Source organism: Anabrus simplex, chromosome 10 (genome assembly GCF_040414725.1).
Source record: "Anabrus simplex isolate iqAnaSimp1 chromosome 10, ASM4041472v1, whole genome shotgun sequence".
Classification (NCBI taxonomy): Eukaryota; Metazoa; Arthropoda; class Insecta; order Orthoptera; family Tettigoniidae; genus Anabrus; species Anabrus simplex.
In genome coordinates, this window is record NC_090274.1 from 88,102,194 (window position 1) to 88,174,282 (window position 72,089).

The 72,089-nt window shown below is 40.0% G+C and overlaps 1 long non-coding RNA gene across 1 annotated transcript; it reads left to right on the forward strand.

Moving 5' to 3' along the window:
- The first annotated feature begins 2,275 nt into the window (after positions 1-2,275).
- On the forward strand, positions 2,276-36,768 carry LOC137502433 (uncharacterized). Its single transcript, XR_011018794.1, has 4 exons — positions 2,276-2,321; positions 6,751-6,878; positions 21,506-21,588; positions 36,512-36,768. It is a non-coding gene; the product is annotated as an uncharacterized lncRNA (long non-coding RNA).
- Positions 36,769-72,089: the final 35,321 nt, after the last annotated feature.

A 72,089-nucleotide genomic window follows, 5' to 3' on the forward strand; every position in this document is an offset into this window, starting at 1 on the left:
GTTGGAAGGATACGGCTGTGGCCTAAATTTAGGTACAGCCCCAGAATTTGCCTGGTGTGGAAATGGGAAACCACGGAAAACCATCTTCTGGGCTGCCGACAGTGGAATTCGAACCCACTATCTCTCGAATGCAAGCTCAAAGCTGCTTGCCCCTAACCACACGCCTAACTCGCCCGGTAATGGCCTTATTCATGGTACAGCTCTAGCTTTTGCCTGGTGTGAAAACGAGAAACCACGGAAAATAATCGTCAGGGCTGCCGACAGTGGGGTTCGAACCCACTATGTCCTGAATGCGATCCGCACACTACGTGACCTAGACTGTACAACTAAATACGCGGTGAAACCATCTGCAGAGTTGCTGAGAGTGGAATTCAAACCCACGATCTCCCTAATGAAAGTTTACAGCTAAGTGACCCAAAACTCAAATACAAAGATCTCAATTCTGAACCTCGTGAGTCCAACTGAGGAGTTGTTCAATACAAATTGCGGCAGACCTGGTTACAAAAGCCGCAGATGTCCTCATGCTGACCGTCTAATAATAATAATAATAATAATAATAATAATAATAATAATAATAATAATAATAATAATAATAATAATAATAATAATAATAATAATAATAATCTGTGTATATAAAAACGAATGTGTCTTTGTCCCATATGTGTTCCTACACCATTCATCCGATTGAGATGAACCGTTGGTGAGTTGTTGTGCGCATGCCTGAGAAAGTTTCTGAATCAGACACTCTTAGCACCCCTAGGGGTTGGGGGTGGTGGGAAGGGCTGAGTTATCAAAATAATCAAAAATAGTGTCGAATCCATGGTTTTTGGTGTTGCTAAAATGAATAATGACTCTCCAGATATCGTTTATGTGCAAGTTCAGCCCCTATCGGCTTTTTGAAGCGGGGGGGGGGGGGGGGGGGGGGTAGAGGGTGGGAAGGGGTGAAAAAGAAAATGTCCAAAATGACCGAGATTACAGATGTAAGTGTGTACTGTGTCTGTTCCCACACAGCTCTCAACCAAACTAAGACTTACTATCTGGAAAGAAAGTACTGTGGGGTAAGACACCCCAAGGGGGAGGGGAAGAAAGTGAGCGAGAAAACGACCATATATTAATGTAGAAGGGGTGAGAAGGGGTGAAAATAAAAGTAAAATAATGTACTTCATACAATTTATTTAAAAACGATGTGTATTACTAAATTAAAAAAAGTAAATACATGGTTCAAAAACATCTAACGGTTAAATTAATAAACGCAGGCGGGAGCTCGGGTACGTGCTAGTAACAATAACGTGAGGGTGCTATTGGTTTTATGTCCCACTAACTACTTGCACGGTTTTCGGGACGGCAAGGTGCCGGAATTTTGTCCCGCAGAGTTATTTTACGTGCCAGTAAATATACTGACACGAGGCTGACGTATTTGAGCACTGAACTATTCAACCCGGCGGCTTTTTTTTTTCTTTAAATAACTATTTAAGGGAACCGAATATCAACCTACAAAAAGGAATCTCCACCCGTATAGGCCTAACTTATCTAAAGAGAAACTGTGGATTTTAACAAGTTGATATAGGCTACCCCAACTTATAATTTAATTTGATACCTACATAGCATATTATACACATGCATCCTAAAGCAAGAACTAGGTTAAAAAATTAAACTAAATAGTACTAAGTAATAGGTTTATTCGTTGTTATGGGTAAAAGACGTTGCCCATTCGTGACATTTCAAATTAACCTAAATTATGAGTTAACAGCCGGCCCATTCGTGACATTTTGCATATTGGCATCACCCCATAAACGCAGTAATTAAAACTGAGAGGACTTTTCCTATTTGTGAAACTCACAACTTGACTTTTTTCATCGGGTTTTTGCATTTTCAGATTAAGGCTCGCAAATCAGCTGTTTTCAATCAGTAATGGCTACTATACCCCACTCAGATCGAGCAGGCAGTAACCCCACTATATCCGATCCCTCCTTCAACGCCAACGCCCCTTCCTAATCAACACCAATAACCGAACACTGCCTAACCTTACCCCCACCACTACCACGTGTAAAGCCCACCAGGGAAACGTCTGTATTGATAGTTAATAGTGCAGTAGTTAGCTGGACCGGGTGTGTATGTATATGGTCGAGGAACAACACACTGGTTATAAATTGGTGAGGAGCCCTATTCACTATTTTCGGTTTAGTTTCGAAGTGGTTGGTTTGTTGTTAATAAATGTTCAAATTAATTTGTTTTGCACTGTGTATCTCGGACATACTGCAGCTTTTTGTGTAGATTTATTCTGTGGATTGTGCTGTTTCACATAAGATTTTCTACTTCAGGTAATTGCAGTTTCGTACGTTTTACACCGCGTCCAAAGAAGTCTCAGTCTTGTAAATCTCCATAAGGAACTTCAAACACGTACTTTACGAGATAGAAACTAAGGCAAGCTTTATTGTTCAGTTCGTATTTAAACATAAAAGATCATCGGCAAGATAATTCTGATTTTCGGCCAAATGTAGGCTGTCTACATTAAATATATCTCAGCTACCATTCTAAGTGATAAAACATGCAAGTTTATTTTCCAACATGGTACGGAATTGATTCTGAATAGCCTGCTCATGCGCTGTAGTATACACTGGCACCAAAAAAGTATTGGCACACTTACCATTATATACAAATTCCACACTAATAACGTTAATTGAAATGTACAGTAGTAAATATAAGATTCTTTGAGTAGCCTATAATTGGTTTCTCACAACAAAAATACATATCTACGAAACAAAATCAGTTGCTCTGCACATCAAAAAAGTATTGGCACACCTAGGCCTATACACAAATGAAGCTAAAGTCTCTGTAATTCACATAACTCAAGTCTTGTAGCCTGTGTGCATACCGTTGGCACTGATGACAGCTTGTAGACATCTTGGCATGGAGGGAACCATGTTGCGAGTTATCTCTCCTGAGATTTTTGACCATTCCTCCAAGAACACCGTCTGAAGCTCGCGCTTCCCCGTAGAACGACATTTACAAACTTTTGTCTCCAAGTGATTCCAAAGGTGCTCTATTGGGTTAAGATCAGGGCTCTGTGTGCAGTGAAAACTCCTCATGGTGCATTATAGTAACCACTCCTGCTTTCGCAGAGCCGTATGTTTTGGGTCGTTGTCTTGTTGAAAGTAAAAGTTGCCATGAAGACCCAGTTTCTGGGCACTGCTACATAAGTGGCCTCGCAACACATCGGATATTTACGATGATCCATGACACCTTCAGTAATTGCCAAGACACCAACACCAGAAGTTCCCATGCATCCCCAAAGCACCATGCTTCCTCCCCCGTGTGTTACTGTTGGTAGGGCATGTTGTCATTGGAGCTCTGTATTTGGTTTGCGCCACACTTTTATATTTCCATCAGATCCAAACAAGTTAAACTTGGTTTCATCAGAAAATATCACAGAATTCCAAAATTCAATCGATTTATTGAAATAATCTTTGGTGAACTGGAAGTGTTTTCTTCAGTTAACTTACAAGATAAATGGTATCTTTCTGGGAGATCTCACATGAATATCAGCTGTGTTCAAAACATTCCTAATACCTTGAGAAATGACCTTTTTGTTGGAAGTTGACTGGATGTCCGATACAATCGACCTTGCATTTTAAAGGGCTCTTTTAGTGTAAGACGAACTATGCTCCGACACTCACCACATGTAAGAACACTTAGACGCCTAGATCTACATTTATTGTCTGTTGTACCAGTCTCTTGAAACTTCTTGATGATTGCCTGCACTGCTGAATAAGTAACAGAAAGTTCTTTACCAATTTCACGGTAACTTTTACCCTACAAATGCAAGAATACCACCACTTACTATCTGAAGGTTTGTGGATTGAAAACAAAACTGAATGTACTAATAGTGACTTTCAAATTTTATATTGTAAGTTATTTGAATCACCACTGGACTCTAGTTTAAAGAGAGTGAGTTTTATATTGAGCAGTACAAAATTTATACAGCCAATATAGCTAGTGGAGGGACAGGGCGTGGTAATTGTGTCTTCACAGTGGCTAAAAGCAGATCATTTTCCCTGCAAGTTGAGCAAGAAAAGATTAGTTTCGAAGGTTTGTTTGTAGAATGTCGTTTTTTTGTTACAGTTCACTTTACTTTGCACTGACACAGATATAACTCATGGTAATGATGGGATAGGAAAGGGCTAGGAGTGTGAAGGAAGTCGGAGCCCTAGATACTGTTTTCTGTGTTTTCCCATTTTCACACCAAAGAAATGCTGGGACTCTACCTCATTCAAGACCAGATTCACTTGCTTTGCACTCCTAGTCTTAAGGTAAGAAAGACCCTTCTTGGGCCGAAAAAAACAGAAAAATTCTTTTTGGGAGTTTTTATTTGTTTACAATATTGAGAACAATAATTTGTTAAGAAAGTCAAACAATTATGAAAATAGACCATTTTAGAACATATAAATTACTATGCTGCACCGTGAAAGACAACGCCCACTTTTACAGAGATTTATGTTTTTGCGTATAACTTCTGAACTGTTAAACATAGATTTCTGAACTAACCTCTGGTCTGCTGTGTTGAGCATAGACTTTGTGTTGGTAACCATGAAAACTTCCGGTATTGCTTGTTTATGTTACGAGTGGTTACTAAACATCGTTGTAGTATTATAATCCTTGTGATTTTGCATAGACGTATTGAAGAATGGGTGTTTGAAATCTTTTGGAAAGAGGAAGAATACGGGAAATCGACACACACGTAAACTTCCCGTGTAAATAATGTTAGTTCATGTAAAAGTAGAGATAGGACTAGTTCCAATGTAGTGGAGGTTAAAAATGACATCGCCATATGCTCGCCATGTAGTGTTTCTGGATCTGAAATAGTCATTGAATCTCCCTCATGTTCATCAGAAGAAAAACTGTTTCCCTAAGGGACATGATTCATGGTGCAAATATAACAGAAAAGACCAAAATAATAAGCACCACGGGTTACCTCATGTTGTAGCTGAAGCTATAAAGCCAGTATATTGGGATTTGGCACACCCATATCTTAAAAAAATGCCTGCATGGAAAACCACAGAACGTTAATGAAGCATTCAATCATGTTCTGTGGTCCAGAGTTCCGAAAACAGTGTTTGTTGGTAATACTACACTCGAGTTTGGACTATGTGATGCTGTTATATCCTTCAACAATGGGAATATTGGTAGGGCTAAGGTGCTGCGGATGTTGAACATCCTCCGAGGGTACAATACACTGAACATCCTAAAGGAGTTGGATGGCATCTGAATAAAGAAAGCAGACCTCATGGTGGAAGAAATGAGTAAAATGGCCAGAAGACTGAAGAAAAACCTTAAGAGGACTACGGAGGACACAAATGATGCAAGTTATGGGGCAGGAATGTTCTAAGAATTGTCAGAGCTAACAAATCATAATGAGAAACTTCAACCTCATTTTTATCAGTTTATTATTTTTCACTACTTTGGTACCATTTATAAGAAAACTAATAAAGATAGGTCCATTAAATTTTGTTGGTGCATCAACATCATCCCGATTAACAGTAATAAGAAGGGGTATGCCTTTAAATAAAATACAAAATGAAATATAAAATTTTCGACATTATTTTAGTTTTAAAAATCGTACCTTAAGAAAAAATTCATACTGACGAAAGTCTTTGGTTTCTGCCAATAATCCTTATTATTGTAGATAATGCTCTAACAAGTAAAACTTGAAAATTTAGAGTGGCTAACCCAAACAGATTTTGAGTAAAGTGCACCAAAATTTGAAGATTTAACATGGGCGAGATAGGCAGGTCTTACTTACCTTAATGCCATAAGTCCTATCAGTGTCAGTATGATATAAACAAATCATGAAAAAAGAAGGTACATCAAACCAGTCATTAGACTCCCAGTGTAGTGGGTGATATGTAAGTTGCATAGTCACAGGCTTTTCACAAGTGGTGTGCAAATGAATCCCATTCCTTAGGTGTGGGATGTTCTTTCATTGAAAATGTTTATCCCTGAGGTTCAGTTTCCAGGTAAAACTAGAGGTCCTGTGGCTATGAGCACAATTTCAAGTCACCTAAAACTACAGGCTTGACTACAAAACAGCAATAATACTTTGGTTTATTTTCCGGGTTGAAATGTGTTGCTGTTGTCTGTACATCACGTACAGTTTGCCGAAGTTACGAGTACATTGCAGTATTCTTTGTCTAGGCGACTGAAATACCCATACTCGATCCGAGGTAGTCAGTCTCCAAGGCAGCAGTCACAACTATAAGTGTGGCCCTGACCTTGGTCTATTATATGCTAGCCTTTCTGGCTGACATAAGCCTCTGGCTGTCTCGTGAGAATTCTGGAAGGTATGTGTAACAGCCTGGTAGTGGGGGCTTGGGCGCGCTGTTATGTAATTGGGGTTTCGGCCTGCGTGTTTACATAACAGCGCGGGCAATCCCCCACTACCTAACTGTTACACATATCTTCCAGAATTCTCACGAGACAGCCAGAGGCTTATGCCAGCCAGAAATGCTAGGATATAAAAGACTAAGGTCAGGGCCACTCTTGCAGTTGTGACTGCTGCCTGGAAGACAGACTCATCACTATTTATGTCGCCTTGGTAAAGAATACTGCAATGTATTCGAAACATAGGCAAACTGCACGGGATGTATTGCCAACAACACGGTTCAACCCGGAAATATAAACCAAATAATTCTTCACACCATGGAAGCTTCACCTCTAAGATGGCAATAATAGTGTTTGTTGGTCATGTTTCAGTGCAAGGTCTGTGGAAATAAACTACATCCCAAAGCCGTCTATACCTTCGCACACTATTTAAAATGGATTTGGAAATAAAGGTCAAAGAGGAACCAATCTTCTTTGAGGAAACTTCAAATACTTCATGCGTAAGTATCATTCCAGGTAACTATATTGTAACAGTAAATGTGGTACTTCGGTAGACATGAGACGCAGGGCGTGTACCATTCGTTGAAGTGCATACAGAGGGAGAGGGTTTGTTTAAATAAATCTTAAAATTTTTTTCCAGAGTTTATTAAGAAATTGAAAGTAATGTCACCTCTGTACAGCGGATACAGTAGAAAATGTTCCTCGTCCTATGGCTGGCGATGTCCTTGGATTCCGGCAGCTCCATTTTCCATATCAGCGAACCACCATTCGTCCCCCGATGGAAGTTCTAGAAAATCCATTCGATGTCCTGAAGATCCATGCGACATTAACGAATGGCGTCGAGGTAGTCCTTGTGAATGGTGAACATGAATGAACATCGTTAAGCCCTGGGGCGAGTTAATGTAAAGGCTGCTTCTGCACAGATGAGAGGAACGTTTATAAATGGTTTTAACAAAGTTCAAACACAAAATGTATCGTTTTTATCACACGGTGAAATATCACTCAATTTTGTCCCGTGTTAAGTGAAAGAATGCCACTAGACTCGAATAAGCATGTAAGTTAATACTCATAAAATAAAAGTCCACTCGAAACTTATCGTCGAGTTTAACAGAGTCACTTAAAGTTTGTGGCACTTGGTACAACGTAAGGTAATGCCGCATGACTTAGTTCTTTGAAGCACTGTTCAACATAATTCATTGAAAATAAAGATGTTCCACTCGTGAATTAGAACTCATTCACGTATTGAAAATAACATGAAATCAAAACACGAAATTAATCGAATATTGACAGTCCTTGGTTCGACTGTTCGTCAACTGAATGTTCGCAGAATTGAAATGTGCTGTTTATTAGAATTGAAATGCACTGTTCACACATGCACAGTTCACAGTTCATGACCTAAAATATTAACACAGTTCATGGAATGGTAAATTAAATTTGGATTCAAACACAGTCTTATAACTCGAAGTATTTAGTACTCGGTAAGGAGCAATCAGTTCTAAGTCCTGTCCATAACATAAAACTTCAATTTCGAGCACTCGAAAACGTTTGCGAGTCTTAGACATTCGTATAGAGTAACAATCAATAGATAATGTCCAGACGATACACAATTCATCTCACGTCCTATCGGAGTAAAAAGTTGTCACAGTATAAAGAAATCTGCATAAGTCCATATTCAACACGATTAGGTTAAAGTCCACGGACTTCATACTTAATAGCGGCTTCACGCTCGATCACGGTGCCCGCGAACCGACTGTGCGAACACTACAGTCTAGCGTGCACATAGATACTCCGGCCACACACTGGCATCACACTCTGGCAACATGCTGTAACACACTGCAGCGCACTGCAGCACACTCTAACATGCTGGAACACACACTGGTCTGCTGAGCGAAGCAGTACGTATTTATATCTGATCCGGGCCTCCACCCCTTGCTCCATAACTTTATCGTCCCAAGTCAGATTCACGTGAAATTAGGCAGGAACATAGCTAAGGGATCAAGTTATATGGTGATGTTCAATTTGTTCAATTATTATCGTGGGAAAAGTTATTACCCGTCGAAACTCGAAGAACATTCTACATCAGTCTGGGCTCTGTAGTGCGGCGAGGCATGCTGTGACGTCACACGCGCACAGCTGTTGCTCGCCGTCCAGTCAGTCCTTCGTAAGCGGCCCGGAGCGTAACACGTAAGTTTTAAAATTTCTATGACGGGGACTTAGTTTGTACCGCCGTTACCGGTACATCTCCCCCTCCTCCTGGGGAAAAGAAAATTCGATAGAATTTTCTTTTAATGATATTCTCTCCTGAAATATTTCTTTAGGTTGGCTGCATTGTAAATGCCCTCGATGCTTCCATCCAGTTTATTAATTTTGTATGCCCCGTTTTCGAGAACCTGTGCAATTCTATACGGTCCTACATAAAGTGGGCAAAACTTTGCATAAATGCGAATTTCGGGATGCGAAACAGCTGGTTTTCTTTTACAATGGCCAGGGGGTTTTGATACGGAGTGACACAGTTAGAAATGATACCATTATTTCCCATTTCCTTTATCACAGGCCTGGCTTCCTCTCGGTACTTCTCAGGAACTGGATAGGGCCGTTTTTTATAAGGAGAGGCGTCCTTAACATTCAATTGGTATTCAAAATCTCTAATAACACCGGGTTTGTCATCAAAAACCTCAGGGAATTTCTCAAATATTTGCCGAGTTGCTTCTGCCACGCGGGAATCGAACTCTGGGCTTTCAGCCACACTGGTGAGAAATATGAAGTGATCACGACCTACGTCGAACACATCCTCAACAATGGGCACTTCCTGGCCCTCGACGGGTCCCTCTTGACCGGGTCCACCCTCTTCGCAATCTATTTCATCGGCAGGCAAAGCATCGCTCATCTTGCTTCCGGCTTCTATGAATGGGGTACCCAGACCTTGGCACTTCAAATTAATTCAGTCTACCAGCTGCAACTCTACAGAGTCGATATTAAAAAATCGTATGCCGTTGGCAGGATAATCAATGATTCCCCCATACTTGGCTAGGAAATCTGACCCTAGGATGACGTTGAATTTCATCGGCGAAATGACTAGGAATATATGCTCGAACTGGACACCTTCAATGTCAAATGTAACAAAAGCTTGAACTTTACATTTGATATGCCTGTCCGGTACTATCCCTTTAATTTTGATCTGTGCGACTGGTATCAATAACATGTCTTCTCCCCCCTTTAACATTTCAGTTAACCTCTCAGAAATTAATGAAGCCTGAGCTCCAGAATCGATTAAGGCAGTTACGTAAAGGGTATCCAAAGTAATATTAATAACTGGAAGACTTCGTTGGACCCTCGGTGTTGTAGGTGTGGGATCTTCATACAAGAGATCTGACTCATCCAAGTACCAGTAATTAATATTAGTGACACAAATTATTTCCCCTCTACTCCGGTTTTCAGGCAATCTTATTGTTGTGTTGTCGAAGTTTTTTTTAATTGCGCCTGTCGATTCGGGGTTTGTCGCAGGCGTCGTGTTCTGTCTTCTGGCATGCTCTTGGTATTCTAAAGAGGTAGCGCCAGGTAATCCTTCATCCCGGTTTCGATTCTGGATATATTCGCGAGTTTCTCCCCATCTTCTTTCGATCTCGGCTCTCGGCGAATCTCCATCTCGAGTAAGCGACTCGATAGGTTTCTTCCATGTTTGATTACGTCTGTAAGGCGTACTTTGCCCGTATGGACGTCTCCTAAATCGCCTGAAATGAGATAATGAATCTCTCCGTGGTTCTACTTCCTCACGGGGTTCGGGATTCGATCTCGGCGGGTTGTTAACTTCGATATGGTTGGTTGCAACCTCTTTCGTCTTAGTAACCCTGGGTGGATTTTGTGTATGGGCAGTGTCAAGTTTCCTTAATAAATCATCAAGTTGTTCTAGGTCTTGAACATTGGCTGCCACAAGAATTTCTTGTACATGCGCCGGAAATTGTAAAGTTACTACCTGTATTAACTCCTGTTCTGGCAAAGGAGGATCAAAGAATTGCATCTTCTTTAATTAAGAAATGAGAAAATCAGAATATCGTGAAGAATTAATAGCTGTGTTGTATCTCCTGGAGTACAACTGTAGCTTAATCAAATGTTGAATTTCTCAATTCCAAAACCTCTTCAACAAGGCTTCCTTGAACTCATCATAGGTTTTAATGTTAAATTTAAATGCTGTGTACCAATTTACTGCTTTCCCTTCCAATAATCTAGAAGCTATCCTCAATTGATGATCGGATCGTACTTTATTCTCTTGAAAGTACTCTTCAATGTTGAGAAGGAATTCTTTCGCTGTGTATTCTTCCTTTCCGGAAAATTTTGCAGGTTTATCGTCTGATAATTTTAAAACTGTGGGAATGCTAGAAGTATCTCCGCTAGACCCTTGCCACTGGTGTGTAGACACCTCCTTCTCCACCTGAGAGATTCTATTATCAATCGTCTCTATTTTTCCTTGCAATTCGACCTTGATAGTCTTAACTTGTCCACGGATGGAGTTTTCCACGCTCTGGACTTCCTTTTCGAGGTCCTGCTTCACTTCATTTACGTCGCGGCCTATGCGAATGATTTGAGTATGTGCGCTATCTAATTGGGTTTTTACATGCTTATCTGTTTCCTCCTGCTTTGTTTTAAGTAAATTAACCTCATTACTTATTTTCTGAAAGTTAGTCTTAAAAGATTCATGGATGTTATCCTGAATAGAGGCTATTTTTGCTTGTGCCTGTGATAACTGACCATGAGATTCTTTAAATTCTGCCTTTAAGCTTTCAACTTCCTTAATCAATTGATGTGAGGTGGGAAACGAAGCTTTTAAGTCTTCAACTATTTGTAGTTTAAGGTCCTGTTTTACTGTTTCTAAGTCACGGGTGCCTCACCTCATTTATTTCCGTAAACTTAGAAATAGTCTTCGCATTGGTTTCTGAGAATCGTTTTTCAATCTCAGAACCAGCTTTAGTAAGCCTATTTTCCAAATTAGAATTAACTTCGGTAAACTTGGTATAAATTATTTTAGTTACATGTGTGATACGACCTTCTAAGTTGGCTGTAGTTGCGGCATTGGCCTCATTAATACGAGTTTTTAATCCCATTAATACGAGATTCTAAAGTAGTACCTAATTGAGCAGTTGCAGCATTGGCCTCATCAATACGAGTGTTAATCTCAGTAATACGAGATTCTAAAGTAGTACCTAATTGAGCCTGCGATTCGGCGATACGTTCATTTAAGCTAATCTTAAGAGCTTCAATAGCAGCTAAAATATTTTCCATTTTGATGGTAATGTATTTAAACCAAGCAACAAGAAAATCATAAACCACTTGAAAAGAATTCAGATATCACCATTATTGTCCAATGGTTAAAAGTTCATGTTCAAAGTCATTCAAACATTCTCAAAAAGAAAAATCTCCAAGACATTTAACACACAAAAATTATTCCATATCATTGATAACACTTCTTATAATAGAGAAGTTAAGTCTTGTTACAAAGTTCACTGGAATGTTAATAGCTATTCCACACAAAGCACTGGAAATGTGTCTGAATTAAATTGCTAAGTCACACGATTTTAGTGCGATTTTGTCTATCTCTGCACTTCTTAATTTATTACTAGTACTTCAAAATTGAGCCTAGAATGGTTAAGTGTCAATTTAATTTCTACTGCACTCATAATTAAGTTCTGATATTGCTGAAGCGCTAATTTCTAATTCTACTGCACTCCAAATCGGCCCCGACACGACTGGGTGCCAATTTCTCCCCTCTCCTCTGTAACAGTAAATGTGGTACTTCGGTAGACATGAGACGCAGGGCGTGTACCATTCGTTGAAGTGCATACAGAGGGAGAGGGTTTGTTTAAATAAATCTTAAATTTTTTTTCCAGAGTTTATTAAGAAATTGAAAGTAATGTCACCGCTGTACAGCGGATGCAGTAGAAAATGTTCCTCGTCCTATGGCTGGCGATGTCCTTGGATTCCGGCAGCTCCATTTTCCATATCAGCGAACCACCATTCGTCCCCCGATGGAAGTTCTAGAAAATCCATTCGATGTCTTGAAGATCCATGCGACGTTAATGAATGGCGTCGAGGTAGTCCTTGTGAATGGTGAACATGAATGAACATCGTTAAGCCCTGGGGCGAGTTAATGTAAAGGCTGCTTCTGCACAGATGAGAGGAACGTTTATAAATGGTTTTAACAAAGTTCAAACACAAAATGTATCTTTATCACACGGTGAAATATCACTCAATTTTGTCCCGTGTTAAGTGAAAGAATGCCACTAGACTCGAATAAGCATGTAAGTTAATACTCATGAAATAAAAGGCCACTCGAAACTTATCGTCGAGTTTAACAGAGTCACTTAAAGTTTGTGGCACTTGGTACAACATAAGGTAATGCCGCATGACTTAGTTCTTTGAAGCACTGTTCAACATAATTCATTGAAAATAAAGATGTTCCACTCGTGAATTAGAACTCATTCACGTATTGAAAATAACATGAAATCAAAAGACGAAATTAATCGAATATTGACAGTCCTTGGTTCGACTGTTCGTAAACTGAATGTTCGCAGAATTGAAATGTGCTGCTTATTAGAATTGAAATGCACTGTTCACACATGCACAGTTCACAGTTCATGACCTAAAATATTAACACAGTTCATGGAATGGTAAATTAAATTTGGATTCAAACACAGTCTTATAACTCGAAGTATTTAGTACTCGGTAAGGAGCAATCCGTTCTAAGTCCTGTCCATAACATAAAACTTCAATTTCGAGCACTCGAAAACGTTTTCGAGTCTTAGACACTCGTATAGAGTAACAGTCAATAGATAATGTCCAGACGATACACAATTCATCTCACGTCCTATCGGAGTAAAAAGTTGTCACAGTATAAAGAAATCTGTATAAGTCCATATTCAACACGATTAGGTTAAAGTCCACGGACTTGAAACTTAATAGCGGCTTCACGCTCGATCACGCTGCCCGCGAACCGACTGTGCGAACACTACAGTCTAGTGTGCACATAGATACTCCGGCCACACACTGGCATCACACTCTGGCAACATGACTGCAGCGCACTGCAGCGCACTCTAACATGCTGGAACACACACTGGTCTGCTGAGCGAAGCAGTACGTATTTATATCTGATCCGGGCCTCCACCCCTTGTTCCATAACTTTATCGTCCCAAGTCAGATTCACGTGAAATTCGGCAGGAACATAGCTAAGGGATCAAGTTATATGGTGATGTTCAATTTGTTCAATTATTATCGTGGGAAAAGTTATTGCCCGTCGAAACTCGAAGAACATTCTACATCAGTCTAGGCTCTGTAGTGCGGCGAGGCATGCTGTGACGTCACACGCGCACAGCTGTTGCTCGCCGTCCAGTCAGTCCTTCGTAAGCGGCCCGGAGCGTAACACGTAAGTTTTAAAATTTCTATGACGGGGACTTAGTTTGTACCGCCGTTACCGGTACAATATAGTGATTACAATCAAACCCTTAGCAGTCATCTGAATTTCACTGGTTAAATAACTCTACTTGTAACTGATGTTCAGGAGATATATGAGAATCGTGCTGTCTACTCATCTTTTCTACAGATTGAAAATGTTTTATAACATTGGTGTTCAACTTTGATAATTTGATTGTCCACTGTCACAATACTCCTAAATCTTTATGAAGTGTTGCTTTTGAGATTGCACAGGTGGATAAATCTAACAGAGTACTATACGTATTTGCTGTTAGGGTGAGGAATTTACAGGGCACGTGTGGATAGTGAGATGGTTAAATATTCCATTGAAATGAAATGAAAAGTCACCTTATACTGCATTTAAAATCCAGTTAATGGCAAAATAGTTACCACCTATTTTTCCACCATGATATTACAACACTGGTATCACCTGACCTGATTGTGTGGCTGTAGGTACTGCAACAGCTTTATTTATTATTTTTTAATGTTATTTGTTCAGGGCATCGACCTATAGAAATCTTTTGCCAATACTTGCACCATGTAATATGAACCTGCGAGTAATTTGAATGGAGGAAGTGTGGAGTGTTGAATGTGAGGAAAGGAACGTTAAGGATGACAAACACCCAGTCTCCAGGACAGGTAAATTAATCATTTACAATGAAAAACCCCTGACCCAGCAGGGAATCAAAACTGGGACCATCCGGTGACAGGCGGGCACGTTGCCCCTTAAATCATGGGGCCAGCTTTTTTAATGTTCTATGAAATCTAGCATAACTGAAGGAATGTTGTAACAACCTTATTATTGTTATCTTTTTAGAAACAATTTCCCGCAGGATTTCATTAATTTCGTTTAGGAGCAAGTATAGAGGTTTCGAGTGATTGGGCAGGCCATTATGTTAATATGATAAAAGAATTGTAGTAAATATTAGTTCAGCTACAGTGCTATCCCTTAGACCTCTGAATGGGTGAAGTGCCCTGCCATGTATACAGACCGAAAACCTAACATAACCTGGATATGGTGTAATTACATACTGTAAAGCTGTTTAGTTAAATGATCAATCATTATTTTCGCCATAATTACATCAGAGTTTAAATGTTTAGCGGTTTTTAATGATGACACAAAACTGTATGCCACTCTACAGCAATGGAATATTAATCCCCAGTATTGTATGATTATGAATGAGCCGTAGAAAACTAGAAGTTCAAAATCCTCTGTTGTCTTGTTCAGGGTAAAAGTACTAAATTGTTCTGTTTTGCGGTTACTGTTACCCGTCTGTTAATACGAATGCCATGAGGGGAATAAATATAAATTTTCTGATATCCGTTTAACTCTGCACTAGTTGGAGAAGAAACTGGTAGGACAGGATAAATTGACACGGAAAGCTGCATCATTCTAGTCCATGGACTGATGAACCATGCATATTAGTAATGACTGTAATCTATATTTATAAACTGTAACAACTGTGCATCTGTATATTTATTATTGTGGCAGCATTTTCTTTTAATTATCCATTTCAGATGTAATAATGTTACCTATATATTTTTAGCTTATGGGTCTTGCCTTTCATTTTGTTGTTATTTGAGTTTTTGTAACTGAAAAATACTGGATGTATATGAACCCACATTTAGAATCCTCTTATCCATGGATTGTTTTTAAGTTCAGTATCATTTTAGCATCCTTGAATTAACTGGAGATTTATGTGAAGACTTAAACAGTGATTTTACTCTGCCAAAAAATATACATGGCCAACCTAATTTGATATCTACCAACCTTACTGGAAATCTATTTGTAAAACTTTCTGCTCATGTACACTATTTTGATAGAAGGATTAATGATGGAGATATCTTTTCAGTATGCCTTACAGTCTTAATTCCTAAAGCACATAGCCTGTGAGAAACTTTCTTTCTACCTGAGAGGAACTTCACATTTATTGTAAATCACTTAGATTTAATCAGTTTTTATATTCACCTGAAACAGTAAACGTGCCGCCAGACAACACAGCATCACACTCATCATATTAATTTTCCTGAATAATTTTCTCAGTCATAGAACACAGTCTTTCTTCTGCTACTTCGCTGTGTCATATATTACTTGCAATCCCTATTGTTTCTCAACTTCTGTGTCAAGAGAGCAATGATGTTGGTGAAATTGTTCTTAAGGAATAGGAAAGGATCATAGATATACTCCATTGTCATAAAGCAGCAGGAATAAATGTAATTAGACCTGAAATTGCGAAGTATAGTGGGAAGGAAGGGTTGGAAAGGCTTCATAAAATAAGTTTATCATGGAGTGTTAATAAGGTACCTTCAGATTGGATGGAAGCTGTAATTGCACCTACCTATAAGCAGGCAAAGAGGAAGGATTGCAACGATTATAAACGCATCTTAATAATCACTATACCAGGCAAGGTGGGCTCAGGATAACTTATTCAAAATTTAGAAGTAACAGACATGAAAGTAGCAAGAATGATTGCTGGTAAAAACAGGTGGGAACAATGGCAGGAGGGTACTTGTTATTAAGAAATAAGCCTAAATTAGTATTGAACCCTATGGATTGAGCTGTAGTCTTGAGGCATTGGCGGGTATTATGTGAGGCGAATGGAGCAAGATAGGTTACCTAGGAGAATGGTGGTGTTGGTCATGGAGGGTAAGAGGAATACAGAACACAACAAGCCTTTGGAGACGAGTGTAATGCGGTATACTAACGCATATTTCTACAAGTTTTCTACATGAACAAAGTGTTATCAACTAAAATTATGTTTTCACTTTGACAACATTTCAATAACGTGTCTTAAAGGACGGCAAATTATCACCAAAGATTCAAATGCAAGCGCAAAAATGGCATATGATGATTTGAGTTTTAGCACATAAACAGATCAACAAAAACAGTGTATCATGTGATTACTATATTTTTTTACTATTTTATTCAGCACACAGTGTAAATAAGCATTTCAAAAGACTTTTATACCTCGACAACATGTCAAAAAATTTAAATCTTTTATTTTTAAAAGGCTATGTATATATTTATGTATCATAACATCAATTTTAATTATCATGTCCATTTTCAGTTATGTGATTAATGTATTTGATGGCTGATGATGACATTTAAATTTCGAAACTGGTACTATTATTAAATAAATATTGTAAATAATATCTTATACAACTCGTAATCAGTATTGAAAAGGTTGAACCTTAGAAAAGTTATATCTCTGATATACACCTACCAACCATGCATGTTCGCTCTGTATAGAAAAAGGACTGTTCCTAGCTTTGACTAGCGGCCTAACCGCAAGGTAAACACAGCCAGTGCCTGCCCCCCATATTCCCTTAGTTGTGTTTGCCCTGTTATAATGTGGGAAGTGTAGGGTCGTGGTGAACGTGGCAGCATAATGGCACGATGACACCATTTGGACCCCGTTTTGCAGGGTAGAATACACGGCCACCTGGAAGCAGGCCAGACACAGACCAAAGTCTCTGTATCCTTGAATGTGCTACAAAGTTTCATTTCCAGGCTTTGAAGACAATTTCGAGATACAGGAGATGTTAGTCGACGGCCAGTACCAGGTCGACGAAGGGTAACCAACCTATAGCAGGATCGATATCTGGCCTTAACCACCCAACGAAATCGGAATGCATCCGCAAGATAATTGTAGGTGAAGGTTTCAGCTGTCTCAGGGGTTGCCACTTCCCGGAAAACTGTGTACTGGAAGCTCAGAACAGCAGCGCTGTTTGTCGAACATCCAGATGAGTGCGTCCAGCTCACTCCAGCACTGAGACAGGCATGTTTACTGTGGAGCCGTCAACATCGAAACTGGACCATAAATTAATGGAAGCTTGTGCTCTTCACAGATGTATCCCGCTTCACTTTGCAGAACGATTCTTGTCGCACATTAATCTGGAGAGAACCGGGTAGCCAAAACAACCACAGGAACATTGTAAAACAGGACCAGTATGTTGGTGGTGGTGTTATGGTGTGGGGCGGCATCATGTTGAATGGCCATCTGGACATGCACATCTTCATGGATGGTCCGAGGAACACTTTTCACGTTTGGAGAGACAGGGATGAGGTGCTGAGACCACATGTTTGACTCTTCAGATGTGCAGTTGGTCCAGACTTCCTCTTCATTAACGATAATGCCCGACTGCACCGCGCTGCTCTGGTGGATGAATTTCTGGCTGCGAAGTACATTCATTGCATGGACTGGAAAGCAAGGTCTGTGGATCTGAATCCTATAGAACATGAGTGGTGGGATGCATTGGGGAAGCGAATAACATCCCGTCAGCCTACACTATGGACCCTCCAAGATCCTCGAATTTCCCTTTTCGGAGGAATGGGATCGACTTCCTCAAGAACTCTTGGACCATCTGATAGTGAGCATGCCACATTGCTGCAAAGCATGTTTTTTCTGTACCAGTTGTGTGATATAAGGTGTGTGATTCAGCTTCCATTTGTTCAGCAATCCGTCTGACATTCCCATCGGGTGGTAGGGCCTCTTAATGATAATGCTTAACTTTTGGACACGAGTGTAGAAGTTTCACTGAACTTCAAGGAATAATCTGCATGCAGCGCAAGACTTATCACTTGCTAGTAACTAAAACTACAAACAATCATAGGTAGGTATAGAACAGTTCCGTATGTCGGTGTTCAGGCCAAATTGGTGGTGTAAGGAACGGTTCCATAAGTCGGCGCTAATGAGTTAATGCCAAGGTTGCTTGCTTCCCACTCCGAGCCCTTTCCCACTCCATCATTGCCATAAGACCTATATGCGCCGGAGCACCATGAAGCAAGTTGTAAATAGAAACTTATTGGTTTGGAATGTTAATAGTAACAAATATTCAATTACAACTCATACAAAGGTATGAATGTTACACCATTATATACCGTCCTTCAGAGTAGTCATCAGCATTGTGTCCATCTTGTTACCAATGATGTGGACAGCATAGAATATATATTGCAGCACCTGTTACATTGATAGTTCAAATGGAGCAGTTTACTGCATGACCAATCTCTGAAACTGTTCTGGAGCAAAGGCCCCGAAGTGGTTCCTTCGTCTTGTGAATCAAGTCATTGTCACAACGTCTTAAATCTGTGAATTGTAGTATATGGTACAGCAATTCCAAGCCCCTTCGAACGAACAAATCAGCCACGTTTGCACTGTATGCGGCCGTGCGTTGTCGTGGAAAATGATAGGTAATACGCATTGACGGTATGAGGTGGAGGAACGTGGTGCATTAGGATAAAACCATCACAGTCATACATGAGTATAACAATAACTTTCACATGGCTGGGGTTCTCATGAACTCTCAATCTTAATGGTTTCCCGTAATGATGCCATAATTTCGATCAGCATTTCAGCTGTGGCTCATACAATTTAGCCCATGTCTCATCCAGCGTAACGATATTACATAACAATGCCTCTTCTTTGTACTTACAGTACTCCAAATGGTTACGAGCAGCATCGTATCATAATCATTTCTGCATTTCCGTTGAATCACGCTGAACCCATTTTGATGAAATTTTTCTGATGCCCAGATGCTCCTTCTAATATGAAGCAATGTCATATTGGCTAACCTGGTGTTTTGGGCCAGCTCACATATCATATGAGAGCGTCCAGTGTCCATTAACACGGCAAGAGCATGTACTTCTCATTCACTGACACTAGGATATCCTGGCTGACACACGTCTGCCACTTATTAGCGTCCCTCATTAAAGGCTTTTATACAACATGCCACTGTCCTGCAAGGCTATGCAGTTTTGCTGCAAGCTTCTTGAAGAACTTGAGGGCACTCTCATGCTGTATGACCTCTGGCACAATCAATCTTGATCCAATTCCATTGTTCCTGTTTCAAAAACATCGAGACAACACTGACCGAAATTGCCTGCTAACCCGAGGCTGTGTTCAGTATGTCAGTTTGCATGTGTATGTTGTGAGAAGGTATGCTCTTAGGTAAGGTAGGTATACAACTAACGTGTGCTGTCAGTGACATTATTAGATTCCATTGCAGGGCGTCTCTTCAGCAATGTTGTCACTCTTAAAGTTCCAAACATCTTATCTCCCGTAGTACTTTATCTCCCGTAGTACTTCTCTTCGCCTTCATTTTCTAGAGCTAATTAAACATAATTTCTGTTTTCATCCACCTGTGGCATATCTGTAGATTCGCCTGTTTTAAGCATGTTTCTTCTCATGAAGTTAATATTAACTTATATTAACTTGTTGTTTAAAGCTTTGTTGTTGCCAACAATTGGGGTTGCCTTTCCGGTATAAGATTTTACATTAAAGTCAATATAATTGTACATGTGCTTCGTGGCATATCCATAAATGCAGCCGATACTGAAGAGACTCATCTGTGAAGAATTGTGCCTTTAATTTTCCAGGCAAGTGTTACCCATGTGCTTTGGATCCTTGATTATTTTTTTTGCAGCATTTGCTACACAGGACAATGGGAGTTTCTTCTATATTGTTGGTTGTTGGTTTCAAAATATACGACATCAGTTTAGATGGATGATTTCATTTGAATATTGCTCTTTTTCTGAAATAATCAATGACATGTAACTAAAGTGAATCCTTTCACCTTTGTTAGAGCAGTGGAAGGTTCACATGTGAGGAAGCAAAGTGTAAGGTTTCTTTTTTTCAAGAAGCCAGAGAGGTAACATTAATCCAGCATTGCATACAGTTTAAGTGTAGACTACTTCAGTTGAATGATAATTTTTAAAAAAAAGTTTATTCTGTTCTGGTCATGTCTGCGAAATATACTGGGTAGTTTTGAACTCCCTGAACAGAGTCCTTTTAAGACCAAACCAAAACCTGTGGCTCTACTGCCCTGATGGGCATTACCCTGTGAAGTGAGTCCTGCTCAGCCTGATGGCGTGCAGTATATAAGTTGGTGTGTGGTGAGGAAAACAAATACTCTTGGTCATTATTCTTGGCTTATTGACTAAGGACTCTACCTCTCTATCAATTAACAACTTCTTTGTTCTCATACAGCCTGACTGGACCAGCAACTAGCTGTCAGAGTCTGATAATAATCTCTGACTTATCCGAGAATCAATTCTGGAGCTTCCGGGAATGCGGTGTACTTGCTGTCCATAGAAAACATTGTCCGCATTGTCCTTTAAAATATGAATGTAAATGTTGTTAGTCTATATTAATAAAGCTTTCAGATTGTCTAGAGTCAATGAAAAGTCCAACAACTGACTGTTTGTTGTACGAACTTGAACATGGTAGGCACAAGATTGACCTTTCTCAGGTTAAGATCCAGTGTATGTCTATCTGACAATCAGAGTCATCTGTGGGAACACAAGAAACAAGTCATTTAAGAATACATAATAGGATAAACATGATGACAGGAAGTTGTAGGAAGAGAAGAAGAAAATTGCAGGGATTATTGTTGTCCTTAGAGTTTTTCTTCTTCTTTTGCTCCCTCTTCCAGTGCTTTCCTCTTTATTGTATTATGAGTTCCTTTTCTTGTTCATGTTCTTCATATAATTTTGTCTTGTCACTTGTTTGCTTGTTTCCTTTTTACATTGGGAGAATAAATTGATATTTTTATTGTGCAAACGTGCAGTTAATTTTGTCAGCTGTGTCATGTCTACTTATAAACTTTTACTCTAGTTATCTGTTTACTGTAGATTTCTTATTTTGTTTTGCATATTTGTTCCTTACAGCCTTCCAGCGATATTAAGAATGAAATAAGTGTAGATGAACCCACAGTAGGCCAGTTGGTCGCTTGTATCAAGGAAGAAGACGAGTAAGTACTGTTTAGCTTAATTAGATTTTACATCCCTAACCCTCGACAATATGGAATTTGCTGTTTATGTGTTGAGTAGCTCCCTCTCTAGACAAGAGGTGGAGTGAAGTCCTCGATATCCCAATATCTTTGTTCAAGGCGAGCACAGGTTCATCCATATCATTCTCGAATACTCTCTCCTGTACATCACTCATGGTCCGAACTTGTTGGTTTGATCATGGCTCATGAGAATATTCCAGAAAATTAAAATGAGTCAGCCTGTAATATCTAGTGATCAGCAGGCCACCTAGGTTTCACCACTGGGTATCTGAGCCAGTACAGTTACAGCTACCACAAAATACAAGAGACCACCAGTAAAATAATATAATAGTCTATTACTACAAGAAAGCTGGCTGGAAACTGCTATCGTAACTTCTAAGAAGCCATCTACCCATCGTTACCAAGAAAAAGGCTTCATACATCACAAAATATACGGTCAAAATGATATGCATAAGGAATATACTTTACAGGAAATGGAAACAGGATACATACAATCTTATGTGGGACAAATATAAATGTGTGAGGAATGCTCCCAAGAAATTAATTCACGAAGCATGCAAAAACTACATCGAACAACAGCAAAGACATAAGTTAATACCTTAATACGGCAAATCAGCACACAGTGCATTCTACTCTAATGACAATAGTTGCCTCCCCTGAGGCCATTGCCTCAACGTTCAGTGAGAAATTTAAAGGGGGCAATAATGAGCCAGGGAAAAGCACGAATATGTTCTTAAACACAGCTAAGCCATTACCAATATCACTCTCCATCCTTTACTTCACAGACATCGAGGTAATTAACTGACTTCAAAATACTGTTTCCAACCTTGACAACATACCTCTTATTATTTTTTGTGTAATGTGCAGAAGTATTAGCTCCCTCAGAGCAGACCTTGGAACAAAATTTTGGCTACACATTGCACTAATGAGACTAGGGACATGGGGTAAGGCTTAATGTGTATGCTTTACTCATAGAGAGGAAAGATTGGAGGGTGTTCTTTGGGACTCGGTGTTGGATATGGAACAAGATGTTGGCTATACATTTTGCTAATGAGACTAGGGAGATGGTGTAACGTTTAATACTGACAGGGGCGTAATGGAAGGCAACCTGAGGGAATCGGAGTTGAACATGTAGCTCTGCACAAGATAGTGAGTATACATTGTTTATATGGGACTAGGGATGTGGTGTAAGGCCTAACACATTTGAATTTATTATGTGGATGTAATGGAGGTCGATCTTAGAGTTGAGCAACCACAGAGTGACTCACTTGTTGATTTTAACTTTTTGAGCTTATAGAGTTGAACTTTAGAGACTTCTAATCCCATACCATAATGTGTACATCACTTAGAGATTAAGGCTTTGTCTTCAGAATTTTAAAAAATGTGTTGAGAGATAGCTATCAAGTCTGTGTAGTTTAAGGAGGTTAGAGCTCCACTGTCATCAGCCTAAAGTGCTGATCGAAGGATCGCTGGACAAAGGTGATTTTGAAACATTGCAGACTAACTTAGGCCGAGTAGCTTAGGTGGCAGAGCACTAGCTTTTTGAGTCTTGAAATAATGCATGGTCTAAGAATGATAGAAGTGAACTTAAAATCTTTGTAACATTTTATTTATTTATTTATTTATTTATTTATTTATTTATTTATTTATTTATTTATTTATTTATTTATTTATTTATTTATTTATTAAAATGTGCCACCAACGGAGACACACTCCAATTATAGGTGGCTTTTACGAATTATTTGACACAAATCACACAGAAATATCTAAAGGAAGAAAATATGAAAATGCTATGTAAATGAGATGATGAAATGAGGAAACGGTATCTCAAATACAGAAGTCTCTTACTACATGTAAAAAATAAATTGCAACTTAGTCGTGTAAATATTATACATATAAACAAATCACTTTGAAGAGCACAATTCTTTTAATATATTTACATATGTGTCATATTCATACACAAAGTCAAGATCTATATGATATTTATTAATTAAGTTACAGTATTGTATGTTTGACACATATTGATAAACAGAGAGTTCTCAAAAAATACAGTTTTGGAGAATGGAGTTATGAACAATGGCCGAAATCTTAAATTTCCTTTTTTAACATTAAAGCATTACTCGTGAAGCAAACTATTATCGTCAATTAAAGCATTAGCATTCCTATAGAGAGAAATTTGTTGAGCTATTACACGCCTACTGGCTAGCGATATATATTTAAATTCATTCAGCAAAAATTCATTTCTAAAAGGGAATATGTTATATTCTTTATAATAATGGTATCTTAAAAACCCTTTCTGCACTCTCAACTTGATTTCAATAATATTTATAACATGGAAGCCAAATTATACGTGAATAATCAAGTTTTGATCGGACAATACTATTGAACAATTTAGTGAGAGCATACGTGTTAGTGAAATCTCTAGAATTTCTAATTAAAAACCCAATTTCTTATAGCAATCATTAACCATAGTATTAATATGCTCCTTGAGAGATAAGTTACTTGTAACAATTAACCGTAAGTCATTAACAGAGTGAAAAACTTTGAGTTCTTCATTATTAATTTTATATTTATAATTCAATGTATTTTTCTTATTTGAAATCTGTAGGAAGCAACATTTATTTATATTAAGTTGCAAACAGTTTTCAATACTCCATGTGTATAAGAAATCCAAATCATATTGTAATTTCAACATATCATCAACATTTTTAATTTCTTTATTAAGTTTCACATCATCAGCATATAATAAACATTGAGAAAATCTAATTCTACTGGGCAAATCTTGAATATATAAAAAAAGTTTAAATGGCCAAGGTTAGACCCTTGTGGTGCATCAGAAATAACATTGTTTGCATAAGACTCATGTTGATGATAGCAAACATATTGTTTCCGTGCACTAAGACAACATGCAAGCATTTTTAACCAAGGATGGGTCAGACCAAAACACGACAATTTTCTCATTAAAATGCCATGGTCTAATTTAAAAAGGAAAAATAAATAAATAAATGTATCCTCCCAATTCAATACAAAACAATAATTCTATCATTGGATGGAGCAATGAAATTCAAACTTTCGGCTCGTTTGGGCCACCTAAAGTGAAATAAAGGCAGGGGGTTAAATTAATCTACATAATACAAGCTAAAAATGTGCTAAACAATATAATTAAAGAACAAATGAAAGGCAGAAGAGGCAAGACGGAAATAAAACAATAACAATGTACCGTAGAATATTTACATTTAGAAGGAGCAATAAATAACTCGCTGAGACAAATTAAGTGAAATAATGTTAATATAAAACATAATTGAGTCCAGAAAGTGTGCTAGCCTAAGATGAAAAGAAAGGGGAAAAAATTATACAGACGGAAACGAACAATAAGTGCTTGTGGTAGGTTGCGGACCACTAAGTATAATTTTTTTAGTTTGATTACGATCCAGAAAACTGGACGAAAACACTGTGTTGAAAATTCAGGCTGACAGTGTGTTTTTTGTAGAAATGCCAACACTATGAATGGCTATGATGGGAGCGAAAAAACTTGAGAAACCAAGTTTGAGAGGAGACAATGTGCCAGATGAAATGCATGTGATAAGTGATGGAAAAACGCCGTTGAATTTAAAATCATTAGAATTGCAGCATTCTCGATTTCTTCTCAGTTTAGCGGTCTCGTTCGCGGAGATTGATTACGTAATGTAATGATCTAATTTGTCGAAAGCTTTTGAAAATCAGTGTGTATTACGTCGACCTGTCCTTGATTATTCAAAAGGGCATACACATATTGTATAAATTTTAATAGATTAGTCGTAGTTGATCTACCAGGCATAAAACCATGCTGATTAATATGTATAACGATCCTCACATGATTAAATATACGCGTGTACATTATTTTCTCAAATACCTTAGCTGGTGCACATAAAATACAAACAGGGCAATAGTTTTCAATATATTTACTGTCCCCACATTTAGAAACTGGACACACTTTTGCTATCATCCGTACTTTTGGAATGGTTTGCGGTTTTACCACAATGTTATATGAAGCTCGTAAGGGGAAATCCAACACATTTGAACATGCTTTCAGTAGGTACGGCGGTATTCTTTCAACACCATATGGCATTTTAGATTTAATTTTTTAATATTTAACATATATTCCTTTTCATCCACGAATTCTGAAGATAACGGATACTTAACGTATAAATCAGATGAGTCAGGAATATCACAGGTTGGTGGAGGTTTCGAATATACCGATCCAAAAAACTTCGCAAAGCCAACAGCTATACTTTTGTTATTACGAGGGCAGATCAGAAAATAAGTTACACTTCTCAGTTATGGCCATTTATTACACCACCTATACAACAGCAACACGACTATAACGACATACACTGTAGCGTCACTTTTCCACATAGTTTCCAAGAGACTCCAAACATTTCTGCGAACGCACAACCAACTTGTCGATGCCGGATGCATAGAAATGTCCTCCAGCGTTCTGCAACCACTCGGAGACAGCGGCCTTCACCTCCTCATTTGTCTGGAAACGTCGACCACCGAGCTCCGTTTTGAGCTTACCGAACAGATAAAAGTCACATGGCGCTAGGTCGGGACTGTAGCGTGGATGTTGCCAGACCTCCCACTTGAAACGCTGCAGCAGTTCTCTCGTTTGGCGGGCCTTGTGAGGTGTTGCGTTAGAGTGCAACAAAATCACACCGGCCCTCAATTTCCCCTGGCGCTTCTCTTTAATCGCTTTAGGCAACCGGTGCAACGTTTGACAATACGACGCCGCGTTGATCGTTGTTCCTTTCGGCATGAATGCCACGTGCAGCAAACCCTCCATGTCAAAGAACACTGTCGCCATAACCTTACAGACTGAATGTTCCACATTGGCCTTCTTTCGTTGTGGTGATGAGGGGTGCACCCATTCCATTGATGTTCGCTTCGTTTCGGGGTTGAAGTGGTGGACCCACGTTTCGTCGCGTGTGACGATTCGCCGCAGAAACCCGTTGCCGTCTGCGGCATAGCGTTACAAAAATGCCAGGGAGGATTGGAAGCGTTGTCCGTTGTGCTCATCGGTGAGAAGACGTGGGACCCATCTTTGACACAACTTACGATATCCAAGGTCCTCGTGAACAGTGGCGAACACACTGCCATACGGCATGTTCAGCTGCGTCGCGATTTCTCTCAGTTTAATGCGCCGGTTGTGTCTAATGATCGCATTCACACTGTTGACCCTTTCACGGGTCCTGGACGTTGCGGGCCTGCCTTCGCGATGGTTGTCCCTGATATCCGTGCATCCGGCTTCAAATTGCTGACACCACTTTACGGTACCTCGTCGGGAAATGGCCCGCTCCCCATACGCAGCACTAATTTCACGATGAATATCCGTCCAATTCTTCCTTTTGGCCCATAGGAATCGGATTGTCGCATGTACCTCATATTTGGAGTGAACGTCCAGTTGACTTGCCATTGCATTTGGCCGCAATTCACACAATACTAGACGAGACACCACAGCAACCTGACTAACAGACGTGTGGGCAGTGTCTGTCCCTTTCTCCGCTGTGCCCACGTTTGCGACACACAGCGCGCTGCTGCGGCGCGTTAGTGCAACTAACCTTTTGATCCACCTACGTACTAAGTAAGATATTGTTAAATTTCATGCCCTGTTGCAGACATTCCTTGGTATTTCTTTTGCATTTCATATAGATCTTCAACTGATTGACATCGCTTTTTATATTCTCTTCAAGTCTAGAAATATAATTCTTATACGCTTTATTGATCATATATATCGTTACCCTCCTTAACTGGCCAAATATTACCCTACTATACTCTGAATATTTCCCTCGCTTTCTATGGATTTCCTTCAGTTTCTGGTTATTTATTATGCCTTTAGAAAACCATGGAGGATATTTCTTCTTGGTGCGAAAATTCTTCATTGGTACCGTTTCACAAAATACGGTGTGTACCTGAGCATAAAAATACTGAACAGCCTGGTCAGCGTTTGTAAATTATACAATCCTAGACCAACCCCTTTGCTCAAACATTTTATACATTTTAAGGAAATTTGCCCCTCTGCTTAGATTGTTTAGGTTGTTGTGAAACATGGCTACGCTCTCTGTTTAATAGTAGTGTGACTACAATTTCAGGATGGTAACTATCCCCGAAACCGACTTTCCACCTATTAGGTCGTGTTACGTACACTTAGTACGTGTTGAAGAGATTTTATGTACAGAACAAGAATTGCCAACCGGACACCAGTGGAATCCTAACCCACAGCCTCCCGATTTTGCGTCGGTTTCTCTACCAATTAAGCTATGGTGCCTAGGCCATCTTTGTTCTGTTGGAAAGTATCTAAGCTACAGGTCCACTACTACCATCACGCTGTAGAGTGCGTTTGAGTCGCCCGTTGAGGGCCAAGTCAATGAATATTGAATTTTCGCGACCGCATTGTAATCGAAACCAACTTTCAAACTATTATTTCGTGTTAGGTACATTTAGTACGTGTTGAAGAGATTATTATGTACAGAACAAAAATGGCCAATTGGACACCAGTGGCATCCGAACCCACAATCTCACGATTTCGCTTCGGTTGCTCTACCAATTAAGCTATAGTGGCCTAGGCCATCTTTGTTCTGTAGGAAAAGATCTAAGCTACAGGTCGGGCACTAGTACCATCACACTGTAGAGTGCGAGTAAGTCGCCCGTTGGGGGCCAAGTCATTGAATATTGAATTTTCACGACCGCATTGTAATCGAAATCGCCTTTCAACCTGTTAGGTCGTGTTACGTACATTTCGTAGGTGTTGAAGAGATGTTATCAAAAATGGCCAGCCGGACACCAGGGGGATCCGAACCCACAACCTCCCGATTTCGCGTCGGTTGCTCTACCAGTTCAGCTATGGTGGCCTAGTCCATCTTTGTTCTGTTGGAAAAGATATAATCTACAGTTCGGGCACTACTGTCATCACACTGTAGAGTGCGTTTAAGTCGCCCGTTGAGGGCCAAGTCAATGAATATTGAATTTTCACGACTCCATTGTAATCAAAACCGACTTTCAACCTATTAGGTCGTGTTACGTACATTTTGTATGTGTTGAAGTGATGTTATGTACAGAACAAAAATGGCCAAACCGACACCAGTGGGATCCGAACGCACAACCTCCCGAATTCGCGTCGGTTGCTCCTCCCTGCTTCCCTGCTTTCTCCTCCATCGCAATTTGTTGTTCTCATGGTTGTGGTGATGGTGTGGAATTTCCAGACACCATGGAGGAAGATTTTCCCGCAGTCGTATATTTCTTACCGATGGTGTTCCCTGCTTGATTCTGTTGAAATTGTTATGTTGCAGCTCATAGTTGCTTTGCCATACTACTCACCTTTCCAGTACTATATTGTCTACTAGCAAATGTACCCATGCTTCGCTACGGTATTCTACATTGTATACGGATATCGAAGTAAATCCTGTGCGTGCAGTAAATAAGATTGTTTTAAAATAGCATGTCCCTTAGCGTTATCCGAGAAATAGTGTGGGGAGGTCCCCATACGTCGTTTCCAATGTAAAGTGTGGGTTGCGGAGTTGTGATGATAACGGTAGGCTCACTTGCCTACTGCCATTCACAATCGACTTGGGAAGTTTACATTGTAACTGCAGGCCCCATTGCCTACTGCGCGGTCACAGTCAATTTGGGGAGTTTTCGTTAAAACGGCAGGCCCCTTTCCTACTTCCAGACAGATTTCACTTGACGAGTTTTTATTATAATAGCAGGCAACTTCACTACTACCAGTCAAAATTGAGTTGTGCAGTTATCATTATAATGGCAGGCCTTTATCCTTCTGCAAGCCAGCTTACTGAGAGTCAAACTAAGTTGGTGAATTTCCATTAAATAGCAGGCCACTATGCCTAATGCTACTCACATTTTAGATGGATACACGTGTTTATAATGGCGCGTACCCTTCGCTACAGCCAGTCGCATTCGGGTAGGGGAGTTTCGAGGAAAATTGCACGCTCCCTTGCCTTCTGCAAGTCAAATCGAGAAGTGAATTATTCATGACAATGGTAGGCCCTCCTTACTAATGCCAGTTACACAGGAGTTGGAGAAGGACACCATTCCTATCGCCAGTCAAATTCGGTGTGAGGAGTACTGATTACAATAGCAGACACACCCTTTCTCGATCGCTACAAATCGACATCAATGAATATAAATAGATAGACGTACGAAAGTATAAGCATGTTTAAATTATTGCAGACCTTCATTTACAGATTAACTGTTGCTAAACGGTACGCCATATCGACAAAGGATTGTAGCATAAGACGCTGTATTTAGTGGCCTAAATGGTTGGTCCTATGATATTTTCTCGCATATCATCTATTCATGTGTTAGATTGAGTTAGAAACGTTGAATACGTTGAAATTTGTGTAAGATTATCTTACAGTGCGTTACTCTTCGGATAATTATGTGACATAGCATTTGGCTCACAAATGGGTATTGGGTGGGCCAATGTTCGTGTAGAGTTTGATGATTCTATCTTTCCTGTAAGTGATTGAAAAAATAAATTACGAATGGAAAAAGTCCAAATTTACTTAAAATCGAGAAATATAGACGAAGCTAACGTATAAGGGATACAGATACGACGAAAAATCATATGACCAAGGTGTAAGATCATTCCAAATTGAACGGAGACTGTGCCATCCGTTATGTGAAAGGACTTCCCGTTTATCCTACGAAATACCTCGAAACGAAGGTCTGCACCATCATTAAAATTGACTCAATATTTCGATATTCTTCGGGGATAAATTGTGAACAATTTAAGGATCTTGGGAGTTTTCTGTCCGTTACAGTGTAAAACGTATAATTTTGCCAAATTTCATTTTTCATGCTCGTCTGGCAGATTATGCCGCAGTCTGAATTTTGGGTGAGGGGAGTAAAAATTAGGACTTTCAGGGAAGTACACCAAAAATTTGTAGATGGTCATTATTACCCCTCAAACGTGTAGCTGTATGAAAACCAAAATAGTCTATGTACAGACACATACAGTCGTTACGATTTTATTTATATAGATAAGGAATCTGCTCCACGTACAGCACCTTTTGGGCTACGTCCGCTGGACTTAACCTGCAAAACCGATCGTTCATGATATCTCCTGTAGAAAAATTCACATGAAAAAAAATGTTTTAGAAATGGTTTTCCATTAAGGATTGTCGATTTCCATTAATTTCGGATGTACATATTTTGAGGCAGTGCAAAATCATGATTTCGGTTTCAGATAAACACCCAGTAAGTTTAGGTATTCGGAAATAATATTGGCCTTAAAACCTACTCAAGGACAGGTGGCTTCTAAATATCAAGTTTGGTAGAAATATATTCAGTGGTTTTCAAGTTATAAAAACTCACAGAATCAAACAGATAAACAGACAGCCACCAAAGCTAAGAAATATGCAGATGTGTCATTATTACACCTGAAACAGGTAACTGTACAGAAATTCCGCCAAAATAGTCAATGTACAGCCAGACGGTCGTTACGATTTTATTTAGATAGATAGCAGATAAGCATGAGCACGGTCTAAAGTGCAATTCCTCTTTTCGAGTTTTACTGCTCCTAAACGGTACATCATACCAACAAACGGTTTGCACCCCCAGACGTCCCTTTTATCGATCTACATGTCTGGTCGTAAAAATTTTCTCGTATCTCCCGTATTGATATATTCGATTGAGTTACGATACTTGAATGGGTTGAAATTTGGGTACTTTTTATCATTTTACATTACTTTTCACATACTAATGTCAAAGTTAGAATCACGAAATTTGGTTCCCATATAGCCATTGGTTGAGCCAATGTGCGATCTAAATTTTATGACTCTTGATTTCCTATAAGCGTGTCAATCTAAGTAACATACGTGTAAAAAGCACAACATTTACGAACAATCGAAATATACAGCCAAATCTACCCTATAACGGAGAGAGACACGACAAAATGTCCCAGGACCAAAGTTGTACAACACTCCAAATTGAACGGAGATTAAGTCATCCGTTTTGTGATAGAAGTTACCGTTTAGCTGAGAAATACCTGGAAACGAAGGTCTGCGCCGTCAATAAATTGCCTCCATATTTCGATATTCTTCGGCATAAAAAGTGAGAAATTATAAGATCTTGAAAGTTTTCTGTAGGTACCGGCTAAAACATATAAGTTTGCTTAATTTCAATTTTCCACCTCGTGTGGCAGATTGTGAGGCAATCTTGATTTTGGGCGAGGGGGGTAAAATTTACGACTTTCAGGAAACTATAGCTAAAAAATATGCCGATGGTCAGTATGACCCCTTAAAGGGATATCTGTACCAAAATTTCGCAAAAATAGTCAATGCACAGGCACACGGTCGATACGATATGATTTATGTAGATAGAAAAGGAATCTGCTCCAAATAGAACACCTTTTGGGCTATGTCCGCTGGACTTAACTTGAGAATCCGACCTTTCATGATAACTTCCTTATTAAGCCTCCTGTCGAAAAATGCACATAAAAATGTTTAGAATTGATTTGCATCAAGTTTGGTCTATTTCCAGTCTGGTTGGTCTTGTACGTTATATGTTGTGGGAGAGCAAACTTACCATTCGTTTCCCTATAAAACCCCAGTCTGTTCCGGAAATTTGAAATGGTATTGACCTTAAAACCTACCATTGGACAGGTGGATGCTAAATATAAAGTTAGGTTCAAGTATCTTCAGTAGTTTTCAAGCTGTAAGAAATACGCTTTACACGCTCCTGCTCTTGCGTTAAGTCAGGTGGGACTAGTACCAAAAAACGGTCCGTTAATGATACCTCCCGTATTAATCCTCTTATCGAAATGATGCACATTAGAATAAAAGTTTAGAAATTAATTTTCATTAAGGCAGGCAGATTTCCATCAAGTTTGGTTTTGTATTTTCTGAGGGAGTGCAAAATAATGGTTTTGGTTTCGCAAATAAACCCAGTCATTTCAGGGATTTAGAAACAATATTTACGCTAAAACCTACGCAGGGACAGGTGGATTCCAAATATTAAGTTTGGTGGAAATATATCCAGTAGTTTTCAAGTTATAGAAGGACAAACAGACACCAAAGCTAAAAATTATGCAGATGGTCATTATTATATCTTAAACGTATAACTGTATGGAAATTTCGCCACATGGCCTTTGCTCAGTAGTTGAATCTCATGATGAACCGATTCTCTGCAAAAATATTATAACAATACCAGTTTGCTAAGTGAACTCAGAGATTCAGCATTTGTTTCTTAATGGAGGTGGTGAGGAAGACATTTATTTTAATCTGAATGGCTGAATAATCAATTTTAACAGCAATTCATTTAGGTCTATTTGATAAAGGTGTAAGTTTGAATGTCTGTTAAGAGGTCCGAGAGATAAATCTGAGGTTTACTCAATTTTGTAACAGAAATGAGTAATGAGTCGGAAGAGGTCATACACTACACTGTCCGTGAGGAGGTCAAGCGCTACTAAGTCTTTGAGGAGAAGGAGTTTCATACTGCAGTGACGTTAACCAGCTTGGTATGTAAATGTGAAACCACTTTAAAACTATCTTCTGAACTTTGGACTCGAACTCACCATCCCTCGAGGGGATGTTCTTGGCTGAAGGACCCAAAAACATGTAGCTAACGGGTTCTGTGGAGGAGGAAAGCACGCCGACTCCGGAATGCAAACAGGCTGATGCAGCACTGAGCGTTGGGACTCCAAGCTAAGTTGTATGTTTTATCTTACTGTTCTTTCTAATCGTACCCTGCATAGTGGAGTCATTAAAGCATTGTCAATCAGATCCACTGATTGTTTTGAATTCATGCTAATTTTTCATCATCATTTACTTTAGATTCTTGTCAATGAATACATGATGGAGTTTTAATTATTGTTTCTTTTTGTTGCACCTTGTACCTTGTCTGGTTACTTAAAGGGTCGGCCCCTTTAAACCAGAATTATGATCATCAACATCATCATCATTGATCTAAACGGTGACCGTGTTTAGTCCAACTATGTGAGGAACACCATCGGTCTTCATTGCTTATAGGTAGTAACCTAATGTGGGGGAACACCACTGGTCTGTGTTACCTGTGAGTGGTGTCATTATGTATGACATGTCATGTGGCTATATTACCTGTGATTAGTACCACCATGAGAGGAACGTCATGAGTACGATACCTGTTATTAGAACCACAATAGGAGGAAGGCCATGGTTCTACTTTACCAGTAATTAATACTATTGCAAAGTTCAGTGACATGGATTTTGGACCCTTTTGGCCATCAAGCATTATCTCTGAAAATAAGGCATTGTGAATTGGATCCACTGATTGTCTTTGATTCATGGACATCTTGTCATTGTCATTCGTTGTAGATTTTATTTCTTAATACAAATAAGAGCATTTCCTGTAATTGTATGTGTTGAAAACTTGATAATCATAGCAATTCTGATTGTAGAAAGTTCAAGCAAACATTGATTATCGCCGCAAGTTTGTGAGGGAAAATAATCTTCGGTATCTATGTTTTTGCTTCTCGTGTATCTAAACAGTGTAAACGAAACAAGTGTCCCCGGTACAACGACCCCACACCTTATTGGTTTGTAAACAACGAAACAGTTCCCATTAATGATATAAATGTTAGAAGTTCTGCAATTGTGCCACCCACTCAAATACTTAGTTAAACATGTAGCAGTGAAGATCAGTTCAGGAGAGGTTGTCCTAATTAAAGATTTTTTTGGGCTGGGGGAGTCATTTATCGTTAGTGTCATGTAGCCTTGTCACGAAGCTTGGCATTTGTATTAAGATTTGTTGGGTACCTACATTTGGTATAGGCAATACTGATGTATCGCCTGGATGATCCACATGCAACCTTGTTTCGTTCTGTAATGTGTCAGATTATACAATGAAGTTGAACTGTGCAGTTGTGAATACAACCACAGGACAACTTCCTGCACAGCAAATCGGTTGTTCCAGTTGGTATACTGCTCGTGAAATCATTTTAAGTGTTAGTATATTTAAGCATCGTTTTGCTCTTCATATCTTGCTAAGTGCTGAAGTCTACAATGATATTTTATCTTCTAATACCTTGCATAAGAAAGGTTATCTCACCTCGTTAGATGACCAAATTTGATTGGGGATTGTCAGGCACCATCCCTGAGTTTTGTGTCAAGAATTACGCCAAGATTCGGTGTGCCAGGCTTATAAATATTGATTCTCTTTACACAAAAATTGTGAAGGTTTTGGAAGCTTGAAGAACTCCATCAGCGATTTCCTACTCCTGAAGAAGGGGCATTTGAAGAACATTTTCTTGAATAATGATCAAATGGATGATTCTGACAGGTTTAATGGCAAGTCTCCTATTCGTCCTGAAGTGTCACCTGTAGCTCAGTCTGAACATAATGCTGTTAAAATGCTCGAACTTATTGAAAATACGTTTGCTAGGTTTCCAGATTTGAAAAACTGTATGTAATTTTCATGCGTGAATACCGTGAAATGGGACACATGGAAAATGTACCCCTTGTGACTTCTAACTCATTAAGCTTTCATTTGCCCCATCATTGTGTGCTCAAAGATTCTAGCATGAAAAACAAGCCAATAGTTGAGTTTGACAGATGTTGTGAATCCTGAAAAGGGATAGCTTTGAACTCTTTGTAAATGGTTGACCCTGATATTCAGCATGGCTTCCTGTCTATTGTTTTAAAGTTCATAACTAGCCTAATTTATAAATGAGCAAGGAACCTTTCTGTATCGAAGACCTCTGATTCAACTACACCTGCAATCTACCCTTAAATGGAGAAGGTACTTGAGCAGAAGCATCTGTAACAACAGGATATACCACTTTGTTTTACGCAACGGAAGCAATGACCGATAGACGATGGACACAGGAAAATCAGAAACTAAGAAACGTAGTCACAAGTCTCGCCGTACACAGCTTCCACCACGTAATATTAAAAATCGTAAAATATCATGAACCGAACAAAGAATGTATATGTACATGGTAAGCGATATATACCACATAACACTGTGTAGTAACAGGTAAATGAGCATAGATGACTATGGCAAAGTTTAAACTGCAGTATGTTGTGTGACAATATTTCATGCTTACTTTATAACCTTGAAATCTATTGTACCCATTATATGGTCATCTGGCTGCAATAAATTCTTATTTTTATAACGTACATTGTTAAGCATTCAGCTGATATTCCTAACGTATACAAATTTATGTTAATATATCCCGACCACAGGAGACTTCAGAATATTGCGCCGCATGAATCCTCTGATGAAGCGAACAAGGACAACCACCTTATTATTGTTACAAGTTCTGCCCCATTTCTTGCTCCGAGATTTCTAGTTCAACTTGCTGACGAAGACACAGAATCTCACCCTACTGCATATGATAGTTTTTACGTTGATGTGATGACAGGTATTAGCCCAGTTGAGGTAGCTGAGGAGCTTCAGTCAGAAATTTCTTCCTGGCTTATAGTACACATGTGTATCTCAGAAATTGGACGTCAAATTGTCTAGAAGCCCTTGCCAGCGTCCCTGTAAATGATAGAGAAATCTTGTTAACATGAATCCTCACTAACAATGAAGCTATTAAAACACTAGTTATTATTAATTGGCATCCTAAATGCGATGAGCTTCATTTAAAATACATTTGAAGAATGCACGTAATGAAATCACTAAGGGAAGCATTCTTGCAATTCTTCGGATATGCTGTGGTTTATTTGGCAATTGGAACTTATATGGGCTTATGTGTTAGAGCCTTTTTCTGAAATTGTTTTGATTTGGAGTGCTATGTAATGGATAAGAAGCAGTCTTTGTACATATCTTGAGTTTGCTTCTGGATATTGTATTTCATTTCGTTATCTTAATCGTGCAATATAATAACTTTTAGTTTCATGTTTTCTAGATTTGGCAGCGTTGCATTGTTGACCGGAGGTCCAGTGGGTGCATGTAACAGTAGGTGCAAGATATTGAAAAAAGGAAGTGAGGTAATGTGCATTTTGTCCACTTGTAATGAATGCAACCTACACAAGTTCTCAGCCTCTGATCAAAGGTCAATCCATCCCATTAGCCAATGGGCATTTTGTTGTAAAGAATATGGTTCCAAATTTTCTCGGAAGTCACCTCTTCGGCAACACCTGCTTACACATACTGGAGAGCGGCCACATTCCTGTGATCAATCTGGTTCTGACTATTCTCAAAAGTCAACTCTTAGGGAACGGCTTCTTACACATACTAGTGAGCGGCCACATTCTTGTGATCAATCTGGTTCTGACTATTCTCAAAAGTCAAGTCTTCAGGAACGGCTTCTTACACATACTGGAGAGCGGCCACATTCCTGTGATCAATCTGGTTCTGACTATTCTCAAAAGTCAACTCTTCAGGAACGGCTTCTTACACATACTGGAGAGCGGCCACATTCTTGTGATCAATCTGGTTCTGACTATTCTCAAAAGTCAACTCTTCAGCAACACCTGCTTACACATACTGGAGAGCGGCCACATTCTTGTGATCAATCTGGTTCTGACTATTCTCAAAAGTCAACTCTTCAGCAACACCTGCTTACACATACTGGAGAGCGGCCACATTCCTGTGATCAATCTGGTTCTGACTATTCTCAAAAGTCAACTCTTCAGCAACACCTGCTTACACATACTGGAGAGCGGCCACATTCTTGTGATCAATCTGGTTCTGACTATTCTCAAAAGTCAAGTCTTCAGCAACGCCTGCTTACACATACTGGTGAGCGGCCACATTCCTGTGATCAATCTGGTTCTGACTATTCTCAAAAGTCAACTCTTAGGGAACGGCTTCTTACACATACTGGAGAGCGGCCACATTCCTGTGATCAATCTGGTTCTGACTATTCTCAAAAGTCAACTCTTCAGGAACGGCTTCTTACACATACTGGTGAGCGGCCACATTCTTGTGATCAATCTGGTTCTGACTATTCTCAAAAGTCAACTCTTCAGCAACGCCAGCTTACACATACTGGAGAGCGGCCACATTCTTGTGATCAATCTGGTTCTGACTATTCTCAAAAGTCAACTCTTAGGGAACGGCTTCTTACACATACTGGAGAGCGGCCACATTCCTGTGATCAATCTGGTTCTGACTATTCTCAAAAGTCAACTCTTCAGCAACGCCTGCTTACACATACTGGAGAGCGGCCACATTCTTGTGATCAATCTGGTTCTGACTATTCTCAAAAGTCAGCTCTTCAGCAACGCCTGCTTACACATACTGGAGAGCGGCCACATTCCTGTGATCAATCTGGTTCTGACTATTCTCAAAAGTCAACTCTTAGGGAACGGCTTCTTACACATACTGGAGAGCGGCCACATTCTTGTGATCAATCTGGTTCTGACTATTCTCAAAAGTCAACTCTTAGGGAACGGCTTCTTACACATACTGGAGAGCGGCCACATTCCTGTGATCAATCTTGTTCTGACTATTCTCAAAAGTCAACTCTTCAGCAACGCCTGCTTACACATACTGGAGAGCGGCCACATTCCTGTGATCAATCTGGTTCTGACTATTCTCAAAAGTCAACTCTTCAGCAACGCCTGCTTACACATACTGGAGAGCGGCCACATTCTTGTGATCAATCTGGTTCTGACTATTCTCAAAAGTCAACTCTTCAGCAACGCCTGCTTACACATACTGGTGAGCGGCCACATTCCTGTGATCAATCTGGTTCTGACTATTCTCAAAAGTCAACTCTTAGGGAACGGCTTCTTACACACACTGGAGAGCGGCCACATTCCTGTGATCAATCTGGTTCTGACTATTCTCAAAAGTCAGCTCTTCAGGAACGGCTTCTTACACATACTAGTGAGTGTCGCCATTCGTGTAAGCAATGTGGTAAGATGTTGTCTGAGAAGTCGAATTTTCGGCGTCATAATCATACTCATACAGGAGAGCGGCAATATACCTGTGATCAATGTGGTTCTAAGTTTACTCGAAAGTCAAGTCTTCGGGGACACCTAATTAAACATACTGGCGAGAGTCTATTTTATTGTCAAAAATGCTCTAAGAATTTTTCTGACATGTCGAAACTTCGACGTCACCGTCTTACACATACTGGAGAGCGGCCACATTCCTGTAATCAATGTGGTTCTAAGTTTACTCAAAAGGCTTATCTTCGGACACACCTGATTAAACATACTGGTGAGAGTCTATTTTCCTGTAAACAATGCGGTAAGAATTTTTCTGACAAGTGGAAACTTCGACGTCACCATGTTACGCATACTGGAGAACGGCCACATTCATGTAATCAATGTGGTTCTACGTTTACTCAAAAGGCACACCTTCGGAAACACCTGATTAAACATACTGGTAAGAGTCGCCTTTTTTTGTAGAGAATGTGGTAAGAATTTCTCTGAGATTTCGAAACTTCGGCGTCACCACCTTACACATACTGGAGAGCGGCAAAATTCCTGTGATCAATATGGTTACAAGTTTACTCTAAAGTCGAATCTTCAGCAACACCTGCTTACACATACTGGAAAGCGGCCACATTCCTGTGATCATTGAGTTTCTAAGTTTACTCATAAGTCAAGTCTTCGGTAACAGCTGATTACACATACTCGAGAGCGTCGACATTCCTGTAAACAATGTGATGATAAAAGTTTTCTGGGAAGTCTCTTCTTCGGCGTCACCTGCCTACTCATGTTGCTGTTCGTCTACATTCATGTAGTCACTGCGGTCAGAAGTTTTCCCAGAAGTCTAATCCTCAGCGTTACCTGTTACATAAAGCGGTCGGCGGCCATATTCCTGTGATGAATGTGGTTCTAAGTTTATTCAAAACCTGCATCTTTGGCAACACCTGATTACACATATTGGTGAGAGTCCGTTTTATTCTAAATAATGTGATATGGGGCTATCTCAGAGGTCCTACCTTCGTCGTCACCTGCTTATACAAATTTGTGTGATCAATGTGGTAATAAGTTTTCTAAAAGTTCTCTTCTCTGTGAATTTCTACGTACGCACATTGTGGTGCGTCCACCAACACGACTATTCAGGGAAACTTGCTTATGCATACTAGAGAGTGTCCACATGGTAATGAATCTATGTATAAGTTTCCTGAAAAGGAAGTTCATCGACAACTTACGCTGACCAATACTAGGGAGCGTCTACATTAATGTAATTAATACGATAAATAGTTTTATTACCAAGTCCAGTTATCGAAAACACAATATATATTTCAGCTCTCCCAACTAGTTAAGAACGATGTGTTTAACAGTTTTGGTCAACAGTCTGAGTTGAATATGCACTTGGTTATATATATATCAAAGTTGTTTGTAAAAAAGACAGCATTTTTAGACCCGTCCGCATCATTGTGTTCAATGTAGTAATATTTCAATCAAATATAATTTTAGACAACACATTTTTGCGATTAATGGATAGTGCCCACATTGTCATAATTGATTTGGTAAGAAGTTTCTTGAAGATTGCAAACTGGATATACAATATCGTACACACACTGTAATATGTGTAAATAACAATTAAAATCATGAATAAATATTGCCGTATGACTAAAATAATCAAATCAAATAAAATACTTCATGCTTTCCTGGCCAAATTATTTATGAAATGAGTTTTTGGGAACTAAACATGTTTCTTAGTAATGGAATGTCAAGGATTGTGAGGATATTTCTTTAAAAATTGCAAACACTGGAAATGTGGAAAAAATGTGGTAACTAAATATCGCAATGGCTGTCAGTACGCCTATGTGACACAAATGTGGGACCTATCAGTGACCAAACGTTAGCACACACAAATCAGGACATAGAATGTGAAACCATCTTATACCACACAGAAGTATAACTAATTCACACTGAATACAGCTGTAACCATCATTTCAGGTATAATAAGTGGTGTACAAATTGAAAGCCAAACAAATAATGCATCCACATGTATATATTGGAAAGGTAATCTGAACACATTTATTTGCCATGAAACAAGCTACTAATACAATACATTTTACTTTTCAGGGAATTTTTGGAACTCAGTAATATAATAAAAAATGAAATAAAATAAAAGAATTCAGGAGATGAATAATCGTGGCAAGATGAAGAACTTATGTTCGTGTGTTTCACCTTTACTTAAATCCTATTTACTTACCCACACTGAGACAAAAAAATATGCTCCATCTTGGTGTGAAGCACTACACAATAGTTTATGATAATGTAAATAGCTTAGAATTACTAACATCCATCTTTCTGGTGCAGAAAATCATTCACTTCCCAAAAAGGCGTGCTCCTGGCAGGCATTACACTTCACATATCCAAACAAACACGTCCACCAACCTAGAAACTGCAAATATACCAGAGCTGAATATTTCCTCTATTTTCTGATGTCCACGCCAGGTAGCAGCGCAAATCAAATGTGGGAATCAGGTCACCCAGTGGCCCAATAGGGGAAGACATTTAGTGGGAATTATATCACCCACTGGCCACGAAAACGTTAAGCGCCTCACGCTGGGCGCCATTTGTAATATAATGTTAATAATTAACCATTGCAACTTGATTAAAATAAAATCATAATATTAAAATAATTACTTTATTATCTGAATAAACACGGTATAAAGGTACATCACTCGAGCAACACTCGCTTGTTGTTCCGGAACATAAATTGTGGAAAGTTTGAATTACAGTACTCCATACTTCTCATCAAAATATAATACAAAACTGTCTAAAGTGGCACAATACGAAGTGTCCAAGCACTCCACAGTTATACGTTATTACCACACTTCACAAACACAATAAAGCCAGGTTCCTACAAGTTACATCTCCTCTCCTCCCCTGTTTGAAGTCAAGTTTTCTCCACCAAAGTTTGAAGTCCAGTTCAGTATGAAGCCAAGTCCAGTATGCTTCTCGCCATTTGATCACATGCCTATATGGGTTGATCCTGGCCATCCAATCATGTGTAGAAGATCTTGCAAAGAACAGGCCCCGAACATCTTCCGGATCACAGGACATCTTATCAGACTCTGGGCGATTCAATTGACTTTCCGAGTACATCAACAAGGTCACCTCATTGGACTCTGATATGTCCGCATATCTCATACAAATTTTCGAGTTGTAATTAGCACTGTTTCCCATCCGTTTGTAAAAACAAATTACTCGTATCACATTAAAATCAATGAAAATATTAGGAATAAATATACACATGAAATAATGATAATAATATTAAATAAAAACCTACAATAATAATATCCCCTAATTTTGAATATAGCGTGAGGGTGTGATATACGCACTATCACTAGACACACACACACACTGGATGGATATTGGTCACACTCGCATGTCGAACGTCGTATAACGTTTTCCGCCAATAAATTTTTCGGAAAAAACTGTCGCCCTAACTGTCGTAACTAATGCGGTAAAAAGTTTCGTGAAAAGAGCATACCTAATGGACACCTGCTAAAAGATATTTATAAACCTCTCTACTCTTGAGATGAACGTTTCGCCTGCTGTCACTCATTTCTTGACTATCGTACGGCTTTTCCTGCAAATATGATTTTCGGAAACACCTGTTAATACATACTGAATTTCGCCCAAGCTCCCGTAACTAATGTGATAAAAGGTTTCGTGAATAATGCACACTTTAAGAGCAACTGCTAGAAGATAGTGTAGAGCTTGCGCACTCTAATGGTGAGCTTTTCAAACACACCTGCCCAAGCATATTGCTAAGCGCCAATGTGGCATTACGTAATTCAAGAAATCAGCTGCACTACACTTACTGTCTGCCTAGGTTGTTCAGCGACGACGAATACACGAATCTGGTCGTCATGCAGCCGAAACTCGCAGACGATATGCATAGGATTTTCCATACACAAGCCTGCAATCGTATTTAGCCGAACAATATTAGTTTCATATAGACAACTCGTTATAGAATGAAATGTCTGCACGTGTAAAAATTAGTTGTAAAATGTTATTTTCTGCATCTTTAGCGTATTTACAAATGCACGCCTGTTATGGAACATGTGTGGTTAAATGACTGCTGTTTGTTGAACAACATCCGAAATACAGCACGTTGTAGCACTCCTTCGAAAATGCTGTAAGTGATTAGGCATCCCATGCATCAATAGTGTATGCGGGATACTTGTAAGTAGAAAGTACGGCGCTCGCGAGCTGCCTGATATAATTTCTATTAACGTGCCAAAAACCAACGACATGAGCTGTTGCCATTACAACCCCCTTTTAAGGGCCATCGACCCAATCCGGGATTTGAACCTGCCAACTCGGACTCAGAAGGAGAACGACTCAACCAACTGAGCCACATCAAAAAGAGGCGTTTCTACTCATTGTTATGAATATCGGCAGTTAGAATTTTTACAAACGTATTACGAGGAGAATTTATTAAGACGTACCTCTTGCAACTGTCCTAAATGCACGAGACAGGACGAAAGAACTAGCTGGTGGCTAAAGATTCTCGCTTCTCCAAGTCGCAGCGAGAGCGCACTGATATGTCTATAGCGGGATCTGACAGTCATTTGTCATGCTGTGATATCAGAGCTCTATCAGGAGGAGAAATACGCGTTTGGTTATGTAAATGTAAGCATGCATTTTTAAATCGCCCGCACTTATTACCTCACAGCTCCGTCACTACTCCAAGCGGAGACGACAAAGTGCCTGTGTGAGGTTAGGTTACCGATCGAGGCCAAGGTTATGTTAACACTAACATACGTGGTGACCACATCTACAAGTCACGTCACTAGTCCGGCTCCTCCAAGGGGAACCCGTCTGAGGTTAGGTTAGCGTTCCTCGTAGCGATGTTAGGTTAACACGTAATAACCTCAAGTACCAGTCACCTATCCGATTCAACTCCTTCAAGTGGAGCCTGTGTGTGAGGCTAGGTTGGCGTTCATGTGCAAGGTTAGGTTAAAACGTCATACTGACGTCTCAGCCTCATCTGCAGGTCACCTAACGAATTTGTGGCTCCTCCATGGGCGCTCGATGGATTCGGCGCCTCCAAAGGGGTCGGTGACCTTTCCAACTCGGCTCCTCCTTGGGGGCACGTCCGATTCGCCTCCTTCAAAGTGGCCCGTGAGGTTAGCAATATCCTCGTACGTAATGGTATGACGTCATAACCTCACCTAGCGGTCAAAAACACTCCAGGTTGTCCAGTAAGGATAGCATTGCCGTCTTACGTATGTGTATGACGCCATAACCTCACCTAGGGGTCAAAGGCACACCACGTCATTTCCTGCCCAATTATGCTCCTCCAATGTAATCTGTGAAGTTGGGCTTGCACTCGTACGTACGGTTATGACGTTACCCGCGATCAGTTGTCTATAACATACATAGTCTTACTACTCAACTAGGGATCAATGACATCGCATTAGAATCGACATAGCCTTACTACTCAACTAGAGGTCAATGACCTCGTGGAAAAATGCTGACTCGGCACCCATCGTTTTAAAACATACAGAGCTCATACTACTAGCGAAAGAATTTCTAATTAACAGTGGCCTTCCTTTCGTATGTGTGGGTATTATTGGCGGTATTCTCGTTAATTTGTACGCTCCTACTTAGCATGAAGGGGTTTATGTTGATAGACATGGGCATCATTATCTCAATGTTATTTTTAAAGTTGCCGAAAATAATGTCTCATTTCTCCTTTACGACTTCTAGTACAGCCAGCTTCTTGTAATTATCTGGCTTTCCCCTTAAAAAGGCCAAGGGCCGTAGGCGTGTTGAAACACCGGATCCCGTGAGATCTCCGAAGTTAAGCAACATTGGGCGTGGTCAAGATTTGGATGGGTTGCCACGCGCTGTTGGTGGGGGTAAAGGAATGGAGGATCGGAAAGGAACTGGCCACCCTACCGTACGTAAACTCCGGCTCAGGCACACCTCTGCGGAGGTTCGGACCTGCCTTCGGGCAGAATACACCCTTACCTTACCTTACCCCTTAAAAAATACCTAGCTCGATAGCTGCAGTCGCATATGTGCGGCCAGTATCCAGTATTCGGGAGATAGTAGGTTCGAACCCCACTGTCAGCAGCCCTGAAAATGGTTTTCCGTGGTTTCCCATTTTCACACCAAGCAAATGGTTGGGCTGTACCTTAGTGAAGGCCACGGCCGCTTCCTTCCCACTCCTAGCCCTTTCGTGTCCCATCGTTGCCGTAAGACCTATCTGTGTCGGTGTGACGTTAAACAACTAGCAAAAAAGTCAGTACTTTAAAACTACCGGTACGACAAATATATCGTCCTCACCGTAAAGATTAAACTTTTAACATCATGGAGTATTATAAAGTCTGGGGCATGTTCCACAAAAATTTTTTGCATCATTTCAGCTTAGCACTTTACACTTTTCAAAGTCTTTCTGTTCCACCATGATCTAGATATAACTTTTCAATTTCTTCACAAAGATAAGATAGTCTCGATCATGTTTATTCCATGAACAAACGTTATTATACTCCATGACTTTGTTTCATTTTTACGGTGAAGACCATATAATTCTGGTACCGGTAGTTCTAAAATTTTAATTTTTTATAATGGGAAAGAAGCTGGCTGTGCTAGAATTTGTTAAAGAGGAACTGGACATTATTTTCGGCAACTTTGAAATAAAATTTAGAGAATTATGCCATGTCTATCAATATAATCTTCTTCGTGCTCGGTAGGAGCGTAAACATAGACGAGAATACCGTGAACACACCCACACACATAAGCCACCCTCCTTTACAAATTATTTCGCTATATTATGTTGTTTATCAGGCCAACGTAATATGTTAGCAAATATTACAATTAATATAGCATCTACGATTTTAGTAACAGTCCTGAAAATAGTTGATTTTGATGTCCCCTGCATTGCTGCTACACTGTGGAGCCGGGCACCATTTCCTCACCAATGTAAGCTTAAAAAAAACATTTTTCCGAAAGGGATTGACTTCTTTTTGCTGCAGGTTTCAATAAATGACCAATCATTTAAAGAATATAATCAGCTTGTGTTGGGGTAACACGAAAACACTCGCGAAATTCCATCGAAGTGATGTTATGAAAATTAATCCGTTTTTTGTACATTCCCTTTTGGATTCTTTATCGCTATCCTCACTTGATGATAATACAATCTCTCGTCGTGACTCGTTGTTATCACTAAACAAATAGTGCAGATACTTGTTAATTAACAGTTGAAGATTTCTGAAATTTTTCACTTCATATCTTAACATTTCTGTACCGATGGAGGAACATAACAGGCTTGAAAAATGAAAAATTCCTAAGTTTTCACTTTTCACTTTGCTATACAAATATGAAAATTGATGGTGGAAGGAAGCATGAATTGAAAAGCGCAAAGTGAAAAAGGAAAGGTTGCAAAGTTGGTTCGTGGAACAGGCTATGGAATAAACTTGATCGATTCACTCCTACGCAAAGAATTTTCACTTTGCGAAGAAATTGAAAAGCAATACGTAGATCATGGTGGAACAGAGACACTTTTCCCTTAGAAATAATTGAAAAGTGCAAAGTGCAAAGTTGAAAAGTTGCAAAGTTCGTTCATGGAACAGGCCCTTGTACCGTTATTTCACAAGTGTTGCACAGCACTGTTGAGACATCCCACTGCGACACAAGGCGGTGAATGGCCGTCTCGTAAAATCATTGGGGCTGTTTTGTGAAACAGTTGTGAACATACTCCTTGACATCGTCCGAGGTAAGTAGTTTGCTCTCAGAGCATTCTATAGCTCACCTTGGACTTTTCGTTGGCGGCGACCTGGTATGCTTCCATTTGAGGCTTTGTAGTTGTGACTTGAGTTCGAAGTGATGTCACCATGTCTTGTCCCCACTGACCATTCGTGACTAGAACTCACTCTCTTCCTTAGCATAGCGCAGCAGATGTTCAGAGAGAGGTCCATTCGACATGCTTCCTGCATTGGTTCAATACTGTGAGGCACCCATTGGGCGCACATTTAGTGAAATTTCAGTCTCTCCTTAATGATGGCGTGAGCAATTGTGACGCTCACTCTGACCTCTACGGCAATGGTTGCTACCGTAACATACCGATCTTGTATAATGAGGGCATCCACCTGCTGGACAATGGCATCGGTAATGCAGTGTGGCGTTCCAGATCGTACATCAACGGCCGAAGACATCCGTCCTTCCCTGAATCGTTTGTGCCATGCCTTGACCCTTTCAACGGACATTCAGTGTTCTCCGTACATTTGTGCAACTATTCAATGAATATTCGTTCCCTCACTCCTTCTGCCGTCAGGAAACGCCTTACACGCCTTTGCTCTTATTTTGAAGTCCCCATTTCAATGTCTCCAGGGCGAGAGTGTGTAGTGGACGATCAACGCGTGGTCGCTCTGTCGTCAAGTGGTGTGCACCCACGTCCCTCCAGCAGCCAGTTTTGGACCTCAGCACTCTTATGGGTTCCGCACATTCTTCTACAGGTAATTGGATTGCGATCCTTACAGCGGTTTTTATTTTATTGCCTCCGGGTCATTCCCCTTTGAATGGCCTTCATACATGGTAACAAGCAAAACCATCATTATCTACTGAAGATCCGTCACCGCACTTCGTAGGACCGGCTTTCTTTTTATACTCCCTCCCAAGGAAAAGTCGTATCCACCCTACTTGCTTGGACATATACCCCACCCAATGAAATTATTTTCTGGGTACGCCACTGCATCAACTCACAATTTAAGGCACAAGGTAAGCCCAGAAAATGGTTGGTTACTCAAAATACACAGCCATAAATGATGTGGCAGTTGTTCAAAAGTACTGAAGAAAGGAAAGTGACGGGATCTGCGGTTTTAAGTAGGACCCGAATCAATAGAATGTGAATTCCCATTTTAAAAATTTTGCATGCATCGGCTGGGAATCAAGAATCGGCCGTCTTGATGAGACGATAGAACCATAGGAACTGAGTTATCACGCCCGCCAATTATAACATAGTTACCCGCAATTTTGAATGTACCAGTTCAGGTTCCAGTTATTCCCCGGGCTTTTGAGAAAACGAACAGGCCTACCTATAGGACTTAGGCACGCATCCGCGATCATTTATTACTACTACATGGTACTGCTGCTGTTAGAATAAAAAGACTTTTACATAACCTACCGAGAATGTACATAGTTTTGTATTCTTTATGACAAAACGGTCCATATTTAAAAAGTCAACAATATGGCAGAAAATGAGGAACTAAAGTGCAGCTCACAATACTGTCACAGTCTTCCCAACACTGCAACTTAAATTCAGTACATTATTTGCTCATCCACGGTACAAACCGGCAATCGCGACCACACTGTGCCAGGGCCCCTCGGATATTGTTGTTTCGTAGAACCTATGTACAAATGCTTACGCGATGTTTTAAGCTTTCAGCTGTTTCCTACCGTGGCCCCGTGGTCAGGCGCCGGCCCCTACAGCGTAATAGCTTACTAATTGCCCTTCGCCTCATCTCTTGACATTTGTGAACACACGGTTATATTCCGAATACTACGGCCTACAAGGAAATATTCTCGCGCATCACAATCCTACTTTTCTTTCATTCAAGCTTCTTCAAGCAAAACAGATATGGAGTATCACGTATGGCCCTACTGAGCCTTGCTAGCAGATTCTTGGTCGCTACGTATATTTTTAACAATTCGGCGTAAGTTCTTAATTTGTTCGTACCATACGTAAACCAACGGCTGATCCTCGTTCTAGTTTCAGGGAACCTTGTTGGGGAGGGGGCTGCCCAAGGACAACAAGAAACACAGGCCCAGGCGCGTTCACAAACGGGCGAAGTCACTTGACCCATCCAGACTTTGCCGAACAACTCCGCTTTGTATGAAATATCCTTGGATTTCACCACATGAATGACCCAGCTTTCTTTATTTCACAAGAATTCATACGCTGTAACAGTAATCTCTGTTCCTTATACGGCGAGCTATATTACAAATCGCGAGCGACTAATAAAGAAAGAATCGTCGTGAAAAATGCCGGTGAAATGAACAGATAATTTGAGGATTGAAAGGTATCTGTAGACATTTTTATTTTAATCGAATAATCACTGCAATTCTTTGTGATTGAAAATTTTTACCTTTTCAGTAATTTGAAATATACTGATTAGATCTATTAATTAAATTGATTTCATACAATACACTTCCTTCACGTTTATTACTACATGAGATAACAAACAATAACTTACCCCAGTTTTCCATTGTCCAACTTTTCTCTTCGGTCCTACTAAAGGAATGCTCACAGCGTGAAATAACGGCTGTGTTAGTTCTTATATATTTCATTGAGTGAAGTTGTTTATGTTGAATGCACTACAGCTGATGTCCCTGAGGGAGAAGAGGGATGATTGTAGTAGGTAATAATTGACAGATTTGAAAATGGTAAAATAATTACTGCCAACAATCATTTCTGAAAGGCAGGAGAAAGGTACACCAAAATAAACTAAACAAAGCAGAGTTGAGAACCAAAATGAAACTCAGAAATTTTGAAATATTTTACAAGTTTACATTTTAATTTCATGACAATATGAACTGAAAATATTATGACAATGAATTTACTTCCCAACTCGGGTGAGTTATTGAGTCAGTATTCCTGCTGAAGTAAAACAATGCTATTTTCTGTACCTACGTACATTTTTAAAATCTAATTTTATAAATGGCCATTCCAAATAAAATTCAGCCAGGGTCGTATAAAATTTGGAAGTAAAAATATATTTATTTAGGATTGCCACCACGACATCCCGTGTTAAAGTGCTTTAAATTTCATTAGTCTCCTGTCAGCACTACATCGTTTTTATAATTTCTTTAATTATTCAATATTATTTCGCCACCATTGTCACTAATATTTACAGATTTTATGGCCACTTTGCAGGAACACAAACACCATTGCAGTATTGCAATCTTTCATACAGTTGATCAGTGTATGTGAATTCAATCTCTGCAGAAATCCCAGCTGATTCATGCAAGCTAAAAATTTGCCCTTAAAATTATGAACTATGATCTGCATTACTAACCACACAACACAAATTGCAATGAAAGGCAGTTCCGAGGGTAACATAAGCGTACCTCTGTCAAGTGCCTCAATTAGTATGAACTCGGGTGGTATTTCAACATTCACAGTTTTCTTACTTCGCAGCCATGAAACACACAATTCACAATTTTTTGTCATATTTCATGCCTGCTAACATATCATGCAATCTGAGTTAAAATTGGAAGTACTTCATCCAGATGTATGCTGTATCGAAAATTCTGATTTCAAAACTGAACTGAATGGTGTAATGTGCACAGAGGTACGTGGTTCATTACACCATGGTAATAGTGTTGTTCATGAAACATTTCCATCCTTGCCTGCTAACAACACTACAGACTTAAACCTGAGTTTCCTCTTGCTCTCAATTAACTGCAAGAATGATATGTGGTAGTTAGCTCCACTTAACTTCTGTAGCATTTCCTCTAACACATCCTTCTGAAACTTACTAATTAGTAAGTAATCTACCTTGTATGCAGAGGTCGTACAGAGTCTTATTCACTTCCTCCACTACACGCAAAGTTCACCTTGAATTAAGCACTGACCTCTCGACGGACAGATTCCCGATGACCATACAGCGATTTATTGGACGTCGGACATTACCTCACACAGTCCTTTCAGACAATATTCAATCTTTTGTTGCAGCTATAAAAGAAGTATTCATGCTCCTACAAGACTCCAAGGTACAGCATTACTGTGCACACCATGGAATTTTCTGGAAATTTATCCCGCCACGGGCAGCTTGGTGATGAGGATGGTGGTAGATGATGACAAGTTCCACCAAGAAATGTATTAGGGCGATCACAAATAGACAAAGAAGGCTTAAACACAATTGTTATTGGTATTGAAGCTCACTTAATTCTAGTCCAATCACTCAAGAGGCAGACATTGATGAAGTCTTGACACCATCTCATAACCTCAACGGCATTCCCAAATGGACCGGAACCATAAATGAAAGGAGATCTCACAAGATAATTTCGCCATATAGGGAACATCGCAGAAGGCTTCTGGCAACGCTGGAAGAAGGAATATCTTCTGTTGTAGGGAAATTACCACGAGCTCAAGTGACAAAATGACTACACAAGCCCAGAGTCGGAGACCCAGACACGTGTGGAAGAGAACACGGATAGAATAAGTACGGAGAGGAAGAGACAACAAGTTCAGAGTGAGATTCTCCGCCGACCTGATGGAACCAAGATTAGCCATCCTATTCAGCTGGCGATCCATCTGGAGACTGACGAGTGTGGGGAGGGTGTCGCGGATTGATAAGTCTTTGGTGTTACTATACTTTGGACTGAATATCGATATTAGAGTTTGGTGTATGTGTACATTCTTTGTATTATGTTTCTTGGGTTAGATACAATATGAAGTCGGAGTTGTAGTGTTACGAGATCTGTTGTTATTGAACGCCCCCACATTTGGAGAGCCCCACGTGTGCTAGTCTATTAGCTTGGCCAACCAGGTAAGTTGACGTGCTCACCAGACGTCTTGGGCCGCGCCAGCTTTGGCTAATGCGAGAAGGTACCGTGGCAGATGTCAAGTCTTCCACCCAGGTAGACCAAGCGGACTGGTAAGCTCTCCCACCCGCCAATTCCTCCCTCCAAGGGTTGCACATCGTGCGACTAAACACAAAAGGGGCAGGTAGTTCGCGTATAGGATTACTTTTTCGGTCTTTTAAAATTGTTCGTTTATCGTAATACAGAATTTTTACTCTCATGACAATGCTATGACCCTGAATACGAAACATTACTGTTAATATTACAAACATTAAAATTGTTATTCGTAATTTTATTCAGGCACAGTATTCATTAATTCCAAATTACACATTCCTAACAGTAACAGCAGTAATACATATAACGAAGGTAACTGACACATTGCGTTCACCTCAGAGTAATTATAGGGACGAGATGGATGCAGATTTGTTGATAATATTGAGCTCTAATATATGCATATTGATATCACTGGGTGTAGCTCTAGTAAAGTATCTGTAACCAACGTCAAATGACAACATGCCCGCCACTTCGAAATAAAGGCGGATTTGATGAACAGCTTTTCAAACAGATCATTAACACAGAATGACCATATCTCCTGGTTGAGGACTTTTTGTCCCAGTTTCCGAGTCCAATTTTCTTTTAGAAACATAGTAAGTCCCAGATTGTAAACACGATTTTTTTTATAATGACAAATTTTGTAGGTAACCAACGAATTTTTAGTCACAAAATACTGTGAGATTACGGCTAGCAACAGTAGCTGAAACTGAAAATGTCATTTGTATGGAAGTAGCATGAAACTATAGCAGACAATCGCAGATTAATCTGATAAATGAACGAGTTTTTGAAGTGTAATAAGGAGATTCAAATGTCGATGCAAGATGCAAAATGCAGGACTCTGAACAAACAACGAGAAGAAGGAAACGAGGGGAGAAACAAAAGAACTGAAACAATATTTTTATTTCTTTAATCAGTTTACCTTGCCGTGTTGGTTTTTCCCCCGGTATCAGAGAGGGATCTCACATCTACCACCTCAAGAATAGCGTTCTTGAACGTGAGGCATATTTGGTCGGGGATACAAGTGGGGACAGTGGCGCTTATTTGGGGGTGGTAGGCGGTAAGGCAATTTCTGCCACCCAGAAATGATCCATATTATTTCAAGAAAAATAGTGCTGCATTGAACGAATTACCCATCAAGATAATGGCATGGGAACTTATAAGGATAACAAGTATTTAAAAATTATGACCTCGCAACTGTGGCCTTCTTACACTTAAACGTGGAGTTCTGAGCACCGCGTTGTGGACTACAGTGTAACATGGTTAGAAAAAAGTACCAAGTTTGGTTCTCTCATGTATGCTGCGCGATGGGACGAGTAAGTCCTAGATTGTCCAGTGAGCTCCGACAATCCGTACCACTTGAAATAATGGAACGCATTCCGAGTGCATTACGGCGTATTTAAGTCTTAAATATTTGATTACAGAATACTAAGTAAGTCATTTGTAAGGGAAACTGCCCTATACACTATAGAGTACATTACAGTTACTGAGGTCCCGGAGTTGGTGTTCATAGTAACCTTTTGGTGGCATCAATAACGTCATAAACTTTTCTCGAGAAAACGGCTGATGACAATCTCGTTAAATTTTGCCTGGCAATAGTGTTGGTCATTTAGATGGTCCATATCGACAGAGTTTTTCAATAGTTTTCTTGTTGAGAAGTAAAGATAGAACATGTGGAAGAGACGCTACGGCACGTATGAACGATACCAGCCTTTTATATAATAATTATTAAGTCCTTTACATCAAACCTTTTGCTATACGGGTTTTGGACCAGCGAAATGTTTACGTATAGTTTACAACCATTCTGTCTTGTTTTAAATAAGCTGTGGTTATGCTCTCATTTGTTCATTGTTCGAATTTTGTGTTTTATTTTGATGTTGTTTATTGTTTCTTGGCGTTTTTCTCTCCAAACAATGAGCAAGTTCGTCAAGTTCTCTCAAGCAGGATCTCATACCGCTTCATTATTCGTACATTTGGCCGGGCTGTGTGGCTGAGGCGATTGAGGCGCTGGCCTTCTGACCGCAACTTAGCAAGTTCGATCCTGGCTCAATCCGGTGGTATTTGAAGGTGCTCAAATACGTCAGCTTCATGTCGGTAGATTTACTTGTACGTAAACGAACTCATTCGGGGCTAAATTCCGGCACGTCGGCGTCTCCGAAGACTGTAAAAGTAGTTAGTGCTTCCCCACATACCATATTCGGCGGGTTTGAAAGTTATGAACTGCCAAAAGTGGCATTTACCCCGAAGAGGAACAAGCTGTTCATCGATAGTAACAAATTCAGAGAGGGAGTAACAAATTTCGTGTGAAAATTGTGAATACCTCCTGGATGGCTGCTAACTTATCCAATTCACTACACTGTTTTGGTTCATGAATGTTCTCAATCCTTAGGCACCTCATCAGAAATAAAAATATGTCCAGTGACAGAGTAGTATGGAATATTTCAATCCCTGAGCCACCACTTGAGAAAAGATACTCCAAGTTCAGTTTTGCTGTCCGATAGGAACCGGCAACAAACAGTAGCCCAATGAAGGAATGTATTTCGACCTCTTTTGTCTTCCTTCACTTGCTCTTATTGGTGTAATTTGACTGAATTTTATCAATATAGATATTTGTGCACTCTGTTTACTATCTCTTACGAGTACATTAAAACATTCAAGTGGAGTAGCACAATTCTTTGCCATTAGATCTGTACCTGGTAGATGAGTTATTGTTTTATTTCCGGGTGCGGACATTACCAGCTGCTGCACTTCTTCCCCATTTAGTTTTATTGTCCTTCCCTAGCATGTACTTTGGTGTTCTTGTAGTTGATGGCGATAGTATGGAACCCGGAGTTGACCATAAATTGATGCCATCAGGGCCTTCAGCACTTTCAGAAGTGTGGTCAGTAAATACACAGTTGTCAGATTCCATTAACTCATCAGAATAGTCCTCTGAAACTCCTGATCCTTTCCTGCACTTCATCTAAAGAGGTATTCATTTCACACATCCCAACACAACACAGAAGCGACAGCTCAATTTGTGAAGTAGAAACCAACTAGACACGATATGCAACGTAACTGGGTATGCGGGGTGCAAATGACGTTATTTTATGTACTGATTTCCTCAACAGTCTGTCAGAAAAAAGTGAATATTACACGTGAGGTGTTCTTAACACCCCACATACCCAGTTAAAGATAAATCATGCCCCCCCCCCCTCCAATACTTCCTCGAAGTCGGCGCGTCTGACTTCGGAGTAGGCGGCCATCGTGCTATGCTGACAAGGGTCCTTGTGGGGGATGGGAAGAGAAGGGCAAGGGGTAAGGAAAGAAGCGGCCATGATCTTGAAAAGGAAAACCACTTCGAGGAAGCATGAGGTGGGAATTGAACCCTCTCTACTCAAATGACCTCCTGAGGCTGAGTGGATCCCGTTCCAGTTCTCGTACCGATCTTCAAATTTCGTGGAAGAGCAACATTCGAGGTGAAGTAATTTAGAGGTGTACTGCAAGTAGTAGGGCAATGTATGTTCTAAACCACTGGTTTCAGCGTGTTTTCTGCTGAGTCAGCACACGAGGTCACTGACCCTATGAGGCCATGACCACGTGACCGTGAAGACACAAACACGTGGCCTTGTTTGTAAACAAAAGCACGTGCTTTTGACAGCTGCCATCTTGACTGATATTAATCCCACTTTTTGGACAAGAGAACGACGCTAACCTCACTGCTGCCATTTTACCGATATTACCAGCTGCTGCACTTCTTCCCCATTTAGTTTTCTTGTCCTTCCCTAGCGTGTACTTTGGGGTTCTTGTAGTTAATGTTTTTTTTTGTAAAGAAGTGAACGTGGCTAACCTCACTGCTGCCATAATGACAGGTCCTAAACACGTGGCCTTGTTTGTAAACAAAAGCACGTGCTTTTGACAGCTGCCACCTTGACTGACATTAATCCCACTGTTTGGACAAGAGAACGACGCTAACCTCACTGCTGCCATATTAACTACGTGGGCGCGGAATTTAAACAGCTATCAAGATGACAGCTGCCATAATGACAGGTCATAAACACGTGTACTTGTTTGGCGCGGATTTTGAAGGAGTGAACGTCGCTAACCTCAATGCTGCCATCTCGACAGGTCCTAACCCCACTGCTGCCACCTTAACCACTTGGGCGCGGAATTTGTATACATAACAGTTGTCAAGATGACAGTTGCCATCTTTACAGGTCCTAACCACGTGCACTTGCTTGATGGGATTTTGTGCAAGTGCCCTACTCGGCATCCCCCTTCTCCGACACTATCTCAGAAGGGGCCTAACCCCAGAAGACTATAGTTTTAAGGCTAAATGCCCTTCTCGAAATGCACCCTTCCCGACACCATCTTTGAGGGAGCGTAAGAAGTCAGCTCATGGAATAATGTCTCTATCTGACAGTAATGAACAAGTCTAAACATGTATAACCATGACGAAGTGATCTTATGCTTAAAGCTTTACGCCTCCATCTGACAGACTATCTCCATCTGGACTGAGCACGTGTGATACTAAGATTATTCTGTTTTTAACATGGACCGATGACGTCGACATGGTTATGCATGTTTAGACTTGTTCGTTATCATGGTCTCTCTCTAGTAAACTCAGGCTTTTATAGATATTGTGAGTGTGTATATTTTCGATAGGTGTAAGGAGGCAAAGGGAATGCAAAAAGTAGAACATTTTGAATTTAATGAAGTATTTAATGTATAATTATTTATAAAAGTGAACAAACTACTATCGGTTATACATCAGTCTTGGTTTTGCTGTCGACAAGTGTGCTGTACTCCATAACAGCTTACTGTGAAGAGGTAGCATGCTTCTAAAATTGTAATGCTCCCTGCAACATTCAAATTAAACAAAACATTTATTAAAATCACAGGAATAGAACCAGCTTTTGGGTGGTTAGGCCGTGTGCATTATGCAGAGTTTCGTCCAGACGTGCCATTTGGACTCATCAGCTGGAATGGCACGCCCCTCCAGGACTCTGCTTAGCAGTTGCAGACCAAACTGTGTGGCCCCGCCGTGTTAGCAAATCAAGTTTGCTAACCTGCTAAAGGAGAAATGACTTCTCCGTTTAAAAAATGCTCCCCCATTGGAGATACAATTTCAAAAAAGGCTTTCACAGCCGCAGATCTTAAAATCACAGGAATAGAACCAGCTTTTGGGTGGTTAGGCCGTGTGCATTATGCAGAGTTTCGTCCAGACGTGCCATTTGGACTCATCAGCTGGAATGGCACGCCCCTCCAGGACTCTGCTTAGCAGTGGCAGACCAAACATTTATTGTTTATGAAATTAAGTTTAAAAAATAAATTTACTATGTATGCTATGCTTTACAAAGCAGTTAATGCAGTTCTTACCTTGTTGTAATTCACGTTTTTTCTTCCTATCTAAATCATTATCAGGTACTGTAATTAAGAGAAAATTTCATCCATACTCAGTGTACAGTTTTCAGTTTTCGGATTACGTCCATCCCAATCATCATAACCATTTTTACCTCGATGCTTCTAATGACGTTTACCTTACTGTGGAGAGGCACGATGTCTCAGAAAGCATTTACGAAAGCAGCAGCGTACGTAGATAAATATCCTGGTGATAAACATTGAATCAGATAGTTTGGCATCTGATATAAGGTTGCTTGTTTATAGAACATGTTAGTAGCCTCACTTACTTGTGTGAGATAAATAAGATGTTGCGTATTAACATGTTTCGAACACTGAATATCTTTCTTTATCAATAACTAAAAAGCCGTAACGATGTGATGATCGACATGTAGCACACATACGTTTAAAGTCATTAAATGTCATATCAGTGTTAATATGATCATCACACACATGCCGCATGTTGCGCTCATCTTGCCGAAAGAGCACGCGTTGTCACGAATCAACTGCTAAGGCACACGAGAATATGTTTGACATAAATAGATGCAATCTACATATTTATTTCGCCCCATACTAAAATATGCACTAATAACGTTTTGTTGTTCGGTTGAGACATCGTCAAGGATCATAAGAGAATTGGGGGGCCATCATCTGGAGATGGTACTTGGTAAATTGGAAATATTTAAGTCCATCTTTAACTAGATCGTGCATTACATTTTGTAGAATAGTATATAGCGATTGATAGAGTGACTTCGCGAAGACATAAATATTCTCGAAGCATGTGCCATTTAAAGAGGTAATGAGTGGAAGTGAAAAATTTGTCTTTACACATCCCGATAAGCTTGATATAAGACATCAAACAGTAAAAGGAAACAGCGTTCCATGGCGTCTTCTTGTAGTTGTACTAGAACTAGGTAAGGATGTGGCTTAATGTCACTAGCAGGTAGTGTGTCTTGTTGCTTTATAATCTTCATGGTAACTGAATAATAAAGTAGGCAATAGTAATGTATATATCAAGAAAGAGCAACTGTCAATTCATAATTTGCTCTTCATGTGTAAAGTCGTGTACAGAATGGTTGAACAACGATATCCAAACAAAATGAAATAGAAAACTAAAACAGTTGGATAGAAAGATATTGTAAAGGCTGCACGAACTGCTACTCGAGGCAGGTACAATCCGCATTTAGCTATTACTAAAGCACTTCGCGCAGCAAAAGCGGAAATTTCTCTAAAGTGCAGAGCAGTGTTTTGTAAACGTGCACCAAAACGAGGAGGATTTCTTCCTGAGCTGTTTGCTGGACTAGCAGCTTTAGGGTCTTTGCCGGGTGGTGTTAGTGCTGTAACAAGAACAGCTAAGGCAGTAGAATGAGCGAAGCAACAGTTGAAAGTGGGTGAATGTCATAACAAGACAATGGAGGCAATTGCATTACGGGACAAAGGCGTACACATTATGCTAGCGCCATACAAGAAAAGTGTTTGGCATCTACACATCTCCAAAAACGTCTACTGAATGCACTGCCACATCGAGCTCTAACCCACTAAGAAGCATTTACGTTTGCTAAACGAAATGGATTTTATTATTTTCGAGGTGTGTATATGCGAGATCAACTACAGTCTTGAGCCTGGAACTCAATACTTTGCCTTGATAAAACGTGAATCTAAAGTATGGTATTCCGATAGCTATGGAGACATACCTCCTCCATTTGAGCTCATACGTTATTTCGGAAGCAGTGTAGACATTGTGAAAAACTTCAATACACGAGTGTGGACGATTATGTCTTATGTTCTTATATCATACCCAGACAGTAGAGAAAGAGCATTAGTGTGCACGTAACGACTAACGATGAAAGAACGTTCGATGTACTCGGAGAAGGATCTGAAACAACTGTCTTCTTCAGTCCACCAATTGAACTCGGTTATCAGCTGGATAGTCTTCGACTTGTGTCGTTTGAAAGCTATACTAAAATGTATAATGTGCGTGATGGTGTAAGCAAGTTCTATTACGATGAGTATGTGCTAACGCTACCATCATGCAGGTATTCAGTAGACGATATTCATGACTACATTGAAAGTGCGTTAATTGAACAGTTTACTGAAGAGAGTTTTAGAAATAATAATTACAAATTCTCAAGTACTCTAAGCAACATCCCACATAAATGTGTTATTGAGTCATCATTTAAATTGGCTTCAAATCACACCCTGATTCGATAGGACCATTGCTTGGATTTCCACCAAGGGAGCTCATACCGAACGTACGTGACGAGTCTGATGCTTCGATGATCATAATACAAACATTACTGGTAATATTTTTATAGGCTTGAATAGTAATCAACAACGTTCACACGGCTTGCACGACTTTATTGTTACAGAGGAAAGTGGTTATACTATTCGTGAAAAACCGTCAGTTGTTCTTTATCATCCTGTGTCTGCAAAACACATTAGTAACATCACTCTTGGACTTGTGAATAAATATAATCAGCTTATTAATTTAGATCGGCACACCTACGTAGCTTACAAAATTCACCTTGAACCCGTTGAAAAAATCTATAGAACAAGAAATACTACATGCTTGCGAAGACTTAACGAGTTAAGAGATAACCATAAGCAGATACTCCATGTTATACGCTACTACTACATAATGGAATACATGCTACACATTATAAACACAGCAGAAACTCATGAAGGTGTAGTACGAAGTGAGCTTCTTTCTTATAAACTTTTAGGTTTGGACTGAATAGCAATGATAAAATTCGCTTTATCATTAATGAGCAAGATGTATACACACTACCACACGAAAGCTACCTCCATATTGAAGGACGACTAGGTAAGTCAGATGGAAGTGGACCAAGCACATATCAACTAAACAACCATGGCCTACCTTTTCTCCTTTCTGAAGCGCGATATGAAGTAAATAATGTGGAAATAGATTGATCGAAGAATGTTAGTTTTACAAGTGTAATGAAACTCCGCCCTCCTTTTAGTGGCGAAGAAAGTATTTTTTATGGATGGCAGGATGGCTTCCAAAAGCTACTAACAACTGCATGATTAATGAGGACGGACCTTTTGCAGGTATGTTATCATTGAAACATATTATTGGCTTCGCAGAAGTCTTTAGACTATTTATAATCAACGCAAATGAAGAGCTAATTCTGATCCGAGATCGAAGTCATTACAATTCCCGTAGAGCAGCAGAAATACGAGTAGACTCGAAAATTACATTTCACCTTATCTGATCGAGAAAACTTCGATTGCTGAAGATGTTAGAAAATAATACACCATTGCCCATTCGTTTTCGAAGTTGTGAGCTCCTTGAATATCCGGTGTTACCCACTATAAACAAGCATAGTTGGGCTGTCAAAATACCACGTATTACTGAAAAGCCTTTGTATCTTGTTTGTGGATTTCAGGTCCATCGTAAATTCAACCATGAAAAAGACAGTTCACAGTTTGATCACTGTAAATTAAGAAATATTAGACTATATCTCAATGGAATTACGTATTCATACGAAAACATAGACATTAATTTTGAGAAAAATAAATTTGGGTTGCTCCATGATATGTTTTGTAAATTCCAATCATCGTATTATGAGAAAGAAGATTGCGCGCTATTTTCACCTAAAGGATTTAACCTTTTAAGCAGGGAGTTCCCACTGAGAAATGTACAGTCGTAGCGTGGAACATATTTTGACTGAAAATGAGTTAATTCTTCACGCGCATTATGTGCTTCCGCGAATGAGGAAGGAACTCGTACCACCCATTATGTGCTTCCGCGAATGATGAAGGAACCCCTCCCGCACATTGCGTGTGCATTCGTTCACGGAAGACGAGTTATCTAGCCTGGTTGTTTTGACATAAATATGTCTTATGGCTGGTGGTAATATGAAAATTTGCTTTACGGAAGTTAGTGTCACAGAAGGAGTGACGGAAGTGTCACACTTGCAGGCTGTGATGTGAGGTATTGCTACCTACCAATCGTGCTAGCTATGTCTTACGGCTGGTGGTCATCTGAAGTTAGAGGCCGTTGACGGGTGACCATGACAGCGAGACATGTATATGATCATTTGATTTTCACAAAGGGGAAATTGGTTTCATTTGATTTATATTTATTCATTGAAACCATAATTCATTATTTGATTCAACTTCCTGCAACTGCTTCAGTATTCATTTTACTAGCCGACACAAACGTAAATGGAGCATGAGGATTACCGTGGCTATTCCACTGCGAAGTGGCTGCATCACTTGTTGTAGGCAAGCTAATATCTTCTCCCCCTTCTTCATTTTCAGAAGAAAATTCAGTGTCACTATTACCACTTGATCTATCATTCCTATCCAAAAAGTTGTCATCTAATTGGGCTTCTGAGTCAATGAGATGAAGAATAGATTATCATCCAAACGGTTTATCCATTATGTATGGAAGAAATTAAAATGAAATATTGGCGCAGACTGTGGCGCAGCAAGTCTGCAACATAAAGCGGTCATAGAACTACATTCAACAACAATAAGAGACGAGATAACACCTTCCGCCATGAAGATAACAATTTCGAACATTCTAGACGAGTTAACTCGTCATTACACGATTCAGTAACAACTATTGGTAGACGAATTAACTCGTCACGCCCGGTTAAGTAGTTAAAAATAAAGCACCGATTGTAGTTATAGACTGCTCTTATCATGAAGAATCCATAAAGAATCACCTGTCGACATTCATTTAGAATTTGAAACTTCTGAAAATATTCCTGCTAACACAACAGCCTATTGTTTTATTATTCATATGAGTGATATTACTTACCATCTGAAAACGAATATTTTTATAAGACTATAAATAAAGGTAACTCTTAATCATGAATATTAGTGTGTGCTTCTACATCGTACGCTATGGAACAGAATGAAGAAAAAGACTACACTGGTACAGACAATCGTCTTGATAACAAACAAAACTGTGAATGACCATGTTGTTCACATGCCAATATGTGACACCTTATTTATCTCACACAGGTAAGTGAGGCTATTAAAATGTTCCATATATATGGAACCTTATATCAGATGCCGATACATCTGATTCAATGTTTACAACCAGGATTTTTATCTACGTAACCTGCTCCTTTCGTAAATGCTTTTTGGGACATCCTTCCTCTCAACAGTAAGATGTCAATCGATGTAGATTTATGCAGACTCTGTCATCGTCACTACAAGCATCGAGTTAAAATTGTGATGATGATTGGGATAGACCTAATCGGAAGATTGCAAACTGTACACAGTGTATGGATGAACTTTTTCCGTCCATTACAGTAACTGATAATGATTTAGAAAGGAATATAACATATGAATAACAACGTGGTAAGAACGGCATTAACTTCTGTGTAAAGCATAACATACATAGTATAATATATTTTAAATACTTAATTCAATCAACAATAAATGTTTTGTTTAACTTGAATGTTGCAGGGGGAATACAAATTTAGAAAGCTGCTAAGGAGTACAGCAAACTAGTCGAGAGCATAACCAAGACTGTTGTATAACCGGTGGTAATTTGTTTAATTTCGTAATTAATTATAATATAAATAATCCATTATATTCAAAATGTTCTACTTATTGCATTCCCTTTGCCCCCTTACACATATCGAAAATATTCACACTGATACTATCTATAAAAGCTTGAGTTTACTAGAGAGTGGCCATGATAACGAACAAGTCTAGACATGCATAACTATGTTAGTATCGCACGTGCTCAGTCCCGTCGCAGACACTCAGTCAGATGGGGACGTAAAGCCTTAAGCATATGATCACGTCGTCATTGTTATACATGTTTAGCCTTGTTCGTTACTGTCGGGTGGAGACATAATGCCATTACCTGACCTCTTACGCCCCCTCCAAGATGGTGTCGGGAAGGGTGTATAAAGAGAAGGGCAGCTAGCCTTAAAACTATAATCCTCTGAGGTTAGTCCCCCTCTGAGATAGTGTCGGAGAAGTGGGATGTCGCTAAGGGCACTTGTTCAAAATACGCATCAAATAATTGCACGCGGTTAGGACATGTCAAGGTGGCAGGTGGCGTCTTAACAGCTGTTACTTATCCAAATTCCGCGCCCAAATGGTTAAAATGGCGGCAGTGAGATTAGGAACTGTCAAGATGGCAGCATTGCGGTTAGCGACGTTCACTTGTTCAAAATGCGCACCAAACAAATGCACGTGGATAGGAACTGTCAAGATTACAGCTGTCATCTTGACAGCTCTTTAAATTCCGCGCCCCACGTAGTTAAGATGGCAGCAGTGGGGTTAGGGTGTGTCAAGGTGGCAGCATTGAGATTAGCCACGTTCACTTGTTCAAAATCTGCACCAAACAGGTGCACGTGGTTAGGACCTGGCAAGATGGCAGCTGTCATCTTGACGGTTGTTTAGATTCTACGCCCACGTACTTAACATGGCAGCAGTGATGTTAGCCAAGTAGAATTGTTCACACGGAAGTAAGGATATGACCAGTCAAGATAGCAGCAGTGAGGTTAGCGACGTTCTCTTCTCCAAAAATTGGGGTAAGGGACTTGACAGCTGTCAAAAGCACGTGGTTTTGTTTACAAAGAAGGTCACGTGGTCATGGCGTCATAGGTGTCAATGACCTCGGGTGTTGACTCAGCAGAAAAATGCTGACGCCAGTGATGTAGAACATCCATTTCCATACTACTTACAGTACACCTCTAAATTATTTCACCTCGAATATTGCACTTCCACGAAATTTGAAAATTGGTACGAGAACTGGAACAGGATCCACTCAGCCTCAGGAGATCATCTGAGGAGAGGTTTCGATTCCCACCTCATCCTTCCTCGAAGTGGTTTTCCGTCTCAAGACCACAGCCGCTTCCCTCCCTCTCCCTTGCCCTTCTCTTCCCATCCCCCACAAGGCTCCGGACAGCATAGAACGATGGCCGCCTACTCCCCTGTCAGAGGCGCCGACTTCTGGTAAGTATTGGAGGGAGGCATGTTTAACCTTTAACTTGGTGTGAGGGGTACTGAGAACACACTACGTGAAATATTCACTTGTTTTTCTGACTGACTGTTGAGGAAATCAGTACTTAATACACTTAAGAAAATGGAAATTGCACCACCATGAAGGCATTGGACCTTTGTTTTGATTTTCAAGATATGGAACGATGGCATGCAGGTATGTAAACGATCAAAGTTTCAGACCCATTGTATTGTTGCTACAAGTCTCCCCACGTGATTGGTCGCGGAAGAATCAACTCCATTATACGGACTCTGGTGTAGCGTAATTCACTTGCAGTCTTTGCAGTGAAGTGTTCCCCGTCAAACATCCCTCGACAACAGAGAAGAGCACGCTATCAGCAACTGTCGCCGTTTGAGAGGACTGTCGCTGCATGTGTTGGCCGACAGGAATGTACCGTACAACGTGTATGGCAGCAGTGGTCAAATGATGGTACCCACACTCGTAGACCTGGCACAGGCCCAGCGCGACAGACAACTGTGAGAGAGGATCGCCGCATCATTCGGATGGCCCGGATGGAACCCAATGCAACAGCAGAGCAAATTCGAGCAGCTGTGGCACCCCACATTACACAACAAACAGTTGGTAATCGCCTGCGTGCAGCTGGCTTACGAGCCCGTGTCCCTGCAGAAGGTGTTCCATTGACCCCACAACAGCGACGTGTAAGTCTGACCTGGTGTCGAGAAAGATCGACGGTGGTTGACGAATGGCATAGGGTCGTCTTTAGTGATGAATCGCGTTTCTGTCTTGCCCGCTGTGATCACCGGAATCGTGTGCGCCGATGTACCGTGGAGAGGGGCCGCCCAGAGCTTATTGTCGAGAGGCACACAGGGCCAACACCAAGCATTATGGTCTGGGGAGCTATTGACTTTAATGTGAAATCACAATTAGTGCTTGTTGAGGGCACTATGACTGCTCTACAGTACGTTGATAGGGTACTCAATCCAGTGGTTGTCCCTATGATGGCGAACCTTGCTAATGGGATATTTCAGCAGGACTATGCCCGGGTTCACACTGCACGCATCTCCAGAGAAGTTCTCCACGACATCACAACCTTACAATGGCCCGCCAGATCCCCGGACCTCAGTCCTATTGAGCACGTGTGGGACATGATGGGTCGACAACTGGACAACCGTCCTCAGCCACCCACAACTTTGGAACAACTGACCCATGCAGTGCAGCAAGCATGGGCCACAATTCCTAAGGAAGCGATCCAGAGCCTCATTGATTCCATGCCCCGACGAATTCATCAATGTATTGCGGCACGTTGTGGTCACATCCTGTATTGATTGTTGTCCGAAATTGCGGTCAGAGGGACATGAAAATGTAATCATCGGATCACAACCGAACACTCGTCCTGCATGTTCAATTGCAGCGATGTAACGCCACTCCTTCTGGGTGTAGCAATTTCAATTTCCTTCAGTGTATAACGTCATTTGCATTGTTTGAATTTGTGTCTATTATTGCCGAAAATGGCATTTATAGGCTGGGGTGTCGTCAGCACCCCGCGTACCCAGTTACGTTACATATCGTGTCTAGTTGGTTTCTACTTCACAAATTGAGCTGTCGCTTCTGGTGTGGTGTTAGGATTGTGTGAAATAAATACCTCTTTAGATGAAGTGCAGGGACGGATCAGGAAGCTTTCAGATGAAGTTTCAGAAGACGATTCTGATGAGGTAATGGAATCTGATGATTGTGAAACTGCCAACGGTATATTTAGTGACCACACTTCTGAAAGTTCTGAGGGCCCTGATGACATCAATTTACGGACAACTCCGGGTTCCATACTATCGCCATCAACTACAAGAACACCAAAGTGCATGCTAGGGAAGGACAAGAAAACTTAATGGCGAAGAAGTGCAGCTGCTGGTAATGACCGCACCCGGAAACAAAACTTAATAACTCATCTACCAGGTATAAAACTAGTGGTAAAGAATTGTGCTACTGCACTTGAATGTTTTGTTGTACTCTTAAGTGATCTTATAATTCGTTGTGTAACCGAGTGGACAAATATTTACATTGATAACATTCAGTCAAATTACACCAAGAAGAGCAAGTGCAGGAAGACAAATGAATTCGAAGTACGTTCTCTCATTCGGCTAATATATATTGCCGGTTCCTATCGGGCAGCAAAACAGAACTTGGAGAATCTATTCTGAGGTGGTGGCCCTATAATTACTCTGAGCGTGAACCTAATGTGTCAGATACCTTCGTTCTGTTACTGTTAGCAAGGCGTACTTTGGAACTGATGAAGACTGCACGTGACACAAGTTAAGAATGATAATTTATGTGTAGTAATAGTAACACTTCCGTAATTTATTCGTATTCTGGTAAACGGACAATTTAATAAAACGAAGAGAAAATAACCCGATACGCGAACTATACGCCCCGCCCTGGTGTGTAACCCTGTGGAGGGAAGAATTAGTGGGTGGGAGAGCTTACCTGGCTGCCTGGTCTACCTGGGCGGAAGACTTAACACGTGCCATGGTACCTTCTCGTATTAGTCAAAGCTGGCGCGGCCCAAGACGTCTGGAGTGCACGCCAACTTACCTGGTCGGCCAAGCTAATAGACTAGCTCACGTGGGGCCGTTAAATGACAACAATACACGTAACTCTACAACTCCGACTCCATCTTGTATCTAGCCCAAGAAACACAATACAAAGAACACACACATACACCAAACAGTAATATCGATACTCAGTCCACAGTACAGTAACACCAATGACTTATCAATCCGTGACATCCTCCCCATGCTTGTCAATATCCAGCGGGGTCACCAGCTGAATAGGATGGCCGATCTTGGTTCCATCAGGTCGGCCGAGAATGATAGGTCTGATCTTGTTGTATCGTACCCTCCGTTCTTTTTCTACCCGTGTCTGGGTCTAACATCTACTGGTAGAAGTAAGATGTCTCCGACTCCGGGCTTGTGTAGTACTTGTTGTCGCTTGATCTCGTTGTAATTTCTCAACAACAGAAGATATTCCTTCTTCCAGCGTTGCCAGAAGCCTTCTCTGATGTTCTCTTTATGGCGAAATTCTTTATTGAGGTCTCCTTTCATTGATGGTTCCGTCCATTTGTGATTGCTGTAAGAATTCCACCGTTGAGGATATGAGACTGTGTCAAGACTTCATGAATGTCTGTCTATTGAGTGATTGGGCTAGAATTAAGGGAGCTTCAATACCAATCAAATTAAGCCTTCTTCGTCTATTTGTGACTGCCCCACCTGCTAGGAAACCCGTACCAACCCGGCTGCACCACCCATAGCTAAAAGGCCCAGTGTAAGAGAAACAAATCAGGAAGCGTCACACACCACTATACACTCAGAACAAAACAGATTAAAACTTACCTCCAGGTGGTAGAAAACAACAACCAGCCAATGGATCAGTGTGTCAAATAATTTTGAGCAGGAACACGACAAAAAATTCCTTTTAACCAAGAAAAATATAATTCATAAACTCAAAGGGGAATTAACAGATAAAGTAAATTACAGATCATCCTCGAGATTTGCATAAAATCACGATCACCAATCCAAAAAACACAGTTTAATTTCTAGAATAATTGGTTTCTCGCTTTCAGCCTCCCCCTTAAGCTTTTCATATTTCCATACGTCACCCCTTTGTGGTAGTCAGTGTTTAAAATTAAGCTAATTTTTTGCCTTTTAGTCCACAATAAATAGCAATCAGCGGTACCGAGTCCAACTTCAGATACCCATTGTATGCAGAAGTGAAGGCATTGTTCATAATGCAACACCAAGTTAATAGTAGACTCAGTTCAATGTCCCGAAGATAACAGTTACCTTTAAACTTACACTGTGCTGCAACACTGTTTTCCTTCTGGAATCCACATTTCAGAATGAGTTCAGGCTTCAATTTTTCTACACAATTTACACTAAGTTCTCTTTAGATTTACTTTTCACATACTGTTTTCTAGCAGAACACATAACCCTTTCCATGCCCCAAATTAATCTGGAGTTTGATAAGTTTTTGAAATTTTTCACATAACTTGAACTAATGTTTTCCGCTTGCTGACATCACCTAACATATTCTTGGTCTCAAGCCCGGATAAAGATAGGACAGGCACCTCAAATACTACAAAAATGTAAGCCATTTTTCCCTTTTACCCTTTAGCCCATTAGCTCTTTAACCCTTTTGCCTTTTAGTCTTTTATCCCTTATCCCATTACCCCTTTAGCCCTTTATTCCTAGGAGGAGGGCGCGGTGAGGAGGAAGAAGTGTTCTTTTGTCCTTCTGCCCTTCTGATAAGACGTGATCCCTGGGTTCCATTCCGTATCATGTGTGCAGCACGGAATTGTTCGTTTCAGCACTTTCCAATTCCACACCTGAATAAATTTCATCCCTTCCAACAAATTTAGGTTATCACAACATTTTCTCTTTATCTACATCTCATAATTCTGATTATGCTTTTAGCTTTAAGCGACTATACTTCCTCGAGAGCCTTGGTGGAGCTCTACCTCCAGGATTAGTCCCATGGGTGCCTACGGGTACGCAAGAGCCACTGCGCTAGACTGATGTTCGGATGGGTATCCGCTTAGGAGGATGAAACCGCCCTGTATTAGCCGAGTACTCGAAAAGCTCCAGCACAGCTCTCCCCAAGTTAGTGCCATAAAGAATATGCACCACCACTAGCTCCACTGCTACACTAAAGTTAGGAAGGATGAGCGAGAGCCCAGCACCTTAAAGTTAGTCTAATATAACCAATGTGCAGCGGCTATTTGCCTAGTAGCGTCTGCCCCTGTGTGTTAAAACTAATGGGTCATAAGTTACAATTTGTGAGACCCTAAAGCAGCTCTCTAGTTAGGTCTATACCAATAGAGTATATCAGCTATCTTGCCTAACAGCCCTTGCCTCAGTTCTCGAATGTCAGGACGATCAAACTAATAGGTTATAAAGAACAAGTTGTGAGACTCTGAGGCAGCCCTCTAGTTAGGTTTATACGAATAGAGTATATCAGCTATCTTGCCTAACAGCCCTTGCCTCAGTTCTCGAATGTCAGGACGATCAAACTAATAGGTTATAAATAACAAGTTGTGAGACTCTGAGGCAGCCCTCTAGTTATAGAGTATAGCAGTTATCTTGCATAGTACCCTTGCATCACTTCTCGAATTTCAGGCTGATCAAACTAATAGATTATAAGTTACAAGTTGTGAGCCCCTGAGGCGACGCTCTAGTTAATATCTACACGAATGCAGTATAGCAACCATCTTGCATGGTAGCCCTTACCTCAGTCCAAGAATGTTAGGCTGGTAAAACCAATAGGTCATAAGTTACAAGTTGCACCCTTGAAAATTGGTTATTGGTTTGAATGGAAAGAATATTTTATTACTGGGGTGGAACAATGCATAAAATTATCATCCAGGAAGGAGAGTTCAACTCTGCACTGTCTCTGCTAGCCCGCAGCGGAACAGGTTTTCCCCCGCCGTGTAAGCGAGTCTGGTTTTTTTGTGCCTTGTTGAAGACACCAGATGAGTAGCACGTGGACACGAACTCTACCAGACCTAAAGCGATCAATACTTTGAGATTTTGACGTCATGATATTTAATCAATTGGATCGCAAGGTCAGCCCGATCGCTAAATCTCAGGCAATAAAATTCAACTAACAAATACACCTACGTCTTGAAGAAATAAATACCCATGTATCTGGGGGAATCTTGCTCTTTTGCTCTTTTGTGTCTTCAGTTGTCGACGTGAATAATTGCTTCGTACAAGTACAAGTCATCGTGTTGTAGGAGCACATGTGTAATTGGAGACGGCATATACGACGTTGAACATTACAAACATTCATTTGATGAAAGATGATATTTTTTCTGCTTCTGAGGAAATTTTGAGATACGGAAATATTGGAAACGCAGAAGTTCAGATTTCCTTAATTTTATAAATCTGAGGAAATTTTAAAGTACGTAAAAAGTGTGCCAGCTTGGAGAATCGAGTGTGTGATGGGAACTATTACTAAACTTTTTAGTTTCAGCTTTCACCAGAAGACGGAAAATCACTAGCAGTCCTCAACTATTTTGGAAGAATGGAACTTCAACATTACGACGGAGTTTGTAATTGTCCTATGTCCTCGCATGCTGCAGCCATGTGTAACTAAAATGGGAGGCATAATTCAGCCCAGTGGAGAATAATGTCGGAGATGGAGTTTGGTTAAATATTCACTGATCATCAACCGAGTCCAGAAGCCAAGTCTACTACAGCTAAGATTTTAAATTATATTTTTCTCTATTTTCTGTTGTAATAATTATGTAAACGTAGTCCTTGCTTGAATATTTGAGATCATTTCTGATAGTCTTTTTAGTTAGGAATTTCACTCTTCTTTCACTGGTGTTGGTAGATTTGATGTGTGTGAGAGTGTATTTGGGACCTATAATTTGGTCTATTTGAGTGAGTGCTTCGTGATATGTTCTCACTGGCCCATGATAAGTCGAGGAAAGTGTTAAAAATATTTGACCCACGCGATAACATTTATTAATTTATAAAATAATGATGGAATAATTTTTAAATTATTTGGGACAGAATATCGATGTGTTCTGTGAATTTAGGACTTTCCCTTGATGCTTTTGTGGTTTATCATAGATTCGAGATAGGATAGAGTCATCTATGATTTCATTAAACCATAGCCTACGATGACGCGACCGCGCGCGTATAATAATAATAATAATAATAATAATAATAATAATAATAATAATAATAATAATAATAATAATAATAATAATAATAATAATAATAATAATAATAATAGACATTATTACGGTCTAATAGAATGTTTAAAGGTCATGCGTGTAATTATTACTGTGCTTATAAGTGATTAATGTGTGCTATATTGAAGTAGATGTTGGCCTGGAATATTGGTCGTGGCTTGAATGTCCACAAATTTTGCATTTACTGTTATTGGTATTTTTGAGACTTGTAAATGGATCTTAAGATAGGATTTTATTTGTGTGTCCATTACATGAGTCAGTTAAGGAAGAGAGTGTGTCTTTGAACATAATTTCTTCTTATGCAGCACATATTGATCGATAATTTGAGATAATAGGAGATTAAAAATAACGTAGTCGTGACTCATAGACCGTATGCGCGAGTGCTTATTTATCTATGACTGTAGGCAATTCTATGGAATTTTTAGTGATGATTTCTACCGTAAAATTATCCTGGAACAACGTTGAGGAATCTATTTCATTGGAAAAGTGATAATCCTGTTACAATCACACGCCAAACGATCGTAATGGTAGCCCTTATCTGATATCGTCATCGGGAGAAACTCTCATATTTCAAACAAAATTTAAAATTAAAAATCAAGAGATAGGGTTCGATAAATCTATGTGATAATATGACTGTGGACAAAAGCTTGAATGTGAGATGGATGAATGACTGATATTTTTGTAAATGTGATTTTCATGGTGATATTTCATCATGATATGTGTACGCTGTGCGCGTAAAGTTTTCGATTTTCTTGTTGTTTTGTGGCGAGCATATTTGGCTCAATTATAAATCTTTAAACAATTTTATGACGGAATAAGATAGATTAGGATCTTTGCTTTGAGGGAAAATACTTAAGCAAGGATCGCGTCAATGAACTAAGCTCACAAAATGTAAAATGTTTAACTTTACAATGCGAGAATTTTAAGTCTTTATTGTGAGTTGTGCACAACACTAGGTCAATTGACACAAGAGTAAAGATCTAATGAGTTGAATATTGGACTTCAAAATAATTTAATTAAATAATTTGAAGCATAAGTAATTAATTAGAATAATATTTAATTAATAGAAATGATTTTTATTGATTTTCGTGAGGTAAAAATTTGACTCATTGCAAAATAAATCGCAGTGTATTGTTAATTTAAATAATAATTTGAAAAATCAGGTTTTTGGTATTTTGAGATAGGATTTTCTCAAATAATAAATTAAATGTATCGCCATTAGCTGCTGGTCCATCTCCTTAAAGTTGGTCTCTTATAACCAATGTATAGCATCCACCTCACCTCGGGCGCCCTAGCACTGGGAAGTTGTACGCAGCCGCCATCTTGCGCAATCGCCCGTAGGCCGTCTCCTTAAATCCTATGTCACCCCTGACCAGCTTTCTCCATAAGAACCTATTTATAGACGCCATCTCGCGCAGTAGCCTCTTGGCTAGCTTTCTCCATAAGAGCATGTGTATAGCCGCCATCTTGCGCAGTAGCCTCTGCTTGGCACGTAGTGATCCTGGTATTAATAGGTTATATGCTGCATGACATTGCTTATCGTCAAAACAATCCTAAACTAAGACGTGTTTCGTAAAGCTCTGCAGCGTGTGTCGTCACCTAGTGCTTCAGTTGCTGAGAAGATAGCAGCACTTGTCGTTGCTGGTGCAATAAAAGGAAAACTGTTACTAGATAGTGGCATTAAACAGTGAAGACTAAAATAATATATGTAAAAAAGGTCAGAAGTGATTTACTTGAAAAATGTATACATTCTAAAAATAAATACGAATTGTAAAACTTGTTTGCAGGTGCTGATTTAATTGTTTAATATTAATCATACCCTTCAGTATGTTCTAAATTATCTAGTAGAAATAATTTTGACTTTCATGTTTAATCCTGCCTTAGA